Consider the following 72,089-nt stretch of genomic DNA (forward strand, 5'->3'; position numbering starts at 1 on the left):
CGACCTCCCCCGCTGCAGACCAGGAACATGCACCGGCGGACAGGTCTCTTAGGGGGTTAATAACTTCCCTGACAGGAGTGAGGGGTGCGCTCTGGCGCGAATCCTTCCCGCCACCCGCCCCCAGAAGCCGCTGGGCCCGCCCCCTCCAGGACACCTTAACCCTTTCTGGCCAGACACTGAGGGCCAGCACCAGATTATTCTGAGGATTCTATCTCAGTGCAGGTGCTTCTATGTTATATAATTAACCCCTTCCTGTCCCTCTGCCCACTTGATGTTGGGCATCCAAGTTCTGGATTTTCCCTATCACGCCTGCGCACTACAATGGTGGATCTCCGGACTTCCCAATCTCCCTCCGGGGTCGTTTGGTTGGTTAAGCACGGACTGCGCAATCCGGTGAGTGTACCTTTAGAAGTTCCAATTCCACCCCCGTGTAGTTAGTTTGGTTGATAGCTCCCACCGGCGAGCCTGCGACTGCCATGGACAAGATTCTGAGAGTTAAAGGGAACCTGTCACCTGGATTTGGTGTATAGAGCTGAGGACATGGGCTGCTAGATCGCCCCTAGCACATCTGCAATACCCAGTCCCCATAGCTCTGTGTGCCTTTATTGTGTAAAAAAAACCGATTTAATACATATGCAAATTAACCTGAGATGAGTCCTGTCCCTGACTCATCTCATGTACAGGACTCATCTCAGGTTAATTTGCATATGTATCAAATCGGTTTGTTTACACAATAAAAGCACACAGAGCTATGGGGACTGGGTATTGCGGATGTGCTAGATGCCATCTAGCAACCCATGTCCTCAGCTCTATACACAAAAGCCCGGTGACAGGTTCCCTTTAAGACTGCACACAATGGGCCAGAGCAGGATATTTTCCTCCTCGGTCACCTCCACACCCCCACCCTTCCTCCCTAGGGTCACACTCAGTCGCACCCTCTTCTCCCTGGAGAGGTTCGGTCTGAAGGGGAAGGGGGGGGGGGGATATCAGTGGTTCGGTCTCTGCTGTGATTCCGGTGCGTTCTTCCAAGATGGCGTCCGAGGTAGACCGCAATACTTGTCGTATGCATTACCCCCTTCCTTGGGTGGAGTATAACACTACTACTGGATGCTGTACTCCCTTGGATATTACCTCCCTCCATCGGGGTCTAACCGCACTAGAACTGTCAGTGCCGGCAGAAGGCGTTCCCCTTTTGATAGGTGGCGGAACTGCATTCCCACTGGGGTCAGTACTTACTGTATGCTTAGCAGCTTCCATAGGTGGCGCTATGGCATTATCCCTGGTTCAGTGTTTACTGTATGTCTTACCCCCTTACGTAGGTGGGGTATTGATACGGGACTCTCCATATGCCTTGCCCTTTCCGAAAGAGGCGTTCTTTCTCTACTTAGATTCGGTTCCTGCTGGATTCATTGCCACCCTTCATGGTGGCGTACTTGCACTATGACTGAGTGCAGTGCTTGCTGTCAGCATTACCCCCTTTCATTGGTGGGACAGTTGCAGCATTGCATTGCCCCTTCCCACTACCGTGGGAAATGAGCACACATCTTGGATGTTGCACTTTAACTACGCCGCGGCTATAGATGCCTTAGCTTCTTCTACAAGTGGAGCGTGTCTAGACTATGAGACTCACCACGCCAGGCAGAGCGGGGGTGCTGTTGCGACTCGCCGCCGTTGCTGGAGTTTCGTTCCTGGAACGGAACACCCCTTCTATTCTTCCTCCTCGAGGCAGGAGTTTTTTCTCTCTTCTTGGTCTGGTCGATATTTCCGGACCTTCTCTCCGCCGGTGATTCTTATATCATCTCTTCTACCTGTCCAATGTATTGATTCCTTGGCTTGCAGTTGGACATGCCTCATTCAGGCGTTTTTTTCTTGGTAGTTTATCAGCCGGCTTCTCAGTCTCCCCACAAGCCTCTTCAGCTCGGGGGGACTTCGGTGGACCAATTACCGTTTCCGGAATTCCCCCCTTGAACTCTTGCGGGAGATGTCTCTCCGGCCCCGATCCTGGAATGTATTTTTTTCTTGTGGCTATCACATCCATCAGGCGGGTGTCCGGGTTGGGGTGCTCTCTTGCAGAGAATCTTCCTGGTTCTTCACAGGGATAAGCGATCCTCCGGCCCGTTTATTCCTTCTCCCGATGGTGGTCTCCGATTTCCATTTCAATGAAGAAATTGTCTTTCCATCACTGTGTCCGCACCCTAGGGAACGGGAGTTACACCATTTGGACGTTGTCAGGGCTCTGACTATTTATTTGCCAGCCTCCAGTTCCTTCCAGCGTACAGGCTCCTCTTTTTTCACATCCCGGAAGATCCTCGCAAGGTGTAGGCGGCCTACGGGGTGGCAATTGCACGTCTGCAATTGCTGAAGCATACTGCACCCGGGGCAGGGTTTTCCCCTTTGGTGTCAATCGGAGGATTCAAGGTTCGGCCGCGCAGTTGTGCAAGACTGCTACTGACCTCCTTTTGCACATTCACAAAATTCTCCAGGTGCATACTCATGTATCGGCAGGCACTGCCTTGGGTCGCATGGTCTTGCAGGCAGCAGTTCTTAGTTGCCTGCAGGGGTGCTTGCTCCATGTGTCTGTGGTTTTCCCTCCCTGTTGGACTGCTCTTGGACGTCCCATGGTCTCTGTGTCCCCCCAATGAATATGGGCGAGAAAACAAGATTTTTGTATAACTTACCAGTAAAATCTCTTTCTCGCTCTTCATTGGGGTACACAGCACCCACCCAGTATTGTTGTTCGGCCACAGTTGTGGCTGTTGCTGGTTGGAACCTAGTTTGGTTCTCGGCCTTGGCTGTTCCACGTTTTTTCGTTGGTTTACTTGCTTCTCCTACTGCATCTCACAAACTGAAGCTCTCTCTCTCCAGGCTGGAGGGGGTATAGCTGCCAGGGGAGGCGCTAACAGCTTTTACTAGTGTCAACGCCTCCTAGAGGACATAGCTATACCCATGGTCTCTGTGTCACCCAATGAAGAGCGAGAAAGAGATTTTACTGGTAAGTTTTACAAAAATCTCTTCTTTTTTTTTTCAAAAAGTCTGAAAACCACCCAAAAAAGAATTTACATAACCGAACGAAAAAAAAAAAAAAAAAAAAAAAAAAAAAAAAAGGTAATGGCTTTCGGGGACTCATACTAAAAGAATGAACACTGGTTAAAAAGGGAGTTTTCCACCAGAAAATTCCCAGATAAACCGGGGCCAGAGTCTTGTAGGAATAGCTCAACTGAAAGTCATGATATCTTACATACTGAAGAAAAAGTACTTTTAATCCATATGCAAATGAGCAGTTACTGAGGGCGGGCCCAAGTCACTCTGCGCACCCTGGCTCCTCCTGCTTCCTCGGCCGGCCTCTCCTCCTTGATCGACAGGGCCAGGTTGTCTCGCATGACCCGTGCACAGACTATTACGAGGTGTATCTTATGCCAGCTTATTAAAACTGCCTTAAGAAGAAATGGTTAATAAATTCCCTCCAAAGCCTTTGGATATGGTTGTGCTTTCTATGTGAAGAAACAGTCCTATCCATTTATATGGACAGAAACACATGAAATGTTACACAGATTTAGCAATATGTGTGTGTTTTTTTTCTCCCTGAAACAGCGCCTCTCTCGTCCATGGGCCGTGCCTGGTAGTGCAGCTCAGTCTCATTCAACTGAACAGAGAGGAGCTGCAGAACCATACATGGCCCAGTACAACCCCCTTATCCTTTAGTGTTCACAGTTCAGTAATATTCACCATTAACAGGATGTGACCAGAATATCCCTTTTGGGTGGATCAGTAATAGACTTGCGCCATGGCGAGATGCATTTACATACATAAAATTATTTATTTGTTTACAAAACTAGAATTAAACAGACACCAGATCAGGTGACATTTCCTCTAAAAGCAATGTCGAAATAATTTACTGTCTAATAAATAAGCCTCATTGTGTCTTGTCCTTTCATTCAGTCGCAGGCCTCTCAGGCTTTATCTATGAGTGAATGGAAGAAGCAGGACTCCCAGGGCTCACTAAAAGGCCGCATTCTCCCAACCGTGGGACGGCCATGCCCGTGTTGCGGACCGCAAACCATGTGCACCCCGCATCACGGATTGTCGTCTGTGAGGCGCAAGATGCGGCTAAGGGCTCTTTCACACTTGCGTTCTTTTCTTCCGGCATAGAGTTCCGTCGTCGGGGCTCTATGCCGGAAGAATCCTGGTCAGTTTTATCCTAATGCATTCTGAATGGAGTGAAATCCGTTCAGGATGCATCAGGATGTCTTCAGTTCAGGACCGGAACGTTTTTGGGCCGGAGAAAATATCGCAGCATGCTGCGCTTTTTGCTCCGGCCCAAAAAACTGAAGACTTGCCGCAAGGCCGGATCCGGAATGAATGCCCATTGAAAGGCATTGATCCGGATCCGGCCTTAAGCTAAACGTCGTTTCGGCGCATTGCCGGATACATTTAGCTTTTTTAGAGTGGTTACCATGGCTGCCGGGACGCTAAAGTCCCGGCAGCCATGGTAAAGTGTAGCGGGGAGCAGCATACTTACCGTCCGTGCGGCTCCCGGGGCGCTCCAGAGTGACGTCAGGGCGCCCCAGGCGCATGGATGACGTGATCGCATGGCACGTCATCCATGCGCATGGGGCGCTCTGACGTCACTCTGGAGCGCCCCGGGAGCCGCACGGATGGCAAGTATACCGCTCCCCCGCTCCTACTATGGCAACCAGGACTTTAATAGCGTCCTGGGTGCCATAGTAACACTGAAAGCATTTTGAAGACGGATCCGTCTTCAAATGCTTTCAGTACACTTGCGTTTTTCCGGATCCGGCGTGTAATTCCGGCAAGTGGAGTACACGCCGGATCCGGACAACGCAAGTGTGAAAGAGGCCTAAGGCCTCATGAACATGACCGTACCCGTGTTGCGGTCCGCAATGCACGGGCACCGACCTGTTTGAATGGGGTCCGCGATCTGCATCAGACGGTGCACACCGCAAAAAAAAAGCAGTGCATGCACTATTTTGCGGTGCGGAGGAAAGGACAGTTGTACTGGATGTCACTGCTGCAGCCAGAACAAAACACTGGCAGGGAAAGTAGGACCTCGTGTTGATATTTTATGATATTTACTGCTACTGTCTGAAATTTTATGCATCTCAGATAACCCCTTAAGGCCCAGTTCACGTGGGTGTTGAAGTTTTTGGTTAAAAAACAGATCAGTTGGTTTGTTCATTTGTATGACTCCAAATGCAGTCTTAGGTGAGGACAATGTGTCCGATGGCTGATGTACAGACACAGCTGGGCGGCTCTGTTCGGCAGGTCATACGGCGATACTGTACTGTGCAACAACATCTTCTGCCAGATTCTCAGCTTTTATCTTCAGCAGCAGAGACACAAGAACCTCCATGCTTTTCCTGGAAGTACAGACAAAACTTAATAGTGTACATGTGGAGTAGCCATTTTTTGAAGATTTAATAAGTGTTCCAAATGACTCAAGTTGCACAATAAAGCCTCATGCAGACGTCCGTGGAACACGGTCCGCGAGATACCGGACTGGCATCCTGCTGAGTGCAGGAGCGGTTGGCGTCATTGGCTGCGATGATGACGACGCCGCCGCCACTGTACAGTAATACACTCGTATAGATCATAGCAACCAATGACGCCGTGCGCTCCTGCAATGCCAGTCCAATATCTGACGGACCGTGTTCCACGGACATCAGCATGAGGCTTAAGTAAGCAGCGGTGACAATCAACGAGCACAGTAGTCACAAGTAAACATACAGATCAAGAAGAAGAGATGCAAACAAATATAATGACCCTGAAATCAAGATCTGTAGACACAAGTACTACACGCATATAACGAAGAAAATAAAAAAAACGTTAAATGGTTATTTATTTTTTATATAATAGGAAATAATACAACTTTCTAATATATATGCACTTAAAATTCTGCATACATACTTTTCTTATATCAGTTAGTCGATCCCTATATGCAGTAGAATGGTATAGCTCATGTATCAATCCTATGTGATGTATCCATGGCATCAGTCACGTGACACTCTTCACATCATATGGATCCCTGACATTCAGTAAGCAGCAGTGTAACATGACATACATCCGTGAGATAAGTAAATAGGACTAGTGGTGGAATCCTACCGTAATTTATATTGTGGTTATTACAGTAACTACATCACTGTATTCATTGGGCTGTCTGTAGGTGATTTGTAAAATGGCTGCCTGTCTCTAGGTGATCTTGTCATGTTAATAAAGTTTAGTGTAATCAATAAAATAAAAAATAATCTACATAGTCACTGACAGACACGATGACATACTGCAGTGAGTAATGGTGTATATACCGTTATGTTCAGCTCCTCAATACACTACTCACACCTGTCAGATAAATTTAAATGGGGACTCAGGACACTGCGTGGTCTCAGAACCCAGTGATCGTACCCTTGTAAGCACTGCAGCCCATTCACAAGATTTCCCTGCACAGCGAAGCTCCACGTCACTTGGATAGGGATGGATTACAGTCCCCTGCAAGCTGTGACTGCTGCCGCCCTGGAAAACTGTGGAGGAGACCTCTGTCCCTTCATTTCTAAGCTTGGTTGAGACCCCAATGATCATAACTCTATGGCATATCCTCTGGTTTTCATCACACACAGATGATTTGTTATAGGCTTCCGTCACAAACTGATTGAACTTGGCAGTCTGTTTTTAATCTTTTACACGAACGATACAGATTGGCTCCGGATGCGTTCAGTAAAACTCGCACCATTTTGCAAGCAAGTTCAGTCAGTTATGTCTGCGATGGCGTTCAGTTTTTTCCGTGCGGGTGCAATGCGCTTTGATGCGTTTTTCATGCGCGTGAAAAAAAAATCTGAAGTTTTACAAACAACATCTTTTAGCAATAATCAGTGAAAAACGCCTTGCATCTGGGACTTGCTTCCGGAGGAAATGTGTTTTTCACTGAAGCCCCATTCACTTCTATGGGGCCAGGGTTGCGTGAAAAAAATTTGATTTTTGTACTTACCGTAAAATCAGTTTCTCGGTCAATGCATTGGGGGACACGGTACCATGGGTATACACCCAGCTACCACTAGGAGGCACTAGATATCAAAAAAAGGTTGGCTCTGCCCAAGTGGGCTATACCCTCTCCACAGCACTAGGCTATTCAGTTTGTACCAATAGCAGAACCAACATGTCCTGGACAGGGAAAGGAAAAGAGAACCGCAGCCCGGTGACAGGGAGAGCAAGTAAAAACAGAGGGTGGGATCTGTGTCCCCCAATGCATCAAGCGAGAAACTGATTTTACGCCAAGTACAAAAATCCAATTTTCTAGTTAATGGCATTGGGGGACACAGTACCATGGGACGTCCCAAAGCAGTCCTCGAGGGTGGGAAAGAAAACTCATGCAAAAAGAAGGGTGCACAGGTGCAGAGGAACCATGTGACCCAACAGGACCAGGAGAGGCCTTAGCATGAAATGGTTCCAAAGACAAAATGGGAGACCGTCAGGATCCCAAGGACAGGTGCCTGGGAAACCAGGCCTGCAAGAAGGAACAAGGGGAAACGCCTAGCTCCACCCAAGGTGGGAATAAAATAAAGCGCTAGAGGATAAGGGACAGGACCAGATGTCCTGCGCGGGAATCAAGAGTGCACTAGAGAGCTCGAGGAAGGATCTAGATGAACCAGGGCTCCCCCTGAGGAAACGGGAGAGTAGCGCAGCAACGTCTGTAGGTAGCAACCTAGCGCTCTGCAAATGGAAGGATTGGAAACAACCTAGCGCTCTGCATATATAAGGAAGCTCCAGGAGGAGAAGCCCCAAGAGGACAGACCCAACAAGACAAAAAAATAAATAAAAATGGGGGTGCCTGGCAGGAGACAAAATGCCTGGAAAAAGGACGGAAACTAAAGACTAAAACTAAGTTATCACAGACTAAAACACAGCCTGTCCGTGGCCAACCACATGTAAGGGCCAGGGTAGAGAGGAAACAGAAGCACTGGAGGCTAAACGCTTGAGAGAAATCATAACAAAGGGAAGGGAGCGAGCCTCCTTTCACCGCAAGGAAGGGGGGAAAGAGAAACACCCTATGAGAAGGTGGAAACATCTTCCTGTCATAGAAAACAGCCAACCCCCGAAGGAGGGAAGTCTTAGGTAATGGTCAGGAGAAAAGACCTGCTCCCCATACAGAGGAGGCGAGGAACAAGCCTCTGAAAGACATAATAAAATCGCTGTGAAATGTAAGACCAGAGAAAACCCTGGCCACATAAAGTCACAGGGAAAAAAAGGAACCAGTCACATACCCTGGTAATATAATATAAATGGAGACCCACTGGTCTGAGAGATATTGGAGTAGAAGGAGAGGACTCCAAAACAGCCTAAGGAGAAACAGTTCTCCAAACGAGGGAAAACTCCACCCCAAAAGTGACCATACGATGTAAACTTCAAACCATAGCACTAAACAACTAGGTACCAGGTACTTGACCTGGGGGGGATGGGAAGAGAGGTTAGAATCTCAAGAAGGCAACAACCTATAAGGACCCAGGAAGGAAAAAGGACCAACCCGGCCCAAAGAAGCAGCTGTTATACAGAGCCTGTGCGTCCAAAATGCCATGGGCAGCTTCCCCAGAAGTGAGCGGCCAGCTAGATGATCTGAGAGAGTGGGTTCAGGGACTCCAAGCAGGATAAAGGTCCAAAGAACCGGACCACCTAAGGACAACAATAGTCCGAAAACCAAGGAAATAACATCGGCCACGGGTGACCAACCATCTCGGCCACGGGTGACCAACCATCTCAAGTGTAGTGACCAGCCAACTGTATAACACTGTCCCAGAAGGGGCAAGTACAGCAGCCTGGATTTCCCCAGACATCCATATGTTAGAAAGGATGCAGAAGTCGGCAGGGGAAGCCTGGAGAGACTACACTGACATGTAGAACGAGCTACCAGCAGAGCACAATGAAACCCCCAGGGAAGGGGGAAGGGACTGACAGGTGCATACACCGGCCAGGTCCAAGGAACGGCCCTTCTGCCATGTAGCACAACTAATCAAAGAACATAAGGGAGTACCAAGAACACACAGACCATGGAAGAGGTACGGGACCATGTCCGATACCAGTGCAAGCCGCGGAAAAGTCCACCCACCAGCAGTAGTATGGCACTCACTAGTCCTGTCACAGCCATATCAGAGAGGACGTCCAGCGAAGACACATGTCAGACCACCCAGAAGGATTCTGTATGGTGGAGGACATCAGCGATGACCCAAAACTTCAGCGGCAGCTGGTGCTCACAACACTGCGTACTCTTGCAGGATAGAACATCCAGTGGTGATCCCTGTACTCTGCCAGGACTGTGCCATGTAACTCTGTGAAAAGAAAGCAAGGAGCAGAAATAAAAACGCGAGTACTCCATCAGAAATGGGGTAACGCGGCGGTGCAGCATGCAGTAGCAATTCACAGGGTTGACAAAGTACAAACCTAGCATGCCAGCCAAGCAGTTGTCTGGTGTATAACAGGACTGGAAAGTCTTGTAAAATAATGCGTCAGACAATGAAGTAAAAATCAATCATTTGTAGTACAAAGGCAAAGAGAAGACTAGAGGGCCTGATCCAGGAGGAACTGCACCTGGTGTCAGATCTGAACAGGCCAGCAATATACTGAAACCAACAGAGCAACTCTACTCCGCCCAGGGAGGGGGGAGACATATGGATATAGGTATGCCATGTATGCTAGAAGCAGAAGAGATGGAAACACCACTCCACGTGAATGGGGGGGCCACAGATCAGAGCCAGGGAAGGGAGAGATACGCCCAGTAATGCAGGATCCGTATGGGCCGCAGATTGTACCAATAGGGCATGACCCCTGGAGATACTGCAAATACTCTGCCTATAATAGGAGTAATGTGGCTGCATGGTGCTCACTAAAATAAGAGTGAAACATAGCTACGGCATTGGAAATGCTACAGTATATGGAGGCTGTACAGATACTCTACCTAATAAGGGAGAAATACAGTTGTGAAGTGCAGACTTAAAACCAGACAGGTGTAAACCTCTGGAGATGGCACAGGAACTCTACGTCAGAGGGCAGCGATGTCTGCGTGGTGCGCACTAGAACCGGAGAAGTTCAATAGCTATCACATTAGAAGATGGCCTCTATACCTCGCCTGGTAAGGGAGAAAAAGGGCTGCATGGTGCTTAATAGAACCAGACAGGTGTAATGGCTACAGCAATTACACCTCTCTGGTTCTATTGAGATGGTACAGGTACTTTACCTCTAAAGGGAGCAATGTGGCTGCTTGGTGCACACAAGAACCAGGCATAATAAATGGCTACAGCCTGTGGAGATGGAGCACCCGAGAACCAGACAGGTGTACGGACTACAGCGTCTGAAGATGGTACAGGTACTCTACCTATGAGGGGAGCAATGGGGCTGCTTGGTGCACATTAGAACAGGTGTAATAGCTACAGCCAGTGGAGATGGAGCACCCGAGAACCAGACAGGTGTACGGACTACAGCGTCTGAAGATGGTACAGGTACTCTACCTATGAGAGGAGCAATGGGGCTTCTTGGTGCACATTAGAACAGGTGTAATAGCTACAGCCAGTGGAGATGGAGCACCCGAGAACCAGACAGGTGTACTGACTACAGCGTCTGGAGATGGTACAGGTACTCTACCTATGAAGGGAGTAATGTAGCTGCTCGGATACGGCTGCATAGTCTACTGTATCGGCTACAGGCACTTACTCTGGTGAACCAGGGCTCCCTCTGTATATATGATTGCGCAGGGGCGTAACGATCGCGGTCGCAGGGAGTGCGACTGCGACCGGGCCCGGCGGGGGGAGGGGCCCGCTGTACTAACATGTAATGAAGCGCTGTGACGGGGCCCAGCATGAAGTACAGTGACAATGCCGGGCCCCCATCAGGGCGCTCCATTACATGTTTAATATGAAGCAAGGTGGGGGAGGTTTGCGCAGAGGGGGGGAGGAGGAAGAGGGGGGACGCGCGCACTCACTCACTCACATACAGTCCGCCCGGCATTTCTTGTCACTGCCAGGCTGTATCCAGATCATCAGTGAAGCAGGAGCTCTAGAGCTCCCTCTGCTGGCCGCACATCGCGCTGCTGGCTGTGGGAGGAGCTCTGAAGGCCCGGGAAACTGCCTTCAGCACAGCCAGCAGTGCCATGTGAGTGTGGCAGCGCAACACCAGGGAAGAGGGTAAGTATGTGTTTTTTTATTTTCTTTTCCTAACACTGCAGACTGGGGGCAAAGGGGAAGGGGGTTGATGGGCACAACTAGAGTGAGGGGGCACAAAAGTGGGCATCTCTACTGAGGGGGCACCTAATATGTCATAACTACTGTGAGGGGGGCACATATAAAGGCATAACTATGAGGGGGCACATATATCAACTACTGTGAGGGGGGCACATAATCTAGCATAACCACTGTGAGGGGCACATATGTGGGCATATTTAATGTGAGGGGCACATAATCTGGCATAACCACTGTAGGGGGGCACATATCTGGTCATAACTACTGTGAGGGGCACATAATCTGGCATAACTACTGTGAGGGGTAACATATCTGGCCATATCCACTGTGAGGGGCACATATCTGGGCATAACCACTGTGAGCGGGCACATATCTGGGCAAACCCCTGTGAGCGGGCACATATCTGGGCATATCCACTGTGAGGGGGAACTTATCTGGGCATAACTACTTTGAGGGGGCACATATCTGGCATAAATACCGTGAGGGGGCACATATTTGGCATAACTACTGTTAGGGGGCACATATTTGGCATAACTACTGTGAGGGACACATATCTGGGCATAACTACTGTGACAGGAACAAAGGTAGGCATAACTGCTGTGAGGGGCCACAAGAAGGACATAACTTTTGTGAAGGGACCACAAGGTGGGCATTAGTACTGTGAGGGGCCACAATGTAGACATTAGTACTGTGTGGTTGCACTTAGGGGAAATGTCCTAAATTACCCTGCTATACATTGGCATAGCTCAGTCTACCAGGCCAGCACAGCGCCCCCTGCTGGTAGTTTCATAGGGGCAGTCACCATCCCTTCCTTATGTGATTATTCTTTTTTTCTCTATCACCACAGGAACCTTGTTCTGAATCCAGCGGACATCACGCCGACGCCAGAGACACCCTGGATGAGGTAGGACCAGATTTTATTAGGACTGGGTGAGTGTAGCCATGCATTGGGCTTAGGGCTCTTTAACACGAGCGGATCCCGTGTGGCTAAACTGCTGTGTGAAAGAAAGCCAAGCCCCGCTCCGGACAGCAGAGACACTGAGTAGTAACATGATTGATAATGCTCTTTGCCTCTCTGTGATCGTTTTGCTACAAAATCACGGTGACAACTTTATCTCATTGTGATTTTGTAGTAAAAAGGTCACAGAGAGGCACGGAGCTGTCTCTGCTGTCCGGAATGGGGCTTGGCTCTCATTCACGCAGCGGACTAGCCGCACGGGAAAGAGCCCTTAGTAAGAAATTCTGCCGCTTCTTTGTATAAATGGGGGGGGGGGGGGGGGCCCGAACCAAAGTTTGCACTGGGGCCCATAACACTCTAGTTACGCCACTGTGATTGCGTGTCGCACGCTAGCACCAGACTGGCTGTTTTGGCTACAGCGGCTGGCGGGAACAGTCTCCGACTAGGAGGGTGTGTGGAATATAGCCCCTGGTACAGAGAAATAGCTGCAGTGCTGGGTACAGCATTTGGCAGTGGTGCAAGTACCCCCCTGTTAAGGGGAAGGCGTATGTATGTACCTGGGACACCACGTAGGTGTGCCAGCGTGCTAAACACGTGGCGGGCTGACTTACCTGTGTGCAGCCAGGGGAGCGCCATCCGAAAATCCACTAGGGGGGGATTCCAACCCTGGAGAGGAGAGGTTCCTCAGTGGACATTGGTCTTTAACCACCCAGAGGGAATCTGTATGGTGGAAGACCGCCTGATGCTCTGTTACCGAGAGAGAATCGGAGCAGAGGTGTCCCCCGAGGCAGCGGATGGAATGGCAGGGAAGGGTTTGTCACCAGCCTCAGACTTGTCCTGGGAGTGACCCGAGGAGGAGCGGGACATGGTTGTGACAACCAGAGGTTGTCTGCGAGACCTCGCAGAGTGTGCCCCATCCGTGGAAGGGTTCTGGGGGGGCAGAGGTGGCCGCAATTTTTGGACAGGCAGTGGGAGCAGCGACTCTGCCATAGGCTGGGAGAGTCGGACAGCGTTCCCTATGGCTTGGGACAGGGAAGAGGCCCAGCTGACAGCGTGGCAACCCTTTATCCCCGGGCGCACCCAAATACATGCGACCCCCGAGGGGGGCTCGGAATGGGAGTCCTCAGAAAGAGGACATAAGGCCTGAGAGGAAGCCTGAAAAAGAAAGCAGCCAGCCAAGGCTGCCTACTGGGTCCCAGGAGCCGAGTCCCCAAAGAGGTGCTGCTGCAGCAACTCTGAGAGAAAGGACTCTGCTGGCAAGATGGAGGCTATTTCATCAGAAAACAGTGCCCACGGGGTTAAAGCCCGTGCTTGGCTGACATAAGAGGAGGAACCCCTCCAGAAGCTGAGAGGAGCGGGGAGGGGCCAGCATAAGCCCGGGAAACAAGGGAAGGGGGCGGGAGAGAATGCAGCTTAGCAGTGGAGGAAGTCGGGGCCTCGATTAATGAGGTGGCCAGAAAAGGTGCACCGTCGGCGGGAGCAAATCGCAGGAGACCAGGGCCCTCCGGAATGAAAAAAATAAAATTAAAAAATAAATAAAACGGTGAGGGGGGCTCCTAAGGGGGAGCATCGCTCAGGGAGGGGAAAAGCAGGGCAAAAGAAGCACCGGGGGCGGCCTGGAGAAAACACGGCCTAGTCCTGGCAGGGATGGGAGGCCGGGGAAGGCCGCAAAGGAAGTGGAATGACCAAGGAGAAAGTTAAGATGAAAAAATAAAATAGCAGCAAAACCTTTTTTTGATATCTAGTGCTTCCTAATGGTAGCTGGGCATATACCCATGGTACTGTGTCCCCCAGTGCCATTAATGAGAAAATGGATTTTTGTACTTACCGTAAAATCCTTTTCTTGTTGGATGCATTGGGGGGGACACAGCACCACAGGTATATGCCCAGCTGCCGGTAAACCGAACAAAGAAAAGAACAAGGGTGGGATCTGTGCCCCCCAATGCATCCAACAAGAAAAGGATTTTACGGTAAGTACAAAAATCTATTTTTCTCGTGAATGGCATTGGGGACAAAGCACTATGGGACGTCCCAAAGCAGTCCCTGAGGGTGTGAAGAGACAGCCATCCGAAAAACCTAACGCACTGCCGCTTGCAGAACCTTGCGACCCAAACTGGATGGATGTGGTAAAACCTTGAGAAGGTGTGAACTGAGGCCCAGGTGGCGGCCCTGCAGACCTGGGAGGCAAAGGCCTGATGCCGGACTGCCCAGGATGCCCTGACCGCCCTAGTGGAGTGAGCAGTCAACGTGAAAAGGGGAACACGACCCTTCGCCACATAGGCTTCCTTGACAGCTGACCGAATCCTGACTGGGACAGGAGGGAAGGAAACCCCTCCCAAGAGCCAAGAGGAGCTGGGAGGGGCCAATAAAAAAAGCCTGGGAAGCAAGGGGAACGTGTAAGAGGATGCAGCCTAGGCGAGGGAAAATCCGGGGCCTCGGTTAGTGAAGCGTCCGGAAAAGGTGCGCAGTCGCCGGGTAGGAGCCACAGGAAACTCGTGGCCCTCCGGAAAAGATAAAACAGGTGGGGGGGCTCCTGAGGGGAAGCGACGCCCAGGGAGGGGAAAAAAAAATGGGGTAAAAGGTGCACCTGGCAGCAGGGCATATACACATGGTGCTGTGTCCCCCGATGCCATTCACGAGAAAAATCTGCGTGGAAAACTCACTCGGGTGGATGTTTATCTCTGAATGGACGTTCATGTGACCGCCAGGGCAGGGTGAGTGCAGGAGCTGTCGGGTCTTCCATAGACCACGATCAGCCCTGCACTGAGGCTGTACAGCATTGTATTCTGCTGTAGAGCCTCTCTGGGGGGTGTATTTCCCCTGTAACCATGGCTACTATGTCAGCCCCAGTTACAGGAGAAATCAATGGTGGGAAAAAATAAATAAATAAATAAATAAATAAAGTGAAGGTAAATGTCCCCCAGAGGTCTTGTATGACCTTATGGGGGACGCAAAGTGTAAAATAAAAAAAAATTATAGAAAATAAAACAATAAAACGTTCCAATTAAGTTATTAAAAACAAATGTTAAAAATAGAAAATAAATAAAATAGACATATTTGGCATTTCCACGTCCGTAACAACCGGCTTTATAAATATATCACATGATCCACCCTGTCTGATAAACACCATAAAATAAATAAAAACTGTGTCAAAAAAAGCTATGGTGTTAAAGTGAAATAAATAAAAAAAAAGTTGACATAAAAAAAGCCATTTTGTCACCTTACATCAAAAAAATTGCAACACCAAGCGATCAAAAAGGCGTATGCCCCCCAAAATAGTACCTAACAAACAGTCACCTCATCCCGCAAAAAATGAGACCCTACCCAAGACAAATCGGTCAAAAAATTTAATAAAAATATGACTCTCAGACAATGGAGACACAAATATGTTTAAAACGTCAACTCTTCCTTCAAAAAACAAGCCCCTTCACAAGACAATCGGCAGAAAAATAAAAAAAATATGGCGTTCAGAAAATGGAGGCACAAAAACATAATTTTGTTTTAAAAAATGCTTTATTATGTAAAACTGAAACAAACAAAGAAAAGAAAGTAGACATATTTGATATCATTGCGTCCGTAACTACTTGGTCTATAAAAATAGCACATGATCTTCTACCCTGTCAGATGAATGTTGTAAAAAAATAAAAACACATTGCCAAAACAGCCATTTTTTGTTACCTTGCCTCACAAAAAATGTAATAGAGCAATTAAAAATTATATGTACCCCAAAATAGTACCAATAAAACTGGCACTTTATCCCCTAGTTTCCAAAATGGGGTCAGTTTTTGGGAGTTTCTACTGTAAGTGTGTATCAGGGGGGCTTAAAATGGGAAATGGCTTCTAAAAACCAGTCCAGCAAAATCCAAAAACCATACGGCCCTCCTTTTCTTCTGCGCCCTTACATCAGTTTACGACCACATGTGGGGTGTTTATGTAAACTGCAGAATCAGGGTAATACATATTGAGTTTTGTTTAGCTGTTAACCCTCGATGTGTTAAAGAAAAAAAATGGATTAAAATGGAAAATCTTCCAAAAAAGTGAAATTTAGAAATGTAATCTCCATTTTCCTTTAATTCTTGTCGAACACCTAAAGTGTTAACAAAGTTTGTAAAATCCGTTTTGAGTAACTTGAGGGGTGTAGTTTCTACAATGGGGTAATTTATGGGGGGTTTCCACTATGTAAGCCCCCACAAAGTGACTTAAGACCTGAACTGGTCCTTAAAAAGTGGGTTTTAGAAATTTTTGGCAAAATTTCAAGATTTGCTTCTACAATTCTAAGCCTTCTAATGTCCTAAAAAATAAATGATATTTCCAAAATGATGCAAACATAAAGTAGACATATGGGGAATGTTAAGTAATACATATTTTATCAGGCATCACTGTTTTAAAAGCAGATTAATTTTTAAAATTACGAATATTTAAAAATTTTGGGTAAATTTTGGATTATTTTATAAATAAAGGTGAAATTTATAGACTCAAATTTACCACTGTCATGAAGTACAATGTGTCACGAGAAAACAATCTCAGAATGGCTTGGATAAGTAAAAGCGTACACATAAAGGGACATATGTCAGGTTTGCAAAATTAGGCCTGGTCAGGAAGGGGGAAATTGACTGGATGTGAAGTGGTTAAAGGGGTTGTTTCATTTGAGACATTGGTGGCATATCGCTAGGATATGCTACCATTGTCAGATAAGTGCAGGTCCTATAGGTGGGACCTGCTCCTATCTTCAGAATGGGCCCCTGAAAGCAAATGAGAGTGCTCCATACAACCGTGGCACGCTATCCATTCATTTCTATGGAAGTTCTGAAAATAGCCAAGCAAGCATACTCGGCTTCAGAAGTCCCATAGAAATAAATAGAGAGCGCACCACACGTGTGGCCATAGCTCCATTCACTTCTATGGGACTACCAGAGATGGGGGTAGTTTGAGAACATTATACTTATATGGTGCCTTTGTCAAACATATGATCATCAGATGAAAGGTTATATTAAAGGAATTCTACAGGAAACGGTAATAATGACCTGTCCTCGCGTCCGAGTCCCGGCACCCCTGCGGATCAGCTGTTCCTGGGAGCCGCCACGCTCAGCAGTAGTGCAGCCAGTTCACCAAGCACAGCGCTGTACATAGTATAGCAGCTGTGCTTGACATTGCAACTCAGCCCCATTCACTACTACAGGGCTGATCTGCAACTAGACCATGTGACTGATGTACGGTGATGTCACATGGCGTAGGAAGGGCCACGGAACACTGGCCTCTAACAGCTGATTGGTGTGGGTACCCCCTTCAGATTGATATTGATGACCTATCCTGATAACCCCTTTAAGTTTGTCTCGCATGTCCACAGTGTTCAGAATACGTCCTGCAGTCACTCACCTGTCATTCAGCTTGTGCAGAGCGTGGACGAAGTTTACCAAGTGCTTGCTGAAATTTCCCAGTCGTGTCAACGTTTCGCCACTGCTGAGGCCCCTAAACCAGCTCTGGGGAAGATACTCGACTATCTGCAGAGAAACAAAAATTCAGCGACTCAGACTGTTTCCTATCCACAGCATGTCAATTTACGGCACGGATTTCACCATCTGCAATGCACGGGGCAAATCCGCCACAAAATCAGTACCACTGAAAAAGATTTTTTTTTTCTTAATTTTCTATCTTCCCACAGATTTATGGTCTCAAGCTATAGGGTTTTCAACTAAAAATGGGCCGAATAGTCACTGGACATTCGGGGGTTCCAGTATGGAACAGTTAATAATAAAGTGGCGATGTATGCAGACGACACTTTGCTTTTTTGGGGGGACACTGGTCCATCTTTGGAAGCGGCTATGAAAATTATTGACTGCTTCGGTGCCCTGTCGGGTCTGACTATTAACTGGAGTAAATCAGCAATTATGCTGCTTGACGGGCAGGGGCAGTCGCAGACAGTGCGAGACAGAAGTATTCCATGTGTAGCGTCCTTTAAGTATTTGGGTATCCATATATCCCCTAGAATCCGGGACTTCGTGCGCCTTAACTTTGACCCGCTGGTTATTAAATTTCGAAACAAAGCTAAGGCATGGTGTAAACTGTACCTGTCGGTGGCGGGAAGAGCCAATCTCATTAAAATGGTGTTGATGCCCCAGCTACTCTATGTTCTACATAATTCCCCGGTCTGGCTGTCAAAGTCCAAATTTGTTCCAATCAATGCTACTTTCAGCGAGCTCATATGGCGGAAGGGGCAACCGAGAATTAAGATCGAAACGCTGCAATATCCTAAGACGGAAGGGGGCCTTGCAGTGCCAAACCCCTGGGTATACTTCCTGGCTGCACAATGCCAACATTTTAAAGGGTGGATAGAACTGGAGTCGAGTGAGGTGTCGTGTCAGTTGTTTAAGCATTGCTTGTCATCTAAGGACCTATTGCTGATCCTTGAGACTAGAGGGGCTGGGAAGAATGGTCTGTTGGGAGATTTGGGTTACTTGATGCACTCAGTGTGGTACAGGGTTAAGCTCCTGAGGGGGGTTGTCGGCAACACGGAATACACTCCATTGTGGGATAATCCCGTGCTGCCGGAATTCCTCTCTGTCTGATTTTGGGGCGTGGAAAAGGAAGGGTATTCTGAGGTTGGGCCACCTTCTGGAAGAAAAGAAGTTCATGTCCTTTACCAGATTTCAGGAGTTGTATGACCTACCTAGAACACACTTTTATAAATATCTTCAGGTGAGACACGCGTACAACTCCACATTTAGAGGCGTGACTGTGGTGGCAGGGAGAGATGCTGCACTGCACCAGATTCTGTCCAGGGGGGCAAGGAGAGGTATGATCTCCTGTATATACAAGCTGTTGCTTGATAAGTTTCTACTGTCGCATCCGCTTGTGGCTAAAAGTAAATGGGAAAAGGATGTTGGTGAGCTAACCGACGACCAATGGTCTGACATACTGGAGGCGATACCTCTCTCTTCCTTGAGTGAAGGGCGTAAACTCTCACAGCTGTTCATTGTCCATAGGGTCTACAAGACACAGTTTTTTTTGTTTCGCATAGGGTTTAGACCCACGGATGAATGTCCAAGGTGCTCTATGGCTTCTGCAGATTTGTTGCATATGATGTGGACGTGCGAGAGGCTAGGGAGATACTGGGAGATGGTATCTCAGACAATACAGGACGTTTACAAGGTACGGATACCGCCTGATCCGAAAGTGTGTGTGTTGGGATACGTCTCTGAATTGGCCACTAGTCAGGTGCATAAAATAGCTATAGGTAGAGTGTTATATGTTGCTAGAAAGTTGATCGCCCTACACTGGATACAGACAGCGCCGCCAACCCTAGGCGAATTCTTAAGTGCTGTTGACACAATGTTAAGCTATGAACGGATGGTATACCAGAAGCGTGGATGCCCAGCAAAATTTGAAAAATTATGGGAACCGTGGCTGTCGTTTGGACGTCTGCATAGGAATATATAATAGTGCGCCTTTGTATTGTGTAGGTTAAGATGGGGCGGGATGGGTGGGATGGGGGGATGGGGAGTTGGGTTGAAATTTGATTATTACTCATGGCTTGGTACCCTGTGTGTTACCAGACTTGCTGGATAATATGTCTCTATGTCATATCTGTTTGTGACATGTAATAATGTGTATTTACATTATAAATTTTTCAATAAAAAAGATCTGATTTAAAAAAAAAAAATTGGCCGAATAAAGCAAAGCATAAAAGCCTTGTGGGCGGAGCTGACAATCATGACTGCGGTGCTGAGCGCCGGGCGTTACCTTGTGACATTTGTCCACCAGCTCAGAGTCTGGCTCCGCATTGAGAAGGACTAGGAGGAGGTAACGGTTCAGCAGCTTGTCCAGGCCGAGCTCTTGCAATATTTCTTCCTGAAGAAAACCGTCCCATAGTAGAATATTCCCAAACAACTGAAAGGAAGAACAAGAGAATTTAGAGTAAATAGCGAAGGCTCCTCCCGAGAAGAGTCTGGCTTATTCATCAGGTCCAGCCTAGGTCAGGTATTTTATTTTGCCAATAATTTGCTGATGGCCGCCTAAGCAAAGTGCAGGCAACAAGAAGATGCAAGGTTGTGAGGGAATTTACAGGAAGGGCTGTGGACAGAGGAGATGGGCCCCGCTGAGCAGACAAGACAATATGGTCATCTCAGCCACCTGTAATCCATCTCTATAGTACACTGGGCAACAAAACTACTAAATTTACCATACAGGTACTAAAATGACAGACGAAGATGTAAAGCGTGCGCATGTTTATCGGGGACCGTCTTTAACTAAATAAGACGACCCACTTTTTGGCTCTGCAGAGAGAGAGGATTATTAACTATGCACCTGCACTGCAGTTGTTGGGGCCGCGGCGTCGCGTGCAGGCATCAGAAAGTCACCTCTGTTTTCGGACACCTGCACCCAGTGTCACAGCCCCAGCGACTTCAGTGCAGCTTGTAGCACAATGCGAAATGGTGGTTTCTTGTAGGAAAAGTGCGTCCTCTCCCCTTCTACGCAGTTGCCTATCTCTGCCTTCACCTCGTCTCAGTCCTGCACACACATTAATGTACATACCGCATAAGGGCAGAATGACCACAGCAACAGTACTTACTTTTACAGCCGACCAGAACTGCCTCTCCTGAAATCTAGAATGTGGAGAAGTCCTGTCCTGTAATAATCTGTAAGACACAGGACACCAAGGATCAGTCTTCTATGGCCACAACCAGTATCATGGCATTATCCAGAACCCTGAGTATTTGTAGTCAACGCCAAATCAAAAGCATGAATGTCACCTTTATGTCATGCAGTATCTTCAATGCCAACCATTCTGTTAATGCTTAAAGGGATTCTGTCACCAGGTTTCACCCCTGTGAGCTAAACATATGCTGATGTTCAGGGCCTCATCAGGATTCCTAATGTGGGCTTCTAAATGTGATCCGTAGCCTTATTTTGCTAAAAAACAGGTTTTACTAACCTGTCACTCAAAGAAATAAAGGTGCCCAAGGGGATGTCAAGGGATGCAAGGTGCCGGCCGCACCCAACGCTGTTCGTGCCCAGCACCGCCTTTCCAGACTTCTGCACCGCCTCCTAATCCTCTGTGCCGCCTCTCGCTCGCTCGCTCTCCCTCCCTCCCCCTCCTCCTCCTGCTGCTGCTGCTGTAAGATCTCGCGCGTGCGCACAGGGCTCTAAGAGGCTGGCGCCAGAGTGCAGGTCATACCTGGGTTGAGCGAAGTGACGGCGCATGCGCACTTCGCTTTAAGAAGCCAAATCGAGAAGTCCGCATGGGCGCATCATGCAGAGCCCTGTGCGCATGCGCGAGATCTTACAGCAGGAGGAGGGGGAGGAAGAGCGAGAGGCTGCACAGAGGATTAGGAGGCGGTGCAGAAGTCTGGAAAGGTGGCGCAGGGCACGAACGGCGGTGGGTGCGGCCGGCACCTTGCATCCCTTGACATCCCCTTGGGCACCTTTATTTCTTTGAGTGACAGGTTAGTAAAACCTGTTTTTTAGCAAAATAAGGCTACGGATCACATTTAGAAGCCCACATTAGGAATCCTGATGAGGCCCTGAACATCAGCATATGTTTAGCTGACAGGGGTGAAACCTGGTGACAGAATCCCTTTAAAGGAATTATTAAATTTAGAAACCCCATTTTCATACACCCCATTGGCGAATTCAGAGTTAGGCCACTTTTAGACACGCGAGTTCCAGGCATCGGACAGGCAGCGCGAGTATGCGGCAGCTCCCATCCTGACCTCCCAGCACTTATAGGGTCACATAGCATTATACTGATTTATGATGCCATGTAACCCTTACAGTTCTGGAATATATTGGATAACACTGACATAATGCTGTCAGTGTTATCCAATACATTCCAGATCACTAAAGGTTACATAGCATCATAAATCAATATAATGCTATGCGACCCAGTCAGTGCTGGGAGGTCAGGATTGGACCTTCCGCATACTCACGCTGCCAGTCCGGAGTGAAAGGGGCCTTAGGCTTATTTCACACGAATGATACGGAATGAGTCAGGATCGGTTCAGGGAAAAAGTGATGGTTTGGCATGAAAATTTACTCAGTTTTGTCTGCGACTATGTGCAGTGTTTCAGTTTTTTTATGTGTTTTTCAAAATGAATGGGTCAGGATTCAGGCCATCTATACACAACATATATCATATGCCATCAGTCATGCTTTTCCTACCCGCACTTACCACATTAATACAGAAGAAGCTGTTTCAATAGACTTGAAGTAATCTGGACGTACCTCTTAGCGTAGAGAGGGATGAATACGTCTTCTTCTATAGCTTTCTTTAATCTTGAAATCAGACAACTGAGAAGACCCTAAAATATAAAGTGCCACTATTATACATCACAATCCCAAAAAGTCGTGCCAATATATAAACTTCTCTCCATCTACTAAACATGACAATGGGGGTCCTTTGTCCCCCTGAATGAACAGAGCGTGGTTGATCATGCATGCTGCCGCTCCAGTCATCATTCTGCATGCTAAACTGCTTCTCCATTTCCACAGGGGGACACAGGACCTCCGTTCTCATGATCAGAGGGGGACCAGGTGGTCAGACCACACACTTTTGCCCTGCCCTATAGATACGGTATACATTTACATCATGGCATGTTTAGTGGCAGAATGAGTGGGCAGCCCCTTCACTGCTATACACCGTTCACTAGAATGGGCCGAGACGCATACGAGAAATCTCTGTGCAAGCCTGAAGTAAAAGGGCTGTAGGGCAGCATCTGTGATTATCACCGCCATTTGTTCTGCTCGTTGGGGAGGTACCCAAAAGTGGGGGCTTCCACAGATTACACATTGATGGTTTACCCTGAGGATCAGACATCAATGTAAAAATCGCTATTTTAGGCATTTTTTGTCCATTTCAGAATATAACTTTATAGCAATTAGATGTACGTTTTACCAATTACCTCCATATCCCTTGCTTAGACACAGAGATAAAACATAACATTCCGTCTTTGTGCAGCCACCACTAGAGGGAGCTTACCGCATACGATTTATGCATTCAGCTCTATAATAATATAGCATATGCAGAAGGCTCCCCCTAGTGGTAGATCCAGGGAGACAGAATGTTATCTTTTATCTCTATTACAGATGAGCGAATTTCAGCTTATGAAATTCCTTCACACTTCGTTTGTTGGTAAAAGGTGAATTGTGGTATGGATTCCGTGACCACGGACCATAAAGCAATTCTATGACGGAATCCCTTTAGAGGCATTCCTTTATTCATTATGTCATAATGGACTCCCATGCATAACGGAAACAGGACAGATCCGTTTTGCAGCCCATAGACTTCTAATATGACGGAATGAATAACGGAATGCCTCTAAAGGCATTCCGTTATGCATTCCGTCATAGAATTGCGTTATAGTCCGTGGTAACGGAATCCATAACGCAATTCACCTTTTACCAACAAACGAAGTGTGAACGAATTTCAAAATATGAAAATCGCTCATCTCTAATCTCTACGTCTGAGCAGGGGATATGAAGCTCAGCGTCAGAAATAACAACTTCTATGAAAATAAATGACAGATTAACTCAGCACATGCACAATGCTGGAACTAAAAAGAAAGTATAAAGGACGGCCATTCATACAGGACGTTCACGGTGTAGCGGTAAGCTGCATCTGTCTTCAGTTCTGTAGTAAGCAGCAGTTGTGTCCAAGCCAGACCTGCTTACATGGGGAGCCACACTGTGTAATGACCTCCTCTCGAGTCCCGCTTCCAATCCTGATGATTACATGGACGTATCACATCATCTCACCTGCACAGGTTTGCTTTTCTCATCTCCCAGTACATGCGTTTTGCAGAAATCCACCAGTCTGCGGGTCTGAGCAGATGACATAGGATCCCAAACACGTTCAACAAGTCCTGAAATATAACATTAATCCTTCAGTCCTGATGTATCGTTTACCCTGAATTCATATAGAGAAGACCAATCCTGCTGCACTGTACAGATAAGGCTCTGCTCACATTATATGCCCTAATGTCAGCGTATGTGCTGGGAAAGCTCCTGACACACATACAAAACATATCTACAGGGCACATTCACCATCCACTGGGCAGGTATAGCCCAGTACACCTATAACAAACTGTAGAGACAAATGGTAGTGGACAGTGCAATTAATACTGTGCTGTATATGGGGCTGAGCTGGGATACCAAGCACAGCCGCTATACAATGTCCCGCGTTGTGCCTGGAGAGATGAGAGAAGGCAGCAGCTTCTCAACCAGCTGATTGGCAGGGATCCCGGGTGTCGGACCCCCACCGATCAGATACTGATCATCTATCCAGAGGATAGGTAGTCAGTAAAAAAAAAAAAAAATCTTGGAAAACCCTTTTAAGTTATCGCCTATCCACAGGATTGAGGATAACTATTAGATGGGTGGGGGGCCTACCACTCGGACCTCCACCGATCACAAGAACGGGGGCTCCGTATCCCCTACAGAGTCCCTGTTCTTGCGATGTAACCGGATTACCCCTTTAAGTACTAATCCACTGTTCTGCCAAACATGTACTGTATGCCACACATTTGAATACCCTTTTACTGTAAATTCTGTGTACACATTACTTATCCTGTACTGATCCTGAGCCACATCCTGTATTATACTCCAGAGCTGCACTCACTATTCTGCTGGTGCAGTCACTGTGTACATACATTACATTACTTATCCTGTACTGATCCCGAGTTACATCCTGTATTATACTCCAGAGCTGCACTCACTATTCTGCCGGTGGAGTCACTGTGTACATACATTACTAAGGGCTCTTTCACACTTGCGTTCTTTTCTTCCGGCATAGAGTTCCGTCGTCGGGGCTCTATTCCGGAAGAATCCTGATCAGTTTTATCCTAATGCATTCTGAATGGAGAGAAATCCGTTCAGGATGCATCAGGATGTCTTCAGTTCAGGACCGGAAAGTTTTTTGGCCGGAGAAAATACCGCAGCATGCTGCGCTTTTTGCTCCGGCCAAAAATCCTGAACACTTGCCGCAAGGCCGGATCCGGAATTAATGCCCATTGAAAGGCATTGATCCGGCCTTAAGCTAAACGTCGTTTCGGCGCATTGCCGGATCGGACGTTTAGCTTTTTCTGAATGGTTACCATGGCTGCCAGGACGCTAAAGTCCTGGCAGCCATGGTAAAGTGTAGTGGGGAGCGGGGGAGCAGTATACTTACCATCCGTGCGGCTCCCGGGGCGCTTCAGAGTGACGTCAGGGCGCCCCACGCGCATGGATGACGTGATCGCATGGCACGTCATCCATGCGCATGGGGCGCTCTGACGTCACTCTGGAGCGCCCCGGGAGCCGCACGGACTGTAAGTATACTGCTCCCCCGCTCCTACTATGGCAACCAGGACTTTAATAGCGTCCTGGCTGCCATAGTAACACTGAACGCATTTTGAAGACGGATCCGTCTTCAAATGCTTTCAGTTCACTTGCGTTTTTCTGGATCCGGCGTGTAATTCCGGTAAATGGAGTACACGCCGGATCCGGACAACGCAAGTGTGAAAGAGCCCTTAGGCTACTTTCACATTAGCGTTTTTCTTTTCCGGCATAGAGTTCAGTCACAGGGGCTCTATACCGGAAAATAACTGATCAGGCATATCCCCATGCATTTGAATGGAGAGCAATCCGTTCAGCATGCATCAGGATGTCTTCAGTTCAGTCATTTTGACTGATCAGGCAAAAGAGAAAACCGTAGCAAGCTACGGTTTTATCTCCGGCGAAAAAAAACGGAAGACTTTTTTTTTTCCATAGGAATGTATTAGTGCCGGATCCGGCATTCAAAATACCGAAATGCCAGATCCGTCCTTCTGGTCTGCGCATTTTCTTTAAAAATGAGAAAGAAAAAAACCAAACAAAACGGATCCGTTTAGCCTGATGACACCGGAAAAACGGATCCAGTATTGCAATGCATTTTTCTGACTGATCAGGCATTTTTCAGACTGATCAGGATCCTGATCAGTCAGAAAAAATGACATCCGTTTGCATACAGTTTGCCTGATCAGGCAGTCAGTTCAGGCAACGGAACTGCCTGCAGGAATCAAACAACGCAAGTGTGAAAGAACCCTTATCCTGTACTGATCCTGAGTTACATCCTGTATTATACTCCAGAGCTGCACTCCCTATTCTGCTGGTGGAGTCACTGTGTACATACATTACATTACTTATCCTGTACTGATCCCGAGTTACATCCTGTATTACACTCCAGAGCTGCACTCACACATGGTGTCCATGGAATACTGTGTAATACACAGGCTGTAACACAGGATCAGTGCATGAGAATGAATTTCCATCGTCACCCAATGTAAGGACTGTTAACTTTACAAAGTCCGAGGCAGATTTTATCGAATACCTAATTATCCAGAAAGACTGAAGAATCGGCACCGATTTCATGATTTCACTGGAGATTCCTTTAATGGCCCAACACACATCCCTGCGCTGTATTTTCTCACCTGAAACTATGGGAATCACAGTCTTCTCAATGACAGCGCTCAGCACTTTATGATTTGGGTTGTCCTCCATGTTGTCCTCACGGTCATGCTTGCTATAGCAGAAATCATCCAGGTCACAGTACCATGACATGTGCTCAAGCTCAGTGGCGTCCTAGGCCACGGAGAACAAGGATGTCAATGCAGGAGTTCATAGCACAAGCGGAAATTTCACCAATAATAAACTCATGTGACCTGTGACTTAAAGGTGTTGCCTGGGAATACATATTTTTCTAACAGGAGCCCGCAGCCTGCCTCCCCCACTGAGAGGATCATACTTACCTGTTCCACACCGCTCCGGTCCTCTGTGCCTCCATCTTCCGCTCCGGGGTTTGTCGTCTCCTCCCTGGCATGGTCACCTCATCGGCTTCAGCAGAGGTTAGCTGAAGAGGTTACCATGCTGGGGAGCACGAAAACCAGCACCGCATCCGAAGATGGAGGTGTTGGAGCCAGTGTGCAGGTAAGTATGATCCTTTCACAAGGGGAGGTAGGCTGCCGGCACCTGTTACAAATTACCTGTTACGGACAACACCTTTAAAGGAACACTCCACTGATACGTTGTGCAGAGCCTGAGGGGGTGAAGCATGACACAAAGATTCTCTCTGGTGTTCCATGTATTGCACTAGGCATAACACAATGCAGGTTGCCTCGAGTGCTCCTTTAAGGCCCCTTTCACACAGACGAGAATTCAGCGCGGGTGCAATGCGTGAGGTGAACGCATTGCACCCGCACTGAATCCGGACCCATTCACTTCAATAGGGCTGTTCAGATGAGCGGTGATTTTCACGCATCACTTGTGCGTTGCGTGAAAATCGCAGCATGTTCTATATTCTGCGTTTTTCACGCAACACAGGCCACATAAAAATGAATGGGGATGTGTGAAAATCGCATAGCATCCGCAAGCAAGTGCGGATGCGGTGCGATTTTCACGCATGGTTGCTAGGAGATGATGTTAGTAAATTGTTAAAAGAGTCAATTTACTGTATTATTTTCCTTTATAGCATGGTTATAAAGGAAAATAATAGCATTCTTAATACAGAATGCATAGTACAATAGGGCTGGAGGGGTTAAAAAAAAAATATATATAAAATTAACTCACCTTATCCAGTTGATCACGCAGCCGGCATAGTCGTCTTCTTCTTTCAGGACCTGCAAAAGGACCTTTGATGACGTAATAGCGCTCACCACGTGGTGACGTCAGCACAGGTCCTGCTGAATAAAGATAGAAGATTACGTCAAAGGTCCTTTTGCAGGTCCTGAAAGATGAAGGAAGAAGACGATGCCGGCTGCGCGAACAACAGGATGAGGTGAGTCAATTTAACTTTTTTTTTTTTTAACCCCTCAATCCACATTTTTACTTAGTATTCTGTATTCAGAATGCTATTATTTTCCCTTATAACCATGTTATAAGGGCAAATAATAAAATGAATAGAACACCTAACCCAAACCTGAACTTCAGTGAAGAAGTCCGGGTTCGGGTCTGGGCACCACATTCAGTTTTTTTATCACGCGCAATAAAAACTGAACATCGGAACGCAATCACAGTCAAAACTGACTGCAATTGTGTACCTACTCGCGCGGTTTTCTCACAATGCACACGCGACACATGTGGAGCAAATCCGGGACGCCCGTGTGAAAGAGGCCTAATACAGATTTTAACATAATGGGAAGTGATGTCCTACCTGCAGAGGATTCCAGCCTATTAACTGCTTCCGGACCAGAGGGCCTAGCAGTTTGGGAATACATAAGCTGATGTAAGCATCGTAATACGTCTCCGGGAACTGCTCCCTCCACTCGTGAAACTTGGACAGGATGTTCTTAGTCTGGCAGAAATCCTCATGGACGTCGTCAAAGATGGGTTTACACAGGAGCAGGACGTCCTCTGTAGAAGGGAACATTATTAGACCCGGGAATAAAATGAAAATTATGACGAATGGAAGATTTACAAGACGTAATCCAAGCCTTATTCAAACGGCCACAATATTCGTACTACTGCTGCAAACCTCAACCACGGTTCAGATGATCCGAGCACACTAGATCCGTGCTGTTCATTAGACCCGTGGCGGGCAATACGGACACTAAGGTGCGCCCTTGACTGTAATGGCTGAAATGAGGTCTGAAGCTGAGCTCCTTATGAAGGGTCGCACTGTGATTAAAGCTAAATCACTGTAAAATGAAACGTTTCCCATCCCAATTTATCATCATTTTCCGGTCTACATCCAGAAGCTGAGAACACATGTTGATCACTTTGTAGGCGCACAGGTCAGTATAAGAGATGGCTCCGCAATGAGCCTTATGCCTCTGCCCTTTGGGTATGATCAGGACACATGTAGCAGGCCGGGTAGGTCGGTGTAGGACATTGTGGTTGATGCGTCATCAGTGGTTCTCTAAGTGCACGCTGTGACACACAAATTAGCAAAATGCATCTTCCCCGCCCCCCCATCACCTTGATCTTGCTTGTATTCACGTTCTTGGTCGAGAGACAGCTCGTCGTCACTAGACATCCCTTCGTGGTGATCTATTTGGCCAGAATCCTCACGTTTCTGTCGCCTTCTCTCCCTGTACAGGGAAAATTAAGCCCTTGAGCTAGATAATTCTTATAACATTTTGACGTGCATATAACTTATTATTAACTCTTTAGTTGGGGGGGGGCGCAACTCAATTTTTCTACGTTTTAGATTTTTTTGTTTCCCTTTGTGCAGTAAAACTGATGTAGGTCAGTGCAATTACCGTGATATTAAAGGGGTTGTAAGACAATTTATCTCCTATCCATAAGTGTCTGATCGTGGGGGTCCAACCACTGGGACCCCCACCGATCACATGAACAGGGGCCAGTGTTCCCCTGTTTGAGCGGATTGGGGGGGACACACGCACGCTGCATTCCACTCTATGGGACTGGTGAAGATAGCCAAGCGCTTGTACTCCAACAAAGCAATGGACTTAAATGCATCTCTGCCACTCCATTCAAAAAGGGGAATACAGTCCCCTTATTCAAGACCAGTAGGGGCTCCAGTGGTAGGACCCCACTGAGCAGACACAAAATTAATATTTTTTAATGAATTTACCACTTTTGCACATCATTTGTTTAGTTTTTTTTTTGTCACTATATTTTTTGACCCAGTATATATTTGTCCTCTATGAGGAACTTGTTAGGCCTTCTACTGCCATAGCAACTCCCTGCATCACGCCAGTATGATGGGGGCCATGGGGTGACAGAGGGAGCCCCCATTTCGAACCACTTAAGGCTGGCTCCCACTGCAGACGGCCTGGGCTCAGCTACAAAGGCCATGCCATGCGAGTGCCGTAATTGTATGGCAGCTTACGGTATGGACCTTGAAACTGCATGGCATATGGCAGAAAGGGGTTAAAGTTACATTGGGGCTAAAAAACAAGGAATAAGAAAATAATTGGGTTGCCTTTGGTGTGACTGTGACCTGCTTTATTACATTCTCTCTAGTGCGGGAGGGAGGCAGGGCTCGCTTCTTTTATATATGAGGGATGGGAGGGTTAATCAAGAAATTTTTGTACTGGGCCAACGACCAATGCATGGCCATGAAACGCAGCATTAAGTCACCTTCGCAGCTCCATGTCCTGCAGGTGGCTCTTCGTTTCCTCATCTGCCACCACATCATTTCCAGTTCCTAAAGAAAGACACAATCCATAAAAACCTTCTAAGATGTGATGAGGAAGAGTGCACGGCAGCCAGCGACCACAGCTTAGTTATATACCCACCAGCAAGTTTCTGGATCGCAGCAGATTCACGCTGGAGGTCATCCTGTCTGCGCTTCAGCAGCGATCTGCTGTGACCCTCCAAGATCTGGGACATCTCAGACTCCAGCTGATAAATCTCCTGAATCTAAGAAAGACATTGCACGTTAGTAAGGGTTTACTCACACTGTGTTTGCGTACATCAGGTATATACATCATGGGGATTTCCTGATGTAGTGTGAATGCAACCTAAAAAGACAAGAGGAGCATCCGGAGTAAAATCAGTCAGAGCCACTCTGGATTATATTTAAAGGGTTTCTGTCACTAGATTTAACCCCATTAAGCTAACTGACATTAGCGATGTACTATAGAGGCTCTGTTTTCCCACCTTTGTCACTTCCCTCCAAGTCCTGATTGACAGGGCCAGGCAGCGCTCACATCTGTCTGCCAGCCCTGTGCTCTGGTGAAATCTCGCGCCGTTCAGCATTCGGCGCAGGCGCGGTGAGGGAAAGACGCTCGAAGGCTGCCAGCTTCCTCGCTGCGCCGAATGCTGAACGGCGCGAGATTTCACCAGAGCACAGGGCTGGCAAAAGGATGCGAGGGCTGTCTGGCCCTGTCAATCAGGAGTTAGAGGGAGGTGACAAAAGGTGGGGGAACGGAGCCTCTAGAAGCAGGAACAACGCAGGGGGCGTTGTTCCTGCTCCTAGAGGCTCCGTTCTCCCTAACTTTTATAATATGCTAATTAGCTTTTAGGAGCAGGGGGGCTGCTGGTGTAACGGGGGCATAGATAAAACTAGGAATAGGCTAGTTAGGTTTAGCTGACATTAGCACATCGCTAATGTCAGCTAGCGTAATAGGGTTAAAGGGAGTCTGTCATCAGCATTTCAATTTTTTAACCCTTCCCACAGCTCCCTAGCATGCTTACAGTTAATAAAAACGTTACCTCTGGCATCAATCCTGGACTTCTAAAACCATCAAAAACGATCTTTATAACATATGCAAATGACGGCTCGCAAGTGCCCAGGGGCGGCGTTACCCTCGTAGGTGCCCTGGTAGCTCAGCCTTTTCATTGCTTCCCCCCGCCCCTTCCTACCCTTTGCCCGCCTATCTCCCAACTTGTTATTCCGCCGAGATCCCGCGCCTGCGCACTCATTCCTTTGGCCGGCGCAGGCGCACTGCGATGCCCATTCCTTGTATGGCATCACAGTAACTATTGCGCATGCGCCGGCTAACGACGCAAAAGCACAACAAAGGAGGCGGTCCATCGGCGCATGCGCATTAATTACTGTGATGCCGTACAAGGAAGGGGCATCGCAGTGCGCATGCACCGGCCAAAGGAATGAGTGCGCAGGCCCGGGATCTCGGTGGAATAACAAGTTGGTAGATAGGCGGTCAGAGGGAAAGGATGGGCGGGCGGAGGGAAGGAAGGGGCGGGGGGAAGCAAGTAAAAGGCTGAGCAAGCAGGGCACCTAAGAGAGTAACGCCGCCCCTGGGCACTTGCGAGCCCTCATTTGCATATGTTATAAAGATCGTTTTATAAGTCCAGGATTGATGCCAGAGGTAACGTTTTTATTAACTGTAAGCATGCTAGGGTGCTGTGGGAAGGGTTAAAAAAGTGAAATGCTGATGACAGACTCCCTTTAAATCTGGTGACAGAAACGCTTTAAAGGGATCTCCCATAATGAAAAGCTCTGCAGCTTTCTAATATAGTCTGCATTTCAATTCCTCACCAGCTACAAGGTGGCCTTTATGCAGCTGTTACAATGTATCGGCGTAGACAAGATGTCTCAGCATGGACAACAGGAGAGAGATGTGATGGGAGGAGTTATATCTCCTAGTCCTATTCTGATGTCATTACCTTCTCATTCAGACAGTCGACAAAGTTCTCCACGTAAACCTTCATCGACTTGAAGAATTTGTAGCTTTTTTCACTCGATGATGTCTCGAGCTTCTGCAGCGTGTTCCTGGCATTTTCAAGATCACGGGTGTATCTTTCACTGTCTAAGATGTGTGCTCTGTGCACCTCATCAATGGAGGCTATTCTGAAGACAAGGAAGAACGAGAGAACATCAGGTACAAAGACTATGTATAGCACAATGAGCTTGTCTCTAGTTAGAGCTGTATACCCATCTTGTCTGTTGTGAATCGGTCATCAGGTAGGTGGTCACACCAAGCTAAGCACAGAAGTAAAACAAGGGGGGGGGGGGGTCTACATGCTTTACTAGTGTATGGGATTTTCATAACTGGGAGGGTGGGGGGTTTGGCATCCTCCCCTATACGTGCAGGAGGAGCAGCAGAGAGCATCTTGTTTGTGAGGAGGACTCCTATCAATCATGGAATGGGAGGCAGCGAAAAGCTTCTCTTACTATGTAGTATCGATTAGAGATCAACAGATATTGATTTTTTTTGAGCCGATACCGATAATTTATACCGATATTCTGTGCATTTGAATTTTTGATAAAACAAAAAATTCCTAAAAAAATCTGCTGAAAATGAACACGTTTATTGTTAACGCAAAGCTTTATTTTGTAAATCTTTTTCATTTATACTTAATATTTTGGTGTTTTGTTAGTTTATTTTACTTTAATTCATATACAGGAGGCGGGTGCTGGCTTCAGAATTATATAGCCACACCCAACCTCTATAAGCGGTAGCTGCGATCCGCGGCAGTTAACCCCTCAGGTGCAGCACCTGAGGGGTTAACTACCGTGGATGGCAGCTACTTGTCATAGAGGTCGGGTGCGGCCATATGATTCTGCAGCCAGCACCCGCCTCCTGTTGAATTTGAGCGAATGAGTGAGTCAACATCATTGGTGGCGCAGTGGCCACAGCCCCTCCCCTCTCTACTCCTCTCATTGGTGGCAGTGGCAGTGGCAGCAGCAGCACAGGGGGAGGGAGACACTGATTCCTTCTCCCCTGTGCTGCTGCTGAGGGAACACGGATTTCGCTGACAGCAGCGCGATCCTTGTTCCCGATTCGTTATCGGCATATCAGCAAAATAGATGCAGATACCGATAACTTAAAAAATCCTCAATATCGGCCGATAATATTGGTAAAACCGATAATCGGTCGATCCCTAGTATCAATCCCTCACTCAATCACCTAGTTGTTTGGCGGACTAGATCTGAAGGGAGGGGAGTCTGACCACTGGATCCCCCCCACCAGTCCCAAAAATGGGGGTCTCATATCCCTGTATGAATGGAGCGGCAGGTTGCACATGACTGTTGCCGTTCCATTCATTCTCTATAAGACTGCCAGAGATATGCTGATGGGGGTCTGACTGCTGGGACCCTGCCAGTTTCTAACCTGGTACAACCCCTTTAGCTAGGTATTTCAGACTATCAATACTGATGGGCTATCCTCGGGACAGGCCATTAATATCCAATCTGAAGGGTCTGACACCCCGCACACCCACTGTCCAGTAGAAGTTGGAACTACACAGCCCTGCAGTAAACAGCAATGCGCACTACATAGTGAACCGTGCCGTGTAGTTTGGCACCAACGTCCAACAGCAGAGCTATTCGGGGACAGCTGATCAAAGGTGGGGCTGGGTGTCAGACCTCTACTAATCACATATAGAAGGCCTATTCTAAGGATAGGCCATTGATACTAAAATCCTGGAACACCCCTTTAAGAGAGAGCCCGCACAAACAGAAAACCAGTTGGAAACAATTACCTTGCCGTCAACCTTTTTCGAATATCTTCCACAGTCACTGGTGGTGAAGAAAACTTTGGTGCAACAAATTTTTTTTTACGAGTGGGTCTGTGTCCGTGTAACAAGTCGTTGTCCATAGTCTATTGGACAAAGAATTAATTTTTTTTATTATGAACAACAGTGGGCGCTAACGACATGGAGACAAGGCTCAATAGAAGCGGCCAAACATACACAGATGATTGAGATACAACCACAAAATCTGTTATCATGGTAGATAGTGTAATGTATGTCTCTAACATAGCAAAGTATTGTAATTCTGGTTGGATCAGGGGCAGAGTTAGATACATGACAACCACTAAAGGGAAACTCCATATAAAAATTTCAAAACGCAAATTTTATCCTGAATGGAGGTTTTCCCTCCACCCGCAAAGCCTCTCCTACATGATCCCCCCCCTTGATCAGGTGACTGCTGGACCTCTTATCACTAGGGTGAAACTAGCCTTACTATTGGATTACTGCAGCTAACCTCAGACAGAATTTGCAACAATTCCGCTGGCAATGCGTCATGGTCTGGTTGTAGTGGACCGTGACACTTTTGCCTTGCATGCTTGTTGCTGGTGGCAACGTGTAGTTTGTAGCATGTTTTGACACTTTCCCTTTAAGTCTGGTTCCCTTCCCATTTCTGGTGTGTATGGGGTTAAGGTGTGAGAAAGGTGGGGCTGGGTGTGGCCTCTTGCCTCTTATAGTACTGGTGCTTGGAGCCTGAGGTCAGAGTGGACTTCAGTTTCTGGTCGAGCTGGAGTTATGCTGCCATCCTGGACTTTTCCATCTGTCCAGCTTGAGGGCCACCTTGTTGAACATAGTTTGCCTTCCCATTCTATCCTTCTTGTTCCCCTACCTTACCTGTGTGTGGGTTTATGTTCAGGGTGTGGTGTCTTGTCTTGTTTTTTTTGTTACATGTCTAGTCAGTTGTTTTTTTAATATCTGGCATGTATGCAAGGCGTTACCCTGGGTGTTGTGCCTCCGGTGAGGGGGCTTCTGTGTTCCTCGGAGGGGGAACAGCGTTTACCACCAGCCTGCGGAAGTGGGCTCCATGGTTTCAAAGAGGGGTGAACCACAAGTATAGGCAGTGAGCATCTTTCTTCCCGTTGCTGCAGCAGGTAAGTGCTATGTGTCCCAGAGCTTGTTATCCAGGTGGCAAGTGTTATCCAATACATTCCATAACTGTAAGGGTTACATAGCATCATAAATCAATATAATGCTATGTGAATCCCGTCAGTGCTGGGAGGTCAGGCCGGGTGCTGTGATGCGGACTCGCTGCAGGAGGAACGCTCGTCTGCAAGGAGCCAAGAGGCCACACCCAGCTCTACCTTGCTCACACCTTAACCCCATACACACCAGAAATGGGAAGGGAACCAGACTTAAAGGGAAAGTGTCAAAACATGCTACAAACTACACATTGCCACCAGCAACAAGCATGCACGGCAAAAGTGTTACGGTCCACTACCACAAGACCATGACACAGCCGTGACACAATGCATGTGAAAAATTATAATTTCAGTCCCCACCACATCTTTTGGAAAAAGTCTGCATGGAGTAAGGACTGTGCCGATAGCATGGCCACAGACCAGCTTTGCTAAAGGGCAGTGGAGTAAAATGTGTGCGGGTCCAATTCACGGGAAAAAATAAATAAATAAAAAGACAGCCGTGCGTTTTCCCTGCAGCAGCCACAGTATTACATGCTGCCTATTGTAATACATTTCATAAATGGCTGCAGCTCTCTATAAAGTTCACACGTTTACGTCGTCAGAAATAATACAGACCTGAGGACACTTGATCGCCTTTCTTATCTGAAGCTCCTCCCACTTGTCCTGAATGTCGTCCATTTCTTCTTCATCACCACCGTCTGACCCGCTACTGGAGGCTACAACAAAATGTACTTCAGTTATCGCGCTGATCGTGGAGTAAGGGTACAGCCACAGCAAAGAGTGCAGATGTATCACGGACCTCGCCCCATGAATCGCAAGGGATGAAATCCACAGAGAAAACCTGCAGCATAAACTGACATGAGGCAGAAAGGGGATGGTCTGGGCTGCCTCCCGAATAGGGGCTCATAGCGGCTCCTCAGTCTGCCTCGCAGGCCTCTTTCACACGAGCGATGCGGATTTGCTTTGGATGCGTTCAGTCAAACTCGCACCATTTTGCAAGCAAGTTCAGTCAGTTTTGTCTTCAATTGCATTCAGTTCAGTTTTTTTCCGCGCGGGTGCAATGCGCTTTTGTTTTTCACGCGTGTGATAAAAAACTGAAGGTTTACAACATCTCGTAGCAACCATCAGTGAAAAACACACTTGCTTGCGGATGCAATGTGTTTTTCACTGAAGCCCCATTCACTTCTATGGGGCCAGGGCTGCGTGAAAAATGCAGAATATAGAACATGCTGCGATTCTCACACAACGCAGAACTGATGCGTGGAAAAAAAAAAATAATATACGCTCATGTACACAGACCCATTGAAATGAATGGGTCCAGATTCAGTGCGGGTGCTATGCGTTCACGTCACGCACTGTACCTGCGCATGTGAAAGGGGCCTAAGGTACCCACGTCCTTTTTTATAATAACATTTTTACATTTTAAAGGGGCATTTCAGGATTTGCATAATGATGCCCTATCCTCAGGATTGGTCATCAGTATGAGATCAGTGGTGGTCTGACTCCTGGGACCCCCACGATCAGCCGTATGAAGAGGTTGCGGCACTATGTGAGCATTTAGGCCTTTTCGTAGGCCATGTCAGGTCACGTTGATAGGTCATGTGGCCTAGGCCCCAGTTCATTCCCATTTAAGTGAATGGGGCCGAGCTGCGATACCACGCACAGCCACTATCATATAGCTGGCGCTGTGTCTGGAGAGCCGAAAGGAGGCTGCAGCGCCACGGCTTTGTCAAACAACTGATCAGCGGGGGTGTCAGGACTCAGACCCCCCCCCCACCCACCAATTTTATAATGACCCATCCTGAGGATGGGCCATCAATATGAGAAATCATTTGTAGGGATTGAAAATCTGTTTTCATTGGAACAAATTAAAGGGAACCTGTCACCAGTTTTATGGTGTCCTAACTAAGGGCAACATAAATAAGTGACTGATTCTCTTAGCAAAATGCTGGGTCACTTTCTTTAATTGACCCAGTCAATCTGCCAACATCTTGTATTAAAAAGATCCAGCTAATAATGATGAGTCATGAATATTCATGAGCTCCTGACTCTCCCCGCCTACCTGCTGCTGATTGACAGTTATTTTCCATTTGAATCAGCAGCAGGTGGGCAGGGGAGTGGCTAGATCTCAGAATAAAAATAAAAAAAAACAAAAAATAAAAAAACGCTGGACTCACTGACATCACGCTGGACTCAAATCAGCTCATTAGCATGCGGCATCTCTGTGTGTATATTATGAGGTAACCATCTGTCACACCAGTAAGTGAATACATCTAAGGCACTTTTTAGTAGTTAATGATTGTATATAATTAGTTAGATTATAATAAAAAAATCCACTTTAAGTTACCAATTTCCTCAGCCATCTGCTCTTTTATGTTTTTCATCCCTGGGGCGAATTGAATCCTCTTCTCATGATCGTCAAGCTCATCGTCGCTTTCCGATTGGCTGGAATCTGACCGTTCGTGAGAGGCATCTAGTGATATGTAATCTCCCTGAGTGCGGGCCAATTTCCTCCGTGTGCGAGCCGCTCGGATCTGCTTAGCGTCCGGGATGTCATCTGTGCTGAACAAAAATTCAGTAAGAATTGGTCACAAGTCCTGATTTACATCTCTGTCTGTTTCATCTCGAAATATGGCCATACGGCTAGTGACTTCGTCAGCGTCTGACGCATGCAGATGACCGACACTGGCAGATTAGGTAGAAATTAAACGCGTCTTCTAGTTTCACGTGAATAATGGTTTAAAGGGGGTTGTCCGGAGGCCCCTGCCAGTCTAAGTTTCCATGCTGAGAGGAATGACTTGCCTCACGGGCACATGTCCACTGCAGCGAATCACTGGGCTGACCGGTCACAAGCTGCCCGAGGCCAGTGCCTTGGTTGGAGTAGTCAAATGCCAGTATGGCATGTCACCGTCTGCAGCAAGTCAGGGCACCACTGAGCACAGTTGTTGGAGCAGCGTAGGATTAACCCATTCATGCACTGCCATACTTCTGTGTTGTGATGTAAGCTTCTGTGCCCGCGCCAAGTGTCAGCAGTAGTATACAGCCGACACTCCGCTCAGACTCTAAACCCAGTCACCAAATTCATCGGATCCATAAGACCGCAGCATCTAAGGCTGGCCATACGGACTCGATAGCTGACGGCCGAATGATCATTCAGTCTACAGCCGTCTCTCCCGACTTCCCAATACACGTACGTGGCTGGTTCCACAGAGCATGTATGTGTTGTCAATGATGAAAGAAGACCCTTTTGGTGGCGACCTATCTCCTGGGAGAACAAAAGGATTGGTAGAAATAATTTAGTTCACCTGATCCTTCTCTCCCCTGACATCTAATGCGCACAGTATGGGCTAAATCTCGGGAGGTTTTAAATGTAGCGGACTTGCTCGACTTATCACCGATCGGGAACAATCCTAATCTGGTGGAGTTATTTGGGCTGTCTGGTTTTAAGGGTTGGGAGCGTAAAGGGCTGTGGAGCGTAGGTCAGATTTATACTCGGGGTATCCTGAAGCAGTATGAACAACTCAGTACAGAATTTGAGCTGGAGTCCAGGCAATTCTATAAGTACCTACAGCTTCGGCATGCCATAACCACACAGACCAAAGGTGGGCCATTGGTTTTTGCTTCCCACCAGGTGTTGTTTATGCTGGCGGAGGCGGGACCCTCTAGAGGGGCGATTTCTAGGGCATATTGGGCAATGCAGGAGGAGAATCTGAAAAAATATCCATTAACGATTAGAAGCAAATGAGAGAAAGATGTAGGCCCTATCTCAGATGCTCAGTGGAAGGAGGTGTTGGCGCTAACTCCGGCTTTGTCACTTAGTGAGACGGCGAGATTATCTCAGATCTTTCTTCTGCATAGACTCAGATCGCCACTCCTTCTGGAGAAGATAGGGTCTCGTCCCTGATTCCTCTTGTCCAAAATGTAGGATGGATGAAGCTGGATTGTTGCATATGATCTGGAGCTGTAGGGCACTACATAAATATTGGTCGAAGATACTGTCTTTGATTAATAAAATATATAGTGCTACGTACATGCTAGATGCTAGGATGTGTATACTGGGGTTATTCGACTCTGACTCCTTACAGCCTCCCATTAAGATAGGCATAAATAGGATCTTATATCAGGCCAGGAAAACCATTGCTGCTAAATGGATTCAGCCATCTCCTCCTAGTTTTGCGGAATTTGTGGCCAGAATGAATGTGATCATACGGCTAGAGAGGGGGACATACTTGAAACGAGGTTGTCTTTCGAAATTTGAATCCATTTGGGGACCCTGGATAGACAAATCTGGTGGGAGTAGTCAGTGGCTATCCCTACATTCTAGCTGCTGGAATATTGTAGGCCGGTCTTAGACTGGGTAGGGCATTTGCGTGTTCATAATTGGAATGTATGCATTGTCGCACATTCTATTTTATATTATACTATACCTATATGATATGTCACGCTTGCTGCTGATCTCAATTAATGTTATGGGGGATATTGTTATTACATTTTTCTCTATTGTGTACTTTTCTACTAGAAAATTGGGCGATGGTGCAATGTTTGTACTGTATGCTCTGCTCATGAACATTGTATAACTCTTTACAATAAAAAATATCTGATAAAAAATAAATGAGAGGTGGTTGCACTCTGCTATCTCCACTTAAAGGGTTTGCCCAGGTCCTGGATATTTAGGCCTTATCATAAGGAAAGAGGGGGGGGGGGGGGGTGCCAACACCTGACACCCCAAATAATCAGCTGTTCTGCAGATACTGGAAGGACACAGAACCACAGCTCCATCCACTGTGCAGTGGCCATGTAAGGGTACTGCAGCTCAGATCCCATTCATCTGATAGGTCAGGGTGCCCAACCTGCGTCCCTCCAGCTGTTGAAAAACTTCAACTCCCAGCATGCCTGAACAGCCTACAGCAGGGCATTGTGGGAGTTGTAGTTTTACAACAGCTGGAGGGCCGCAGGTTGAGCATCCCCATGATAGGTCTTCAGTATCTAGAACTTGGGCAACCCCTTTAAACCTATAAAAATTATGAAGATAGTCAACCAAACGGCAGTCACTAGACCCCAGTGCATCCCATAGGTAAGTGCCCCAGTATCATCTTACAGCGCTCTGAATGCTGCCGTGCGGTATAGCGGTGTATGACTCCCTCTGTAGTCATGTGAAGTAAAGGACGTGTACATATCTACATAGTGGCCCCTCCCAGGAGGGGTATACGGGTCTCCCACTACAAGTGTGTGTATATGGGGGAAGAGGGCTCTGTACTGAAGAAACAGCACTCTAGAAATACATTTGGAAAAGGCTCCACTGACCATGTCGCAGGTGACCTGCCGATGGCGGAGAAGACGTTGGACTGCTGCCCGCAGGACTGGAATACTCTTCCTTCTCGGGAACATCCACCTTTCCGCGCTCGCTCTCTTCGGACTCTGAACTGACATCCGGTCCTAAATTGTAATAGTTACATCTCACTTCACTAATCCTCAGCTTTTCAACGTGAAATCTACAGTCAAAATCCTGACCATCCGATGTCTAATGGACAGCCATACTGCAGTAACCGGAGAGTCGGAAAGTCCTGCACTACGCAATACGGGCGACATTTCCTAAGACCGGCATTTTCCACGTCTGTCTCAAAGTCCTCTGCTCTGGCAGAGGAAGCGCCAAAGTGACGTAGAGGGGCAGGCCTTTACATAGGACTGGCACTTCATCCAGCAGGCCAGGTGACAAAGGGGTTGTGTCACTTCAGCAAATGGCATTTATCATGTAGAGAAAGTTAATACAAGGCACTAACTAATGTATTGTGATTATACATATTACTTCCTTTGCTGGCCGATTCATTTTTCCATCACATTATACACTGTTTGTTTCCATGGCGACGACCACCCTGCAATCCATCAGTGGTGGTCGTGCTTGTTCACTATAGGAAAAGGCGTTGGCCTCTCTGGTGGCCGAGACTGTGGGCGCGCACATGGGCTGGTGCTTTTTCCTGTAGTGTGCAAGCACGACCACTATTGATGGATTGCAGGGTGGTCGTCACCATGGAAACAAACTGTGTATAATGTGATGGAAAAATGAATCCAGCCAGCAAAGGAGGCAATATGGAGAATCACAGTACATTAGTAACTTTCTCTACATGATAAATGCAACTTACTGAAGTGACACAACCCCCTTAGGGCTCTTTCACACTTGCGTTCTTTTCTTCCGGCATAGAGTTCCGTCGTCGGGGCTCTATGCCGGAAGAATCCTGATCAGGATTATCCTAATGCATTCTGAATGGAGAGAAATCCGTTCAGGATGCATCAGGATGTCTTCAGTTCCGGAACGGAACGTTTTTTGGCCGGAGAAAATACCGCAGCATGCTGCGCTTTTTGCTCCGGCCAAAAATCCTGAACACTTGCCGCAAGGCCGGATCCGGAATTAATGCCCATTGAAAGGCATTGATCCGGATCCGGCCTTAAGCTAAACGTCGTTTCGGCGCATTGCCGGATCCGACGTTTAGCTTTTTTAGAGTGGTTACCATGGCTGCCGGGACGCTCAAGTCCTGGCAGCCATGGTTAAGTGTAGTGGGGAGCAGCATACTTACCATCCGTGCGGCTCCCGGGGCGCTCCAGAGTGCCGTCAGGGCGCCCCAAGCGCATGGATCATGTGATCGCATGACACGTCATCCATGCGCACGGGGCGCTCTGACGTCATTCTGGAGCGCCCCGGGAGCCACACGGACTGTAAGTATACCGCTCCCCCGCTCCCCACTACTACTATGGCAACCAGAACTTTAATAGCGTCCTGGCTGCCATAGTAACACTGAACGCATTTTGAAGACGGATCCGTCTTCAAATGCCTTCAGTTCACTTGCGTTTTTCCGGATCCGGCGTGTAATTCCGGCAAGTGGAGTACACGCCGGATCCGGACAACGCAAGTGTGAAAGGGCCCTTAAGGATTCTATTCTGCCATTTTTTCCTCCCCTCAGTTTCGGGATCTATTATTTTTGGTCCATGTTCAGACTTTACCCACCTTTTTCCTGAGGCTTGGTATCTTGCTCAGCATTTTCTGTCTTCTTCTGTACTTTGAATATGACGGCATTTACTGTCGGCTTCTTGATCTTAAAGTGACCATCTTCACCTGTAATTACCAAGGACACGAGGGCTGAGGAGGTTACTGCTCTGTGAGGAGCCTCGCAGCCTTCCTGGCCACCACACATCAGATGTTCTCCTGCACCCAGAGTCTGAGGGAACTGGACACATCTACCACCTCTGTATGAAGGGAGGCATAGTAGATGCCTCATCTACCTCAGGGCCACAACGCAACAACAAGCATGACAGTGGCAGATAATGGTAAGGAGTGTTTTCTATCCGGCCCCTAAAACAAATTTAAATGTCCCATGTGATGGTCCAAGTGGCTTCCTTAAGGGGTATTCCAGTAATTACCCACAGGATAGAGGATAACTATTACCCAGTGGTAGGACCCCCACCGATCGGATCCTGAGGAGAGGTCATCAGTATTAAAATCTCGGAAAAAAAACCTTTAAAAAGGGAGTCTGTCCCCACAATTGGACATTATAGACCGCTTACATAGCGCTGTAGCAGAACCATACACGAGTCAAATGGTACCTTTGTTGTGTTGTTCTGAAGGTCAACAGAGGCAAAATCGCTGTTTTATTCTTATGTAAATGAGGGCTCTAAGGGCCCAGGCCGGTCTGCCTTCTTAGATAACTCCTCCCAGCCTCTTGCATCATCCATGCGCACTGCCGGCGGTGAACTGCGCACTCGTCCAGTACAGTGGATGACGCAAGGGGCTTACAGGGCGGGCCAAGCAAAAGGCTGGGAGGAGTTATCTAAGAAGGCAGACCGGCCTGGGCACCTAACTACAGCCCAAACGCCGCCCCTGGGCACCTACAGCCCAAATGCCGCCCCTGGGCACTTGCGAACCCTCATTTACATAAGAATAAAACAGCGATTTTGCCTCTGTTGACCTTTAGAACACAAAAGGTACCATTTATAGTTTTGCTACAGCGCTATGTAAGCGGTCTATAATGTCCTTGGGGGGGGGGGGGGGCGAGCATTTTATTATTTTTTTTGTTTGTTTTTAACTATTGCATTCTACTCATTTTGGGCTATAGATCGTTTTTTAAATAGTTTTTATTAAACCTTTTCAGCATTTTTTTTTGTCAAAACTGAAGGGGCTGACTCCCGGCCCCCCTAGACGATCAGCTCCTACAAGCGCTGCCTTCTCTTCCATCGCAGCGGTGAGCAGCTGTAACAACAACTTCTATGGGCATGAACAGGACGGATCCGTCCCATAGAAGTGAATGGGGAGGCCATACCTGTAATTACACCGCTCACAAGCACAGAGCAGAGAAGGCAGAGCTTGTACAAGAGCTGCTTTCTCTTCAAACAGCTGATCGGCGGGGGTCTCAGGTGTCGGACCCTCACAGATCCTGAGGATAGGTCATCATCACAAAAAAAAAAACGCCTCCAAGGTAAATGCTGCAGGAGTTTTGGAGAAGGTTGTTGCTCTCCTATATATAAAGGGTTGAAAATCAGTCATGTGATGTGTCGCCATGACTACCTATGTAACTGAGCCAGCGGCCATCACAAGCCAGCACCACTACTGCGGATGATGTGCAAGAGCTGCAGCCCTCTCGACAGACCCCACTAAGGCGTTGTTAATTCCGGTATTCAAATCCGACAGAGGACATCAATACCGGAAATAAACTGATCCGTTTTGATTTTGCACATCAGGACGCATCCGTTCCGTTAGGACGCAATTGTGTAAAATCAAAATGGAAAAAAAAAAACTGATCGGTCACTAAATACATTGAAAGTCAGTGGGTGACAAATCCGGTTTTCAAGGCTTCTAAAAAAAAAAACGTTTTTTGACCGCACACAAAACGGAATGCTGCCAAAACAGAAGACATCCTGAACGGAAACAGAAACAACGCAAGCGTGAAACAGGCCTTAGAGAGCGACCCCACAGGCAGACATGGAACCTCCCACAATGGAAGAGGAGTAATAAAGGAGCCCTGGTGCGGAGCTCAGGAAAGGGATACACAGCCTCCACTGGCTTTCCAAAGGTGTCTCTCACAGTGTCGTGTCCCTTTAAGGTTGCCATAGATACGGCAGGAAGCGCTCACCTTCCTTTTCCGCGCTGAAGCTGAGAGCGCTGTGGAGGCCTGCAGTCCGGGAGGACGGATCAGCACTGGCCGCATCCTCCTCTCCCTCTGACTGCCGCTCATCGCTGGCCGCCGCCGCCTCCGCCCTCTTCTTCGTCGCACACGTCAGCCCCCGGCCGCCCGCTCTCTTCGGCCGCTCCACTTTCCCATGGTCCTCCTCGTTCTCATTCTCGCTGGAGGACGCTCTCCGGACCCGCAGGTTTCGATTCGGTTTCCGAAACATAATTGCAGTCGCCTAATTTCTACGTCATCGCGATGCGCCGACAAGTGTCCGGCTCAACCATTCAAGGGCCGCGAACTTTTTTTTTTTTTTTTGTAAACAAACTTTATGAATAGCTTGAAAACAGGGCTTCAGGTGCACTGCTAGTATTCAGATAGGGGAACCTATCAGTATGAGATTGGGAGCAATATTTCCTCAATGTCTTTTGCAGTATATGCAGAATTTTTTGGACTTGTTGAATTTTTACTGGTTTTCATTTAATTTTAAAATTACGATTTGGAACTGGTTATTATAAAATATGAATTATAGTACATATTTCTCTAAAATACATAATTCTATCAAACATTAAAGGGGTTGTCTCATTATGGACAATGGGGTCATATGGCGAGGATACGCCTACATTGTCTTATAGGTGCGGGTCCCTATATCGAGAACTGAGCCCCGCAAGTGAAGGAGGGCGCACTGCGCATGCGCAGCCGCCCATCATTCATTTTCTATGGGGCCCGTGAAAATAGCCGAGCGCTGGCTCGGCTATTTCCGTTGGCTCCATAGAAATGAATGAGAGCGGTGGCTGCACATGCGCAGTGCGCTCCCATTCACTTGTGTGGAGAGCCGGCTTGGTGGTGGCCGGACCGGGGTCCTCCAGCCATCACCTTGCGGAGCTCCATTCTCGATATAGGTTCTGGTCCGCACCTATAAGACAATGGGGGCATATCCTAGCGATATGCCCCCATTGTCTATGATGAGACAACCCCTTTAACAATAAAAAAAAAACATTTTGTGCAACAATTTTGTTCGTTTTGTGGTTATTTCTGATCTGAATATATTAATTGTAAAGGGGAGTTCATACTAGCGTTTCGCTTTCTGTTCAAATGCGATTAAAATGGAAGATAACGGAACTGTTATAACGGAAAGCCAAACAGAACACTTTAAAAGACATTCAGTTTTTATCCGTCCTAATAGCGCTGAATAGACAAAAACAAAAAAAACGGAAACCAGCATTCTGTCACGTCCTGTGGACTTTTTTTCTTTTATGGCAATTCCGTTATTTTTAGTTTTAATCGCATTAGAATGGAATGCTATAACGGAAAGCTAAACGCGGATGTGAATCCTCCCTGATAAACAATAAAGAATGAGGTGAATAATTTGTCGTTATAGTTGTATGTTTAATTCATTATAATCTATTTACCATTTATATAATTCTTATGTTTAATTTATGAAAAGAAAAATTCTATTAAAGGGGTTTTCCCATCTCAGACAATGGTGGGATATCGCTAGGATATACTCCCATTGTTTCATAGTTGCGGGTCCCACCTCTGGGACCGGCACCTACACTGAAAGTGTTGGAGGGTGAACTGCGCATGCGCAGCCGTCCTCCATCCGTTTTCTATCGGGCTGCCGAAAATAGCCAAGTACTGGCTCGGCTATTTCCGCCAGGCCCATAGAAGTGAATGGGAGCTGTGGCCGGTCATGCGCGGTGCACTCCCATTTACTTCTATGGGGAGTGCGCTTGGTGGTGGCCGGAGTCCTCCAGCCACCACTTTCCCTGCTCTGTTCTCGATGTAGGTGCAGGTCCCACCGGTGGAACCCGCATCTGCATTGCACTGTGGAAAGGGTTAATACACAGCCAGCTAATACTGAGAGACTTTGGGACTTCCTATCTCTGCACTGAGAAGTTAAAAAATCTTCCACAATTACTAGGACAATGCAAAGTTTTGGAGGGGAAAAAACATATAAACACTGACCTTCTGATTGGTTTAGCTCAGTTGTTTACGTCTGAAGACATGTTTATGTCTGGAGAACTGGCTAGTCATTCCCATAGACTTGTATTAAAGCTCTATATAAGTTGATGCTAGACTGGAATTGCAACAGTGTTTCTGTTTAGGTTGTGCCTCTCCACTCCACCCTCCCACTAGAAGGTTCTAGTTCAGCTACAAACTGTATATAAGGAAAGCAGTCAGAGTCCCTAGTTGTCTGTGTTTCCTTGTCCACAGTGCAACTCATCTGCAATGTCCATCACATCCTGTACATGATGTATGACTCCCACAGGGTGGTGATTTGTATTCATATGCTACCTGTGACATTTCCCAGCATTTATGAGCTGTGTCCAGAGCCTGTGCACATTTTACCTTCCTTAGTGCAATACCCATCTTTATGGTACCCCAGCCAGAGGCGTAGCTAGGGTTTCCTTCACCCAGGGCAAATATAAAGTGACATATTTACATAATTAACTAATGTATTTTTGCAATTGGACCCTATAGGTATCCATAATTACCAACGTTTCAGTTGGTAAAATTGGGACATTTAAGCACTGCCCCTGAAAATGCCCCAACCTACACAGGAACACCCACTTATGGGCAGGTCTTATGTTAGCCCCACCCATTTTTTATGGGACAGTAGGCAACTATGGGTGACGTTTTCCACTGTATGTACAGGGGGATCCATCTCCTTGGCAGCCAAAGCATGACACACACACAGTAATGATAACTGTGTGAACTGGTAGGCAAGGCTCGACCTGTAATGGAGGACAGACATGGCAGCCATGCTCTGGTCCCAAATTTGGGCCTGAGTCTGGCTGAAGTGTCTGTCATCAATTAGGCCCCAGGTTTCGTTCCACAGCCAATGCAATGGCATCATCTCGCATTAAGGGCCGAGGAGGAGAGTGCACCAGCTGAGGATCATCCCCAAGTCTGTGCTGTCTCCTGCTGAGGATCACACCTGCTGCTAGGGAGAGCATAATGTTCTCCATTCATCAAGGGAATGGGGCTAGGTGAGAATTACAGATTTTTTTTTTTTTTTAATTAACAGTACACGGGCATCACTGTAAGGGAGACACTAAGGCGGCAAACCTAGTGTAAGGGGGGAACTAAGGGGGCATTACACTGTGTTTGGACACTAAGAGGGCCAGAACTACTGTGTGAGGGCACTAAGGGGGTATTCTACTGTGTGAGGGCTCTGAGGGGACATTCTACTGTGTGAGGGCACTAAGGGGGTATTTTACTGTGTGAGGGCACAGAACAAGGCTTTCATGTCATATGATCAAAGGTCGTCACTGTTTTCATGGTTTTATTTTCCAATTAGTATTGATTGATTCTTGGGTACAAAAGATTAAAGAGGCTCTGTCAGCATGATCAACCCTATTAAACAAGACATACTGCCAGACATCATGCCGATTAAAACTACACCTTCCTTTTGTCTGTACCATAAACAGCTGCAGAGATATATGTGTTTTTATCCATATGCAAATGAGCAAGTTTGGAGCACCAGGAGGCGGGGCTGAATCCTTTGAGCACTGCTTTGTGACGTCCCCTGTGCCCTACACCCTCCTCCCTCCCCTTGATTGACAGGGCTAGATATCAGACTGAGGGCAGAGCTGTGTCCTAGCATCTACATATCATATGCTCTATGTACTATAGCTGTACCACTGCTTAGAAAGCTAAAATACATATTACTGCATTATTCACAAGCAGTGGATGGCCAGTTCGCAGTGTTCGCCAGCAAACACATGCGGGCTGCCATCTTAACTCACAAGTCCAGAGATGCACAGGTAAGTCTTTACCTGTGCCTGTACCGGGAACCGATCTGAAACAAATGCGGTCAACGGGAGCAGGCAGTTCCGAGAACAGCCAGATGAAGGCCCCCGAGGGCTGTTCTCGGAACTCCCTGCTCCCGGTGACTGCATTTGTTTCAGACCGGCTCGCGGCACAGGTAAGGACTTACCTGTGCATCGCCGGACTTGTGAGTCAAGATGGCAGCCCGCATGTGTTCGCTGGCGAACACTGCGACCTGGCCATCACTGTTCACAAGCACAATATACTGTATGAGTAGAAAGACACAAGTAATATGTGTTAGCTTCTAAGCATATAAAACAGCTTTTGCTATGTGGTAATCTTATAGTTTTAGGGTCCATTCACACATCCGCACTTTGGGTCCGGATCTGTTGCGCAATTATGCGGAACGGGTGCGGACCCATTCATTTTCAATGGGGACGAAAAAGATGCGGACAGCACACAGTGTGCTGTCCGCATCCGCATTTCCGGTTTGCAGCTCCGCAATAAAATAGAACATGTCCTATTCTTGTCTGCAGCTGCAGACAAGAATAGGCATTTCTATTGGGGTGCCGGCCCGGTGTTTTGCGGATCCGCAAAACACTGCGGACGTGTGAATGGACCGTAATGATAAACACTCAGGTTTGAATCATTTTTTTCTTCCACATTTAACACATAATAAAAGTCTATGGGGGTCATTGATCAAACTGGTGTAAAGTAGAACTGACTCAGTTGCCCATAGCAACTAATCAGATCCCACCTTTCATTTTGGACAGCTCCTTTGGAAAATGAAAGGAGGAATCTGATTGGTTGCTATGGGCAACTAAGCAAGTTCAACTTTACAGCAATTTGGTAAATTACCTCCTATATCCTTATCATATTAAGAATAATGGGGGAAATTTATCAAACTGGTGTAAAGTAGAACTGGCTTAGTTGCCCATAGCAACCAATCAGATTCCACCTTTCATTTTTCAAAGAAGCTGTCCAAAATGAAAGGTGGAATCTGATTGGTTGCTATGGGCAACTAAGTCAGTTCTACTTTACACCAGTTTGATAAATCTCCCCCCAAATATTTTTATGATTAAACAACTAATAAATATTGCTGGTTTCTTTATAGCCATTTATTGTGCCTATGAATAAACTAGTAATAAGTTTCAGGTTTCTAAGAAAAAAAACACTATCCTCAATATAGTAAGGCCTTTTATTATTATTATTATTATTATTTATATATAAGTCTCCCCTGGTACTTGAACTTCCAGTCTCTACATACAAGTCTGTGCACCTATTACTAAGCTTTAGCCTTTCTTTAAAGAAGAATGTTTTTTCTATACGTAGAAACTTAAAGGGAACCTGTCACCTGGATTTTGGGTATAGAGCTGAGGACATGGGCTGCTAGATGGCCGCTAGCACATCCGCAATATCCAGTCCCCATAGCTCTGTGTGCTTTTATTGTGTCAAAAAAACAATTTTATAAATATGTAAATTAACCTTAGATGAGTCCTGTCTCCTCCATGCTTGAGAGATGAGTCCAGCGTTCTCTGACTCTGAGCCCAGCCATGCCCACTGTGAAGGAGCCCAGCACCGCCCCGCATCCTCCGAATCTCCTCCTTGCTCCCCGACGTCACAGAGCTAGAGCGCCGTCACATTGCGATGTGCGAGCTAGTGCATGCGCAGTTCGTTCCCCGAGGCCGATGCCAGCACAGGGAAGGAACACTATGCCAACACTGCGCATGCGCTAGCTCGTGCATCGTGAGATTACGGCGCTCTAGCTTTGTGACGTCGGGGAGAAAGGAGGAGATTCGGAGGATGCGGGGCGGTACTGGGCTCCTTCACAGTGGGCATGGCTGGGCACCAGAAACGTTAGTAGCCTCATTTACATATATATAAAATCGTTTTTTTGACACAATAAAAGCACACAGAGCTATGGGGACTGGATATTGCGGATGTACTAGCGGCGATCTAGCAGCCCATGTCCTCAGCTCTATACCGAAAATCCAGGTGACAGGTTCCCTTTAACACATATTACTGGTGTCTTTATAATCATATATTGTGCCTGTGTATAAAGCAGTAATATGTAGATTAGCTTTCTGAGCAGATCTCTGTATGGTGAAGCTATAGTACATAGTGCATAGTGCATATGATATGTAGATGCTAGGAAACAGCTCTGCCCTCAGCATGCTGATGTCTAGCCCTGTCAATCAAGGGAGTGTGCAGAGCCAGTGCTCAAAGGATTTAGCCCCGCCCGCTCCAACATGCAAATTTTTTATGAATAAAAATGCTGATTTTTCTGCAGCTGTTTAGCATACAGACAAAGGAAAGGTATTGTTTTAATCTGCATGATGACAAAACTTCCTTAAACTCGTGAAGATCGGTGGATGTGCCACTATATATACTATTCAAATTTCTGCTTTGGCTCTTATGGGCAGGCATGCGCTGCCCCAGTAATCACTGGCACATATATATACGTCTATGGGAGGTTACTCTAGATATCAGCGTGATATGAGAAGACACCAGTAAATGGTACCTGGTAGGTGGAGACCCCTTTACAGAATCAGCTTTAGGACTAAGGAATTACCACCTCAGTTTTTTTTTTTATTCAATTTTTTTTATTTATTTACATAAAACACAAACTCAATCAATTATATAGATAATATTTACAATAATTAAGAAAAATAATAAAATGAATGGAATAAAAAATGATCCTCCTCGTTATCTGCACGCGCCTCTCACTGCCGATTTCAATCCTTATTGTCATGGCACTGTAAAGTAGAGAACATAAAACAATTTGGAGCAATTTGTCATTAAAGGATGTTTTTTGCTTTTTTTGTTGTTGTAAGAATCCCATTTTCTACCTGACACCCACTCCGACTGCTTTCCCTAGTCATATTCTTCACTGATTATAGGTTTGTTGGCCATCCTATTCTGATGAGATTTACAGATAGATTTAGATCTATGGTGGACCTAATGTCATACTGGACTTCCTTAGATCCACCAGATCATAAAAGAACACTTTCCATCTATACAGAACATGTGCAGATCCACTTTTAAAGGGCTTCTGTCACCCCACTAAAGTGATTTTTTTTTTTTGGGCTGGTGAAATTAGTTATATTGCGATATATGACAATATAATTGTGTTACTTACTTTGATCCAGCAGTTTCTGCAAAAAACGAAGTTTTAATATATGTAAATTCGGTCTCTACCAGCAAGTAGGGCGGCTACTTGCTGGTAGCTGCTGCAGAAATCCGCCCCCTCGTCGTGTTGATTGACAGGGCCAGCCGGGATCTCCTCCTCCGGCCAGCCCTGTCGGCATTTCAAAAATCGCGCGCCTGTGTTGATTCGGCGCAGGCGCTCTGAGATGAGGAGGCTCGTCTCCTCAGCACTCCCTCAGTGCGCCTGCGCCGATGACGTCTTCTATTTCGGTGATGTCATCGGCGCAGGCGCACTGAGGGAGTTCTGAGGAGACGAGCCTCCTCATCGCAGAGCGCCTGCGCCGAATCAACACAGGCGCGCGATTTTTGAAATGCCGACAGGGCTGGCCGGAGGAGGAGATCCCGGCTGGCCCTGTCAATCAACACGACGAGGGGGCGGATTTCTGCAGCAGCTACCAGCAAGTAGCCGCCCTACTTGCTGGTAGAGACCGAATTTACATATATTAAAACTTCGTTTTTTGCAGAAACTGCTGGATCAAAGTAAGTAACACAATTATATTGTCATATATCGCAATATAACTAATTTCACTAGCCCAAAAAAAAATAATCACTTTAGTGGGGTGACAGAAGCCCTTTAATGGTATTGTAAATTCTGTTTTCACTGAACATATCAGACATAATATACAATGTTAGGCCTATTTGTGAATCATCCCATAAGATTAATTCCTCAATATTGCCTTCAAAGTCAGCTCCAAAGGGGGCATTCTTTTGGGGCCTTGCTTTATTAGGGGTCTATGTGTGTATCAGACTGTGTAACATCCTTTGCTACCCTGGTGGACCTTCTGCCATGGTGTGGGGCATGAACATTAGATTCTTAGCAGAACCCTTCAAGGTTAGCTAGCTCTAGATAAAAAAAAAAAAATACATTTTTGACTACTTTTAGAAATAAAATTGGGATTAAAATTGTCACTACACATAACATAGCTATTGGCTATATATTGAGGACAATGGGCAAGGAACAGCCATCTTTACCACCACTGAGGCTAGCCTAAGAAGTGGACAACTTATGAAGTCTCACAGGGCACACAACTCGTTACCACTGAAAAGGGCACCAATGGCCATGATGGTTTGGGCACCTGGAATGTGAAGCCCAGACCCCGATTTAGTGCCTAAACTTGAGAATGCTATTAAATTTCATAGTTTATTGAATAAGCAGTAATGGAACTCTTGGGCTAGCCTTAGAGGTGGACAACCTGTGGAGTCTCGCATGGCACTTAATTTGTTACTAATAAAGAGGGCACATCCACATGGGATGCTATCATATTCCCTAGTATATTGATTGAGAAGTATTGGCGCTCTTTATGTTATGGTCACCAGATGACTATTATTTGATCACTGAATTGTAGATCACAAGACGGGGCATCAGTAGATGGCACAAAAAGAAGATCTTAGTCAGCACTTATCTTGGGGGAGGAGAGAGACCAGACAGGAACTTTATTTTCAACCTAGGACTGTTAGGTGGTGCATATGGGCATCACATTGTCAGTGGATCCCATCAACACTTATTTAATTTGCATGACCAGCCTAAAAGAATAGTAAAGCTGACGATAGATATTAGATTTTTATCAGTCAATCCCATGTAATGTCTATAGGATATGGCAAACAGTCCATCAATATTTTAATTCGGGCCACCAGGATCAACAGATTCAATTTTTACTTGTCCTCAGAAGCTAGGCAGTGGCCACCACTTATCTACAGTATTCCCTCTACTGAAAAAGTATTGGCATTTGTTGAAGCTGAACATGCTTTATAATGTGGTAGACCAAGCCAAACATGCAAGATTATGAGGACATTTCATTACGATTCATTTTCCGTTTTGACCTTTAGATGAATGCTGACCACTTACCTGTTGAATATGTGGCATTAAAGTTACTGAATTTGGAACTGGCCATGCTCACAAACTCTACAAGCATGTTGCACCCAGATGAAACCAGGGTTGAGATTGGTCCAGATCCGTTGGTCATCCCCAATAAGACAGGTGATGTCTTTAGCATCCCATCATAGACTTTAATATAGTCAGTAGAAGAGATGTTAAGAGAGGTAACATTCAATGAAACCTGGGAGAAAAGCAACAAGTACTATTAGTTTAGAGAAAGCTACAAACATTTCCATGATGTTGATTGATTTTATCTGCATTCATGGGTTTTACCTTCTTGCTTGGGACTTGAATGAGCCACAAGCAGTTTCCACCACTTTGGTTTGCAGAAGAGCTGTTTCCGGAAAGGGATCCTGAGGCCGTCACCAGCTTTGTCCTACAAAGGTCTTTATTTTTGGTTATATAAATGGACAATGTTAGCGAGGAACGAACACATGATATAACCTAAAGAATAAAAGAACTGGTATTGCAGAGAAGACATAAGGTGAGGAAATCAACTTACTGCAGTTATAGTAGGCATTAACTTTCATCACATCCAGAGAACTCAACCCTAGTCTCTGTCCAATAGGCACAGTAGGGTCAGGTTTTGGGACTATAGAAGGCAAAGTCGATGTCTCGGCATAAGCATACCTACAGAGAGAATGGGCGAAGAAGCCACCCAAATATTTAGCCAAAATAAATATTTTCATTATATTAATTCGTAGTCATTCATATTTTTCTTCTCCAAATGGTTTCCTAAAATATATTGTTTTATCAGAGACAACCCCTTTGAGTTCGCAGCTGCATAATCTTGCCTGGGGAAGCCAAGGCCAGCCTGCCATTGAGATGAATAGCTGTGTATGTAATACAAGGTATTACAGATGGTATTACAGAGTACTATATTATGCCATGTGGCCTCCAAACCTGATACTCTGGAGTGAGTAATGACAAGAGGCAGTGACCCAGCCAGCCTGCCAGGCCCTACAACCACCGACTGTGTGTGTACTAAGGACTGGAAATATTGGCCCTGTTAATGTGTACGGTGAGATGCACTGAGGCCTGAGTAAAGAGACTGTCCTGTGGCTAGTAGCCACTGCCTGTTAAAGGGGATGTCTGACATAATTTGTAAAAACCAATGCTAGGTAGCAGCGCGTTTAAATATAGCGCTGTGGCTCCTAGTAGTCCCTGCCAGATCAAAAATGATGGGAGCCCATTGTTTGCCATAATGTTTTCATGGTCATCCATTTGAATAGGTGCCATTTAAAGTTTAGTAGACTAGTGTCAAAAGCTGGACTTGTGGCAACTATCTCAAGTCGAGACAACTCTTTAAGTATAATTTGGTAGAACACCGTTTTGATTTGTCCCTAGGGCCTTCAGATCTGTAGGGTGGACCGGTGGGGTATCTGGGTAAAAAGGAAGGTGCCAACAAGCCATTATGCCCTTGCCAGGGTATTAGGATTGAAAAAACAAGGCTACAGAATTCAGCCGTTGCCTACCTAAACCTCTGCCTAGGGTCCTTCATGGGAAAAAAAACCCTCTAAAACTATTATGCTGAAAACTTGACTTGCAGAAAAGGTTAGATATCTTCAAAAATTGTTCAAAAATTAAATTTGTCAACCAAAATGGTGTGCGATTTTGTAATAGCAAATAACAGTATATGTAATGGAGAACAAAAAAGAAAATCTCACATGTGGACGTACCTATAATAATGCATCACTGATGTATAATCGTAAGGAAGGTTCAGAGTGTTCGCTTGATTGATGTTGAAATCGCCCCAGTAACCTGGAAGAGGTGGGAACAATGTTATTACACATTACTTCAACCCTATGGAAGAATTTATCAGGTTCTCTGTCTATAGACAACAATCGAATATGAGGACCAATATCTACAAAGGTTTGACCACCACCATTTGGAACTTCCTACAACTTCTAAAACATCACCTTGGTCTATGTTGTCCCACTTGATGTCAATGTAGTTATCCCGGTCAACTCTTGTATGTTCGTGGAAGAAACCAATATTATGCATGGCTTCATGTTGAATTACTCCGTACGTCATGCAGCTTGAACTTTCGAGGCTTAGAGTCTGTTTGCCGAAAATTCTTCCAATGTAAGACCAGCAACTACAGATAGATGTATAAAATGGAGATATTACAAATTCAATCTTGGTGAAATAAACTTTTTGGAAGATCTTGGAAGATTTTACTCATTTCTTATCTAGTACCACTATTAGGGTTTATAAAACGATAGCAAAAACATTTTAATACATATTTTTAAATTGGTGCAAAGGGAAAGCGGTCCAGTTGCCCAAGACAAGCAATCCAATTTCTTCTTACTTTTTGTAAAAGGGCTGGAATGCGATTGTTCAACCTTTTTTACTGCACCAGTTTTAATAAATCTCTCCCATTGAAATACTAATATACTCAAAAAAGCACTCTGCTCCCAGCCCTTTAAAGGGGTTATCCGGGAATTTATATTGATGACCTATCGTCTGGATTGATCATCAATATCAGATGGGCAGGGGTTCTGAAATCCGGGACCCCCCAGCCGATCAGCTGTTAGAAGAGGTCGGCTCTCTGTCTTCTCTTAGGCTATGTGACGTCACCATACACAGCTGCTATACAATGTGCGACGACGCTGTCCTTGAAAAGCTGCCGGAAGAAGCTCCGGTAAGAGCGGCTGCTCCCTGACACAGCTGAACAAGACTCCTGCTGATGTGATTATCATTTCCCAGACCTCTAATCCATGTGATTCTGCGATGAAACGCAATTGTAGCTTTGTGATAGAGAGGCTACGGTGATGAAAAGAAAAAGCTCATTAGAGTGGGACAGAGGTGCATGTAGGAAATGTGACGTCACTGGCCTAGGAAGAGGTTGCACAGTTCACTATAGAGCTATGGCCTAATGGGGGGGCCGGGAGTCAGATCGCCACTGATCAGATATTAATGACCTATCCTGAAAAAAGGCCCTCAGTATTAAACCCCCAGAAAACCCCTTTGACCTCATTCACATAAAACCGGAAAACCCCTTTAAAGAGCAATTCCACCTGGAATAGCTTCTGACACCGCACTGTCTAAAGACTCCCAGGCTGATCGGTGACAACTTCTATTTCCCTATTTTATTTTTTTTTATTTTTTTTACAACACAGCGCCATTTTTTTCCACAAGCTTTACCTGGTATTGAAGGTCTTGAATGAGATAGGCTGCAATACCAGACTCAGTCCATGGATGAAAATGGTATTTATTACGGATTATAAACTTCCACTTTAAGGGAAGATTAACACTTACCCTGATCCAGACTGTGAGACTATATTGAGATAGTCTGACTCCGTGGTCCGGTTTACAAACTGCACGCAGGTCATCACTCCAAATTCGCTCAAGGCCTGATTAATCAGAGATATATCTGAGGGGGCTGAAAACGAGAAGAGGTCAAAGTCGGTTTTGGCTAAGCCATGTACATAGAGGGGACATTTATTAAAGGGGTTGTCTCATCACATCGCTGGGATATGCCCCTATTGTCTGATAGGTGCTGGAACCGGCACTTATATCGAGAACGGCGCCCGAAAGTGGTTGCGGGTGCACTGAGCATGCACAGCCGCCCTCCATCCATTTTCTGTTGGGCTGCCGAAAATAGGTGAGCGCTAGTTCGGCTATTTCCTTCTGGCCCATAGAAGTGAATGGGAGCGGTGGCCGGTCATGTGCGGTGCGTCCCCATTCACTTCTATGAACCACCTTGTTGGGCTCCGGGTGCCAGCAGTGGGACCCGCACGTATAAGACAATAGGGGCATAACCTAGCAATATGTCCCCCATTGTCGGAGATGAGACAACCCCTTTAAGATCAGCATATTACAGGCCAGTCTTAATCCATCCACCCCTCGCATCTGATCTACCACAATTATTAAAAGCCGCACACCTCTTAATAAATATGGCACATCTGTGTAGGTCGCCTAAACTGAGATCTACACCAACAAGGGAGCTGGTGTAGAGTTCCTCTATAATCTATCCCAGGAAACTGGCTCCGGTTAAAATAAATGTGATGGGCCATCTCTGCTGGCTCCACACCACCTGCTAAATTGAAACGTGGCGAGCGGTGCTTAAAACCTCCAAAAAGTCATAATGTTTTGCACAAGGACGGCGTGCGCCAAACTTTTCAGATTTTTAGCGCCAGTTTTCTGCCGCAGAGGGGTTAGAAAATGTACCCCAAAGTCTTGAAAATGGGTAGTGCCCCTACAGGGGCAGACTAGGAACTTAAAGTGGCCCTGGAAAAAAAAAAAAAATGTAGCCCCCATCTTGTAAGTGGGTCCAAATTGATCGAAGGCGGGGCAACACAAGTAGGCGAGATAAGAAATACCCTAAGTGCAACATAAAATACCGCCCCAGCAGAACTAAATACCACAGTAGAAGCCCAAGAATCTATCCCTCTGTGGTGGCCGTCCGTCATCTCTAATTAAGATATGGAGTTCCAATGCAGTATTCAACAATATCACCACCCTGAGGACAGCCATACGATTAAATTCATGGCCGGCGGCCAGGTACATGAGCACCTGATGCTCCCAGTGTTAATTAACGCTGAGAGCATCAGGTCATTATGTGCTTGGCCAGTAAGGAGGGTTTGGGTTGCCCCCTGGGCGTCAGCCCACCGGGACATTTCCCTGTAGGGTCTATGGCCAGTCTGTCCCTGGTTGTATACAATAGGCACTACTCATATGCATAGTCGTCAACTGTCTTGCAGGTTACCTTTTAGTAGTATTGATATTGTTGCTGTTACGCTTCAGTTACAACAAACAACATATAAAAGACACAACAATAAAACAAACAGGAAGCACTTACAGTAGGACCGAGAAACTATGGTGTACGGTACTTGGACAGTTCCATTGCTGTTCTTCGGCCACGTGCAGGTTCTACATATTCTACCGTTACGGTAGGTGTCAACGAAAATATCCATTTCTTTCAGTACTACAGGACTTCCTAAGAAGATGAAAAATACGAATCTTCTCAAACCTCAATTTGCAATAGGTCTTACATATCAGCTACCATTTTGTGTATACAGCTCCTATATAGACCTATGTGTCTCCATGGTTACAGACTACATACAAACCATTTGTAGTCTGATCCTACAGTTATATTTATTTCCATGTGTTCCTTATTCCTATCACATCAAAAATATCTCCATGTAAAGGCCTTTAGACATCAAGCCTAGAAATGTAATCCCTGTTCCCGTTAGGTTGTTTAGACCCTAGAAAGGGAAGACCCCTGTTCAGTGGAGAGATGTTAAAGAAGACCATCTGTTGCTCCAGCCGATGCCGTCCCAGTCTATCCATATTTTACGTGCTTTAAATGTATTGAACAAGCAACGACCATCATGCTATGTCATCAATCGGCGCTCTCTGGATGTGAAAATGTCCCATTAGTGCCCCCTCTATAATATAACATGAGCAGAAATGAACTTTTTGGTAGCTTTACCTTCATTTGCAGTCTCAATGACTTGAAATATAAAGGGGTCCTGGTCAGAGGCAGAGTCATCTGCAGAGATAAAATAGAAAATGAGGACAAGGAGCCATCACTATAAACACAGGATAGCATGGTTAGTCCATAGAGCTACAAAAGATGTCAACCATTGCTCCAAACAATAAAAATGTACTTTGGGCACACGTGTGCCTGGGTGAAAAGACGTTCGCTTTGGAAAGTATTCAAATGAGCTCTTAAGCTCTGCCTCTGATGCCACCAGATGCGAGGCAGCTATCCTATAAGTCATACAGGCCTTGAGACATGACTCGGATATTAAATAAGCCAGCATCTCTTCTGCAGACAGCTGTTTCGGGCGATTGCTCCCCATCAGTGCAGAGAGTACTGGCTTAGAGGCCTAGGTCAGGATTTGGGGGTACTATCTCTCCTTGGGGGAGAGAGCACCTTAGTTGGTGTGAGGAGACTTATAGGCCATGCATGCTCCTCTGGAATTCTGGGAATGCGATCTGCTAATTATCTCTGAACGCCATCAGATATAAGGCAGTTGTCCTATAAGTCAATGTTCGACCCTTTAAAAGGCGGCAGTCACCCCAAACAGCTGTCTGCAGATGAGATGCTGGCTTATTTATTATCCAAGTCATGTCTCAAGGCCGGTTTAAAGGGTCGAATACTGACTTATAGGATAGCTGCCTTATATCTGGTGGCATTAGAGGCAGAGCTTGCTAAGTGCTTATTTGCATCCCTTCTTTCCAGAATTCCAGAGGAGCATGTATGGCCTATGAGTCTCCTCATGGTGATTAAGGAGATAGTAACCCCCAAATCGCTTTAGAAAGTTTAATTTCTGCACTTCAAAAGCCATAACTTTTTTATTTTTAGATTAACATAGCCATATGAGGATTTGTTTTATGTGCACACCGTTCTCCGTATACTCTCCACACATGGCTGCAGTTTTTTTGATACTGGTCCTGGCTAGTCTAGAACCGAACTAAGATTACTTGATTCTCCTTTTCTAATCTGAATCCACACGGAAAATGATCCACTGAAATTTGCTCACTTGATTTTTTGTCTTACTCTGGGGTTAAAGGGGTATCCCCATCACATACAATGGGGGCATATCGCTACCGTAGAAGTGAATGGTACATCTACCATTTTGATGTACATCTACGGTATTATTATTATTATTATTATTATTATTATTATTATTTTTTGGGGGGGGGGGGACAGTGTGAAAGAACAACACAATTCCACCATTGTTTTTAGGTTTGATAGATTATTCGATAGATAGATAGATAGATAGATAGATATTAGATAGATAATAGATAGATAGATAGATAGATGGATAATAGATAGATAGGAGATAGATAATAGATAGATAGATAGATATGAGATAGATAGATAGATAGATAGGAGATAGATAGATAGATATGAGATAGATAGATAGATAGATGATAGATAGATAGATAGATAGATAGATAGATAGATATGAGATATGAGATAGATATGAGAGAGATAGATAGATAGATAGATAGATAATAGATAGATAGGAGATAGATAATAGATAGATAGATAGATATGAGATAGATAGATAGATAGATAGATGGATAGGAGATAGATAGATAGATATGAGATAGATAGATAGATAGATAGATGATAGATAGATAGAAGGTAGATAGATAGATAGATAGATAATAGATAGATAGGAGATAGATAATAGATAGATAGATAGATAGATATGAGATAGATAGATAGATAGATAGATAGATAGATAGATAGGAGATAGATAGATAGATATGAGATAGATAGATAGATAGATAGATAGATATGAGATATGAGATAGATAGATAGATAATAGATAGATATGAGATAGATATGAGAGAGAGAGATAGATAGATAGATAGATAGATAGAAGGTAGATAGATAGATAGATGATAGATAGATAGATAGATAGATAGATAGATAGATAGATAGAAGGTAGATAGATAGATAGATAGATAGATAGATATGAGATATGAGATAGATAGATAGATAGATATGAGATAGATAGATAGATAATAGATAGATAGATGATAGATAGATGATAGATAGATAGATAGATAGATAGATAGATAGATAGATGATAGATAGATAGATAGATAGATAGATAGATAGAAGGTAGATAGATAGATAGATAGATAGATAGATAGATATGCCACGGGCTCCTATACACCGACCCCGGGTGTGTCCCCATTTCTCAACCCCCTTTTTCCCACAAGCTTTGGCAATACTAATGTATAATTTTAGACCTGCCAATAAAGCTTTATTGATAGGTAGATAGATAGATAGATAAATAAATAAATAGATAGACATGAGATAAATAGATAGATAGGAGACACATAGGTAGACAGATATGAGATACCGGTAGAAAATAGATAGATAGGAGATTTTTTATTTCTGGTTTTTACATATTTTACTAATTTTAAGAATAAATTTATTAAGACGCACATTTCGTGATAAGGGCTGTTTTGCATCAAAATTAGCGACTTTTTAGCCTTTTTTGTCAGTCATGCTGCCCTATATTGTGTGTTACCCAGGGCCCCATTTTCTATAAAAGTGGCCCTACATACCATGATGTGTCACCTGAAGGTCTACCCCATTATTTTATCTCAGAGCAGCAGTGTCAGCAGGATGGGGACATTCACAATCACAGGGACATACAAATACAGGAGATAATTCATGTGATATTACAATATACTAATATGAATAGTAGGAAAGTGTTGTGAACTTACCCTGGTCCTGATGTCTTTCCATCTGTAAGAAGAAATAAGAGACCATTAAATCTAAGAAGAAAGTAGTGGAAGATGTTCCCATGAAGTTACCGTCCCGGCATAGACATAAGAAACAGAGGTACCATAGGTGGATCCTGACTTACCGGTCTCGTCAGAGCCTGGGCAGCCAAGCACAGCAAGAGTGACAACCTCATCAGGTCCATGGTCCTGTACATTGTAAGTCACTGCTCAAACATCTGCAGTAGACCCTGTATATAAGCCCCCCAGAGGACGGGAATAACCAATCATCACCCTGACACATGACCCTTCAATACCCAACAAAAGGAACACAACATGAAAAACAAGTCATGCCAGGGAATCTTGTAGGACTTTTCTCTTTTGTGTATATAGAAACTGGATGGACCCAGTCTCTTAGTATCACCGTAAATATCCAAAATGGTAAAAAAATAAAAAATATATATGTCTTTAAGGCCGGGTTCACATCACAGTTTCGTTTTCCTCTCTTTTTATCTGTCAGAAAAACAGAAAATGAAAAAAAATATTTAAAATAAAAAAACTGGTTCTTTATTTTGAGCATTTGTTGTTCTTATTTTAGAAACAAATCATTTATTTTGGATGGGGTGGGGGGCCGTCATGACGGTAAAAAATAACGGATCTCAGGCAGAAATGGCGATGCAAAATAAGCACAACAGATGCTGTTGTTTTTTTTTGTTAGGGTACTTTCACACTAGCGTTTTTGTTTTCCGGCACTGAGTTCCGTCACAGGGGCTCTATACCGGAAAAGAACTGATCAGGCATATCCCCATGCATTCTGAATGGAGAGCAATCCGTTCAGGATGCCTCAGGATGTCTTCAGTTCAGTCGTTTTGACTGATCAGGCAAAAGATAAAACCGCAGCATGCTACGGTTTTATCTCCGGCGGAAAAAACTGGAAGACTTGCCTGAATGCCGGATCCGGCATTTTTTCCCATAGGAATGTATTAGTGCCGGATCTGGCATTCAAAACACGGATCCGTCCTTCTGGCCTGCACATGCGCAGACCGGTAAAAATGTGAAAAAAGATACGCATGACAAGCGGAGAGACGGATCCGTCCTTGCAATGCATTTGTGAGACGGATCCGCATCCGGATCTGTTTCACAAATGCTTTCAGTCAGCGGCAGATCGGCGGATCCGGCAGGCAGTTCAGACGACGGAACTGCCCGCCGGATCACACTGCAGTGTGAAAGTACCCTAAGATGGGTTCCATATCCAAACACAAAAACAAAAATTTTGCAAAAAAATCCTGCAGTTGTTTTCTTCTAAACAGTTTTTTACATCTATTTTTTGGGAAGTTGGGTGACAAATATGGTCATCATTAGGATATGTTCACCTGTGATGCACACGAGCCTGGCACATCCTCAACGGTGTATAGTAGATGAGATCTTAAGAACCCGCTACGTAAAATAATCCGCAATGTAAATTGACACACCACGGGGTTCACCCTCTGAGGGTGACGTGCACAGCCATTTCTGTGACAAAAATGATATGCAATAATGTGTTTTTATCAGGATCCATATTTTACATCAAGTGTGGACGTACCCTCAACGTAATGAGGCTTCTGATAATTAAATCTCCCGTATTTTTGGTACTATAAGACGCACACGACTATAAGATGCAGCCCAGGATTGTACAACAGGAAATAAAAATATATATATAATTGCTACATGCGCACACAGCTCTGCTACATACACGCAACAAACGCAGCTGTGCTATATGTACGCAACAAATGCAGTTATACTACATGCAAACACACAGCTATGTTACATGCACACAACAAACACAGCTTTGCCGGATGCACAGAAACACCACCATGCTACATATACTCACACACAGTTCTGCTAAATGCATACAACAAACACAGCCCTGCTACATGCACACAAACACAGCTATGCTACATATACTCACACACAGTTCTGCTAAATGCACACAACAAACACAGCCCTCTACATGCACAGAAACACAGCTATGCTACATGCACTCACACACACACACAGCTCTACAATACACACACATATAGACATAAGGTACGGTACATCTTTAGTAATAGATATAGGGTACAGAAGGCATCATCGAAGGTCCTTACAGAACAGATCTTTCATCTGAGTAACTTTTTTGTTACTTTCACAGTCCTTAGGATACTTTCACACTCGCGTTAAAGTTTTCCGGTATTGATTTCCGTCCTAGGGGCTCAATACCGGAATAAACGCTTCAGTTTTATCCTAATGCACTCTGAATGGAGAACAATCCGTTTAGTATGCATCAGGATGTCTTCCATTCCGTCCCTTTTACAGTATTTGGCCGGAAAAAATACTGCAGCATGCTGCAGTATTTTCTCCGGCCAAAATTCCGGAACACTTGCCGGAATGCCGGATCCGGCATTCATTTCTATTGAAATGTATTAGTGGCAGATCTGGCATTAAAATTGCTGCATGGACGGATCCGGTCTTCCGGTCTGAGCGTGCGCAGTCCTTTACAAATGTGAAAATAATAAATACCGGATCCGGCATTCCGGAAAGACGGATACGGTATTTCAATGCATTTGTCAACCGTTGCAAACATTTTTCCGGATCCCCAAACGCAAGTGTGAAAGTAGTAAGTACGCTTAGTTGTGCTTGTGTTGAACCATGGTTCAGCCTCCTTTCCTGACTGCACTGGGATCACACAGATCAGCACCTCTGTCATTGAGCCAGCAAAGTACTGTGAGTAATCTGCCGGATCAGTAAGGAAGCAGTCAGGAGGTCTGGCACTGCTGGGGAATCTTGACGGCACACTATAAGACGCACAGTGCAGACACTTTTTAGCAAGACTTTTTATTGCTAAAAAAAAGTGAGTCTTATAGTCCAGAAAATGTAGTAGTTATTTGGCGTTAATCATCAATCACCCTCATCATTGAAGGTAGTTTATTCTATGTCCCCTTAAGAATGGGTTTCTACCACTTAGGCGTCACATATTTGGCTGTCAGACACTAGCGATCCGCTAGTGTCTGCTCTGGCCAACCATTCTAATACAATTGCTTTTGGGGCGGTGGTTTGGCTAAAAAAACTACTTTTATTAATATGCTAATGAGCCTCTAGGTGCTATGGGGGCGTCATTAGCACCTAGAGGCTCCGTCTACCTTTAGAAACTGCCGCCCCCAGCGCGTCCCTCCAGCCCGCCCATCTCCTCCTGAATGCGATCCTCGTATGTATTCTGCGCATGCGCAGTAAATGTCTGACAGCTTCCCTGTTCAGACATCTCCACTGCGCCTGTCCTCGGAGCACTATGGCGTCATCGCGCAGGCGCAGTGGGGATGTCTGAGCAAGGAAGCGATCAGACATTCACTGCGCATGCGCAGAATACATACGAGGATCGCATTCAGGAGGAGATGGGCGGGCTGGAGGGACGCGCTCGGCGGCGGCCGTTTCTGAAGGTAGACGGAGCCTCTAGGTGCTAATGACGCCCCCATAGCACCTAGAGGCTCATTAGCATATTAATAAAAGTAGTTTTTTTAGCCAAACCACCGCCCCAAAAGCAATTATATTAGGATGGTTGGCCAGAGCAGACACTAGCGGATCGCTAGTGTCTGACAGCCAAATATGTGACACCTAAGTGGTAGAAACCCTTTAAGAATCAGCAAGAAAAGTAGCCACGTTAAAAGTGGTTTCTCATCTGTAAGCAGAATATTATAGAGCAGATGGATGTATAGTGTAATAGGAGAATATTCTGTATAACAGGTAATTTATACATTTAAAGAGTTACTGTGTTTTATAAAAACTTTTCATATGTCATAGAGACATATCAAAAGTTTTGAATGGTGACGGAGTTAGCCACATGCTGTGATGGCTGCCTTAACTCAGAGCTCCTCACGAACGCTGCCGCTTCCACAGCACTAACGGGCATTCGTTACCTACATCATGGTGAAAACTGCACGAGACAAATCCGAGATTCGTCAGGGAACACCTAGAAGTGATAAAAACCAACTTGACATGGGGAAATTCCTGAAGAAAAGTGGATCCTCTTCCACGTGCAGAAGCAAGATGGCGCAGGGGACCGAGAGACTCGCGGCCACGAGGGATGACTCTGATGGTGAAAGTTCCTGCGCTATGTCAGAGGGGCTAGGGAAAGCTGAGGAACTACCACTCTCTCGTTCCTTCTTCAAGAAAGTCCTCCATAAGGCACTGTCCCCTCTGCACAGAGACATTGCAGACATCAAGACAGAGACAAAGCAGATTGGGCAGAGAGTCGCGGACCTGGAGGACACACAACAACAAGTCATCCACCACAGTGAGTCTATACACTCTCACCAAACACAATTAATATGGCCTTGCTACAGATGGAAGACCAGGAAAACAGAAGCAGACTGAAAAATTTCCACCTTCGGGGTATTCCGGAAGAGATCCACTCAGATACGCTCCGTCAGACTGTAACCACCATCTTCTCCTCTCTGGTGGGCCCAGAGAGAGCTACCTCTATTGCTGTAGAGAGGTCCCACAGGGCTCCGGGAAACCCACCAAAGGATGTTATTTGTGGCCTTCTGAACTATTTTGACACTGCAGCATTACTGCAAGCGGCCAGAGCCTCCAAAGAGCTACTATATAAAGACGCTAAGATACAAGTGTTTCAAGACTCGGCACCCAGCACACTAGCCAAACGAAGGATGTTGAAGCCACTCACTGAAGCTCTCAGAGCTGACAAGCTCCCGATATGTTGGCTTTTCCCGTTCGGCCTAGCTATGATCAAAGATGGCCGCCAAGTCACTATCAGAACGCCAGCAGATCTTCTGGAGGCCTGGGAGAAATTAGGCATTGAACCGGTTACAGTCCCATCCTGGCTTTCAGTATCCCATGATGTTCTCATACCCAACCTACCCAAGACCTTGGATTGGCAAGTGGTTTGCAAGAATTAGTCCCCCAGGGCAAAGAGATCTCTACAGGATAAGGGTCTATTCACACGTCCACAAAATGGGTCCGCATCCGTTCTGCAATTTTGCAGAATGGGTGTGGACCCATTCATTTTAAATGGGGCCGCAAAAGATGCGGACAGCACACCGTGTTCTGTCCGCATCCGCACTTCCGTTCCGCGGCCCTGCAAAAAAATAGAACATGTCCTATTCTTGTCCGCATCCACGGACAAGAAAAGGCATTTCTATTTTAGTGCCGGCCATGTGCTGTCCGCAAAATGTGGAATGCACATGGCCGGTGTCCGGTGTTGCGGATGTGTGAATGGACCCTAAAGGGGACACCTGAAAGAGAAGCCGCCCAACACATCATGATGCCATTTTCTCATGAGGGACACTGAGGGGACCGAGACCACCGGACCAGCGTGGATTACACATAGAGATGACTATGACTTTATTTTCATATCTGTGCCTCCTTTCTTTTCCTTTCAATAGTTGGGTTTTTATTTATGTCTTTTTACTTATAAAGCCAGGGAAGGGGAGGGAAAAAAAGGGAGGGAGCATGAGCGGGGCCCCTTCCTTTCTTTTTCCTTTTCTCTGCCTGGGCCCTTGGCCTCTCAAAATGTCTCCTTTCTCATTCAGGTTATGGGTTTGAAGTTAGCTTGTTACTCGATATAACTCTTAATATTGCTTATATGCTTTTATGCATATGGGTGCTAAATTTTAGGAAGAAAAGTCAGCGTTCTGACTGATAATGATGGATGTTTTCTCCCCCCTTTAGGTTTGTGCCCTTCCCCCCAAGGTTCTCACCTCTTACTCTACCTCTACATAATTGTGTACAAATTTACAGAGGGATGGGGGGCTTGGGGCAAGGGCATAGACATTATGGATGATACAACTATCATATTCTGCTTGATTGCTGAATTGTTTATATCTTTCGTGTTTTCGTTAGTCCATTCCGCGATGTGTGGTGGGGCCTCCTTTTTCAGGTACTCGTTTCTCAAACTATTCCCTAATGGCTAACCTCCATGTTATATCCCACAACGTCAATGGTCTCAATGTCCCACAGAAATGTAGACAGGTATTTAGCCTACTTTATAAACAACAGGCTGACATTGTTCTCTTGCATAAGACTCACTTTCGCCATGACCACATCCCAAAACTCCCCACCTCTCCATTTTCCCAGTGGTATCACTCCACATATTCATCTGCTTCCCGAGGAGTTTCAATAGCTATCAAGAACTCTATCCCATTTAGACTGGTAAAGTCATATGTAGACACAGAAGGTAGACAGAGACTTTTACAGAGACTACTGTATGACACCAAAATAACCTTAGCCAATGTATATGCGCCTAACAAAAAGCAAATCCCTTGGATCATCCCCTCTTTAAAAATATTGAAGAAATATGCTGAAGGGGTGGTGCTCATTGGTGGAGACTTAAATGTGGTCCTTGAGCCACCTGTAGATGTTTCCCCTTTCCCCTATGGATTCTCTCTTAGGCAATGGAAAAAGCTGAAAATAGCCTTAGCAGAGGCACATTTAGTAGATATGTGGAGACTTACACACCCTACTGATAGGGCTTATACTTATTTTTCTACTGTACATGCATCTTATCACTGCATTGACTACTTGTTTCTCTCAGAACCACATGTACAGTCAGCTCGCAAGATGACGATAGCGCTTAAATGTATTCCCCAGCGGGCATGGTCCTGGTGACTGAATAATACCCTACTAGAGTCAACTGTACATGTTGAGAAACTGGGAAAGAAGTTAGATGAGTTATTTTGTAATAACCTTGATCCACAAATATCTCCACCCGTGGTTTGGGAACTTATAGGTCTTGGCTTATATGTTAAAAAGCAACGCACAAAAGAACTTAACTCCTTAATGGCCCAAATTCAGATGTTGCACAAAAAATCCAAAATTGAAACACACCTGAAAGCCCTTACGGCCCTTAGACAGGCTTTTCAGGAATACTATACCAAACTATACAATATTTCTAGCAACCCAACACCCGCTATTAAAACATATGAGTCAGCCTCATTATTAATCTCCTCTCCCCCAGGATAACTAAAGAAGAGAAAGACTCCCTCCTGCTCCCATTTACCGCTGCAGAACTATAGAAGGTATTAAACTCCATCCCTTCGGGCAAAAGCCCAGGCCCAGACGCACTGCCGATCATTTACTACAAAAAGTTTAGACAACGCTTATTGCCCTGCTTTCTTGAGGTATGTAACTTCCTCCTCCTCGGCACACCCCTACCACCACAGGCTTTGAGAGCGCATATCACTATCCTGCATAAGGAAGGTAAAGATACAGAGGATTGTGAAAATGATATACCCATATCTCTTTTAAACTGTGATCCGAAATGGTGGTCAAAACTTCTTGCCCACTGGATAGCTCCACTACTATCCAAATTGATAGATCCAGAACAAGTTGAGTTTGTGCCGGGGAGGGAGGGGAAGCATAATGACACAGGCAATATATGCAGCGAAATATGAGAAATTGCCACTTCTCCTTCTGGGTACAGATGCCGAGATGGCGTTTGACAGGGTGAAGTGGGAGTTCATGAGGGAGACGTTAAAGAAATGTGGTTTTCCCACACAATTTATAACTGCAATTTGTTCTTTATACTCCCAACTGTCCGCCCAAGTATTGATAAACGGAACACTTTTATACCTATTTCAAATTACAAACGGAATGCGCCAGGGCTGCCCGTTATCCCCCTCGCTCTTTATTCTATGTATGGAAACCCTCCTGCTCAAACAAGGACAAACAGAACAGATTCAAGGACTCACCCTTGGTCAGTTCACACATAAAACTGCAGCATTTGCGGATGATTTATTACTGTTGGTTTCTAATCTAGCTGAGGCCTTTCCAACAATATTGCAGATCTTTGACACTTATGGCAAGGTATCCAACTTCAAAATAATTACTCTAAATCTGAAGCCTTGAACATATCAGTAGACCCTACATTTCTCGCCAACCTAAAAGCCTCATCCCCATTTAAATGCCCTTTATCTGCCATTAAATATTTAGGACTCATGCTGCCATCCGATCCCCCACGTCTTTTCAACCTAAACTATAAACCGCTCCTTCCAAAAATCAAGACGTACTTGAGCTCTCTACAGATTCCTTATGCCTCTTGGTTTGGAAGGTAAAACTTGCTCTCCACATATGTTCTTCCCCAGATTTTATACGTTTTGCAGTCACTCCTGATAAAAATACCTAACACATGTTTTATTCGTTTTAGAAGAGTGTTCACTTCCTTTTTGTGGAGGACTAAAAGACCGAGGTTGGCCTACTTTTACCTGACATAAAAGAAGAAGCAGGGAGGTACCTCCATACCTGATTTAACCTTATATTATAGATCCATACAAGTTGCTAGATGGGCACTACTGGCGAATAACAGCCTGGTTACGCCTTACCTAGATATTGAAAGACACTTAATAGGTCCTTATTTACAGAGTTGTCTATGATTAAATGTATTGCCTGAACAATCCAATACCAGGATCAATGATATGACCAAGGGAATGGTTTGCCGTCTCCCTTCCCTTCTTCCCCAGTCTAGAAATGGCCTTTCTAAACTGGCCCCTCTGACAGTTCTTCCTAGTTTTCTAGATCACGGATGGAATGCGGAGGGGAGCTGGTGGCTTAAATTGCGAGATACAAGGATCGCCTCCCTCCTAGATACCAGGACTTCCCTATCCCTACTAGAGATATGTAATACACTTAATTTTGACACACCACTCTCCTTACACACTTTAGACTACACACACACTTGCCTAAAAGTTCATGGAGCCACTTCCTTGCCTATTTCTGATCCTTCGTGGTTGGAAAACCTGACATTGTTTCCTACACCTCCAAAGAACCTGGTCTCACTAATATACAGGAATTTGCTAGAGAACCAAGCTCCATCAAAACCTTACTATATTATGCAATGGGAGAAGGAGTACAGACCTTTTTGAAAGAAGACATTGAGTATATTCTTGCCCACGCCAGTGGCTTTTCTAGATGCATAATACTCTTTAAGATTGTCACTAGATGGTATAAAACACCAGATTTTTTATTCACCCTGGGTTTCTCACCCAACAATCAATGCTGGAGATGTGGGAAAGAAAAATGTACTATGTATCACATATGGTGGTCTTGCCCATTGATAGTGCAGTTTTGAAAGGATGTGGAAAAAGCTATAAATATATGTTCTATGAATATATCACTGTCCCTGGAGTTGGTTCTTCTCTGGCTGCCTCAATCAACATTCACACCATCTAAACTAAATCTTCCTACGCATATGATAGCTGCAGCCAAACTATTTATCCCTGCAAAATGGAGAGATCCATCCAACTATTGACCTTTGGAAAGCCCAAGTGCAACATATTAATAGGAAACAACAGCGGCACACACCAATTGCAGTAGTGATAAACTTCTTTATTCGCACAATCGAAGTAAGTTACACGGGCCCGTATAACTTGCTTCGATTGTGCGAATAAAGAAGTTTATCACTACTGCAATTGGTGAGTGCCGCTGTTGTTTCTCATCTTTGGATCACATCATAATTGCTTGGACTTTACACTATTTCAGCAGCAGAGCACCGCATTATATTGCCTTAATCAGGACTGGCTTCCACAGTATACCGCCCCTTACCTGAAGAGGTCTGCGGCAGTGCCGCCTCATGTCTTGTTGTTCTAGTGCAACATATTAATAGACTAGAAGAGCTCGCAGGCTGGGAAAACAACAGACAACTGTATCTAAAGATTTGGCAGCCATGGAGGAATACACTGCCGAGGGATGATTGAAATACATTGTAGGGATTTTTTCTTCCTTTATTGTACTGTTCACAAGGCATGGCCTTCATAAAATATTAGTATTGGAATATGTCGCCAAAAAAGAACTAATCGGAGTGCCTGGGGGTCCTGCCGATCATCTACTTAGTTTATGTTAATCACCAGCTTTATTTGCTCAAAGTGGACAATCGTGATATATACATATCTAGGAACAACAGCTTGACCTAGACACTTCATACTTTCCTCTTTCCAAGTTGAGGGGTCAGACATGAATGACTACCATTGTAAGAGAATGAACTTAGCTTTGATTTGCTGTATAGTTATTCACTCTCTTTACTTTTGTAGGGATTGTAATATGTGACGTGTTTACTTTCCTAACTTTTGCTAATTGAATATTCAATAAAAAGAGATTACATTAAAAAAAGTTTTGAATGGTTGGGGGTCTAAGTACAGAGACCCCCAACGATCGCTAGAATGAGGAGAGAGAACTGCTCTTATATTGCACTTGTATAACGAGCTGTGCTTTCTGTTCAATTCAAATCGCTAGTTCCAGCGCTGGAGGCTGCAGGTAACAGCTGATCGGTGGGGGTGCCAGATGTCAGACCCTAACTGATCAGATATTAATGTCACCTATCCTGAGGAAAGGTCATCAATATCAGGAATCTTGAAAACCCCTTTAACGATGCGCAACCTCTAAAGTCAGATCCACATTCTCCATGTGTTTAATAAAAAGAGGTTTTCCGGGACTTAGAAATTGATGGCCTATCCTCAGGCAGGGGTCTGACTCCTGGCATCCCCACCGATCAACTGTTTTGGACATTTGCAGTCGCCAGGTGTTATATAGTGGATGGAAGGCTCCATCAGCTGTGTAGTATCTGGTGCCAGTGTTTGGCAACTCAGCAACCAGAATGGGATCTGACCGGCAATGTCT

General features: G+C 45.7%; 1 protein-coding gene across 2 annotated transcripts; it reads right to left on the reverse strand.

The window, feature by feature from the left end:
* Positions 1–4,938: 4,938 nt before the first annotated feature.
* On the reverse strand, positions 4,939–44,634 carry LOC122934538 (intron Large complex component GCFC2-like). Of its 2 annotated transcripts, XM_044290084.1 has the most exons (18): positions 44,357–44,634; positions 42,238–42,345; positions 40,542–40,673; positions 37,585–37,794; positions 35,853–35,953; positions 34,051–34,169; positions 32,233–32,416; positions 30,399–30,522; positions 30,241–30,307; positions 29,113–29,225; positions 28,349–28,548; positions 26,631–26,781; positions 23,941–24,047; positions 22,411–22,487; positions 20,759–20,825; positions 19,930–20,076; positions 17,566–17,690; positions 4,939–5,378 (listed from the first exon to the last, which is right to left on the reverse strand). In XM_044290084.1, the coding sequence occupies exons 1-18, from the start codon at positions 44,616–44,618 to the stop codon at positions 5,285–5,287; spliced, it is 2,388 nt and encodes a 795-aa protein (XP_044146019.1). In that variant the 5' UTR covers positions 44,619–44,634; the 3' UTR covers positions 4,939–5,284. The 2 variants fall into 2 exon arrangements, 1 of the variants encoding a protein (XP_044146019.1); XR_006388669.1 differs by lacking the exons at positions 4,939–5,378; positions 17,566–17,690 and having other exon boundaries at positions 20,008–20,076; positions 22,358–22,487.
* Between the last annotated feature and the right edge of the window lie 27,455 nt (positions 44,635–72,089).

Source organism: Bufo gargarizans, chromosome 4 (genome assembly GCF_014858855.1).
Source record: "Bufo gargarizans isolate SCDJY-AF-19 chromosome 4, ASM1485885v1, whole genome shotgun sequence".
Classification (NCBI taxonomy): domain Eukaryota; kingdom Metazoa; phylum Chordata; class Amphibia; order Anura; family Bufonidae; genus Bufo; species Bufo gargarizans.

What these genes read in the sequence shown, in the direction of transcription:
- LOC122934538 (XM_044290084.1), bottom strand. Translation starts at nt 44,618, where the DNA reads ATGTTTCGGAAACCGAATCGAAACCTGCGGGTCCGGAGAGCGTCCTCC. An exon ending in GGCAGGTCACCTGCGACATG is followed by an intron (nt 37,795 to 40,541) that starts GTCAGTGGAGCC and finishes TGTTCAGCACAG; the next exon opens with ATGACATCCCGGACGCTAAG. An exon ending in TGCGATCCAGAAACTTGCTG is followed by an intron (nt 30,308 to 30,398) that starts GTGGGTATATAA and finishes GTCTTTCTTTAG; the next exon opens with GAACTGGAAATGATGTGGTG.